Source organism: Scleropages formosus, chromosome 24 (genome assembly GCF_900964775.1).
Source record: "Scleropages formosus chromosome 24, fSclFor1.1, whole genome shotgun sequence".
Lineage (NCBI taxonomy): Eukaryota > Metazoa > Chordata > Actinopteri > Osteoglossiformes > Osteoglossidae > Scleropages > Scleropages formosus.
Window position 1 is genome coordinate 793,571 of NC_041829.1, and position 72,089 is coordinate 865,659.

At 45.5% G+C, this 72,089-nt stretch overlaps 1 protein-coding gene across 1 annotated transcript; it reads right to left on the reverse strand.

Moving 5' to 3' along the window:
• Positions 1-2,192: 2,192 nt before the first annotated feature.
• Positions 2,193-45,237, reverse strand: hmga2 (high mobility group AT-hook 2). The gene is made up of 6 exons (XM_018755692.2): positions 44,951-45,237; positions 44,163-44,392; positions 41,886-41,972; positions 35,755-35,805; positions 7,076-7,108; positions 2,193-2,662 (listed from the first exon to the last, which is right to left on the reverse strand). The coding sequence occupies exons 2-6, from the start codon at positions 44,298-44,300 to the stop codon at positions 2,621-2,623; spliced, it is 351 nt and encodes a 116-aa protein (XP_018611208.2). The 5' UTR covers positions 44,301-44,392; positions 44,951-45,237; the 3' UTR covers positions 2,193-2,620.
• Positions 45,238-72,089: the final 26,852 nt, after the last annotated feature.

Below are 72,089 nucleotides of genomic sequence, written 5' to 3' on the forward strand. Positions count from 1 at the left end.
AACAAAGAAGCTGAAGCACATCCTCCCACACACACAAAATGTCTCTCCGAATATTTAGTCAATATTTCCATCTATTGTGTTTTTCTGAAAAAGTATCAGGAACCAGACATGTCAGTGAATAAACCAGAACTTGGCACTCACTACCAAGTGCCTATTAGCTACTCAATTACTTATTTGGTTGCTCTGTGAACCGATGTTTTAATGAGTATTTTTAATGTATTGAGATGGAGATAAAGGGTTTGTAAAACAAACTATAGGAACTGTACAAAGAACTGATGCTTTTAAGCAAAATTTAAACAAAGAAATGCTGTGCTGTGGGAGTAGTTTTTGCGATTTAAGGTTTCGAAAGTTGCCTGTATTGACTGGCAGAAAGTATAACTGACCACTACAAAGCGTTATAATACATCTGGCTGAACCATACAACATAAAAGAATCACATTTGTGTAAAATACACAGAATCACTAATCAAGTATATTTCAATATCTACTAATTTTTTTATAACATATTCAGTAATGCAATATACAAAACCAAAAAATATAATTTCCAAAACCTGCAAAGCTTCAAGTTTCTTTGAAGGTTAATAACTCCCCAAAGTGAAATGTACTTGTTTTTCATTACAAAAATACTTTGAATAGGGATAACTTGCAGTCCTAAAATATGTTTTGTTCCATGATAACATTATGAAAAGTAATGCTGAAAAGTAACAAGGCAAGTTCATTCCATTACAAGACTGGAGGTAGGTCTTTGTCAATTGATTACAAGTCCATGTTAAACAGTTTGTCTGAGGTACAAAAGTGGACAGTAAAAATGGAAAATAAAATTTAAAAAAAAAAACAAAAATGATTAAAATTATATAAGGCAGGGTCATATAAGTATTGATCCTTAAGATATTATAGAGTAAATCAGTACAAAAATATATTCAAGTTAACAATATGTCATACACAAGTCCTAATTTGCAGAGAATGGAAGGCAAGCCTCTCATTAATCCGGTTCAGTAAAAAGTAACGCTAATACAATAAAAAGAGAAATGAATAGTGAAAACGTAATAAACAGTACTTGTTCCCTTAGCTGTGTATGAGATACATAGAGAAAGAGACCTCAGATGTGAGTGATCATCGGCCCGGCAAGGCCACTCTTGGGAATGCGAAAGCGACGTTCCCAGAACGCCGGCTGTGCCGTGCGGACGCTCTTGTCCCTGCTCCGTGTCGTGTGTAGCAGCACGCCGTTTCTCATTCGGGATCGGCTGGTCTCGGAAATCGGAGGTAGTTTGGAATGGTGAAGAGACGTTGCATCACCAGCTACCCAAAGTGCTGGTGCATGACTGAGGATCGAGGTGTTCTCAGCTTACAGTGAACGTTGCATTAGTTGAGAAGCGGCAGATGACATGAGGCAAATGTTCCTATGCTTCGCTTTCGCTGATTTCAGCTCTGAGGCCCGTCCTGAGGTATCGTGTGGTTCGTCTAGGCGAGAATGCGGCAAGCTGCGATTCCCTTTAAGGAACGGTGGCGGAAATTTTAAAGCTATTTAGTCGAGGGAGAGTTGAGTGTGTGTGTGTTTCATTGTATACATTAGTTTGGAAAAGAATGCTATTCTTCAGACAGGTTGTACAGTAGTGTTTTAGTAGTTGCTGCTTACTAGCAGTTTTCTGTCGTACATTTTTCTCCTGAAACATGACAAAAACAGTGCTCAGTCCACCAAAGACATGGATGCACCTGAGAGTTGTGAGGCGGCCACTGAGACCGATGCAGGCTTTACGAAAGAACAGGGTTCGAACAAACTTTGAACCTTTCTCCAATCGTATGAGCTGAAAATATAATTTGCTTTTATGCTTAATGTTTGTCTCTAAAAGCATTTTTAATGTAATTGTTAAAGTACCCAGAATTACACTGAATGGGTCTCTCAATCAGACTCTTGGCTCTGGGATTTTACAATCCAGATATTTAAGATTTCTAATTTTTACATCTATCTATATATATATAATCTTTATATCAGTATAGACAGTTGTTTTCTGGAAGTTAGAATTTCAGACCTTTTTTTTGTAATTCTAAAATGAATTTTTTAAAAACAGGTCACCTAATTTCAATATACATTTCATTAATCAATCAATGTCAGTCCATTAATCATTTGTATTATTTGGTCAACGTACACGTTACAAACTCCATCTGCTGAGTTTGTAAGTCACTTGTGCCTCACTGGGTGGTCTGACACCAAGAAGCCATTTGAAAGGTGAACCAAGCCCAGTGGCTGCCGTGTCATTGGTGGGCTGAAACTGGAGGAGGGAGGGTGGGCGTGTCCAAGCAAGGGGATTGGTTCAACCACCTGTCCGTCATGTACAGGCCTGCCCTCCTACGATTACAGCAGTTTGGACGTGTTACTGAGAAGAGGTGTGGATCTGTTCACTCTCACCCTTTTAGCTGTTGATGCTCTGAGGTTATGCGTGTGTGATTTTCCCAGATTTTTCAAAACAATAACGATTTAAAAAAAGAAGACAAAAAAGACAACGTAACAAAACAGAAGTGGGAAGGACAAAGAAGTCGAAACACGAGTGGTCAAGGCAGTGTCTTTTTCCTTTGGAAAGACCAGACAGCTGAATGAGGTAGAGGCAAAATGCCGCAGCCAGTTAGTCCTCCTCTGGCGACTCCTCAGGTTCCTCCTCTTCTTCCTGGTGAACAAGGTGTGCAGCGAGGAGTCAGTGCATGTTTTTGGACATACAGTATGTGCAGTGATTCAAATCCCCCCATGACTGATCAAGCTCTGCATACAGTCTGTTTAAAGAAGGGCTTTTGGCGAAAGAAAATGTGGTTAACGAACTCCAAGACAGCATTTACTTATAAACGGTTTATAATGGTTTGAGCAATTTAATAAAGTTATGATCTATCTATCTATCTATCTATCTATCTATCTATCTATGTAAACCATTGGTTGGTTAATGTGTTCAAGTTGTACATAAAGAGCAAATGTATTCATTGTTAAAATTAGCAAATGGATAAATTAAGCCAGTTGCTCATTAATGCTGTGACGAAAACCCTTTTTTGCAAAATATCGACAGTGATGAAAATGAGATCAGAAGCTTTTGCGCCTTTTCTAAGGGGTGAGATCTGATGGAAACGCTCGACTTCCAACAGTTGTGCTAATTTCCTTCAACAGTGAAAATGGTTGCGGTTTGCCAGATAATCTGCCAAGATAATGTTTCTTTAATCTGTTTAAAGATATTGAACGGTTGCCAGAGGGAAACACCGTTCTTGCAAATAAGTTTACAATTTCCCTACTGACTTAAATCACTTACCATCTACTGTTATTGTGAACTGAAGCAAAAAGCAGAGAGAAATACAGATAAATGAGCCTTTCTTAACACACTAGAGAAAGTCCGTCTTTAACTTGAGAAACATATCACACACCGTGAGATATCAAAATGGTAGACAAAAGGTAAATTTCAAGCAATTTGACCATTAATTGTGTAGGTGTTTTGCCCCACAATACATGCATAAAGGTCACGTCCACTTCCCACACAACATAGGATGCAAGAGGTTGAAAACAGTCAAAGTAATTTGTCATTCCTACACTGGTAGTTACCGTGAACCTTTCTAAGATGACCACCAGCGGGGGGGGGGGGGGGGGGGAGCCTTCGCTTTTCAAAATGAAAGAGACTTCATTTTCCACATGGCTTCATTTTATTCACAGAGGCTAACTGACACAATTTATAACCCTCTTCCTTTCCCAGGCTGGACCAAAGCTTGTCTGCATTATATGAGCAAACTTCCATTCATTAGTGCGGCAGACACTTCAGCTGTGAAGGGCTAGCTAAACGCTACCATGTGTAACATAGGCGAGTGAGATTGCGCAGGGCGGGGGAGTAAGAACGCTTTAATCACGCAGGGCTGCATTCGGCAACAGCCCCCTACGCTGCACTCGCTCCCCCTGACCTGCCCCCCACCCGCAACTTTGAAAAGGTTTTCCACCGGCTTTAAAGGGAGTTCTAAAAAAAACAAGTCGTATGTGTGAATGGCAGAAACTGACGTGCTTACACACTAACAGAAGACGGGTTAAACACGACGCATTAATGAAGCTGGGCTGAGCTTTGCGGCATGATCAGAGCCTTTGTAGCGCCTGCCTTCAGGGTTTGTTGGGGGTGGGCGGCTGGAGGGATTTAGGAGGGGGTAACCATGACCGTGGCTCAGACCTGGGGTCACAGGTCATCCAATCTTTCTGAATGGGAGGCCTGAAGATTTTCGGTCTTTCTATGGGTCCCATTTTGAGATGGAGAGACACATCTGCGTCACTGCTCTATTAGGGCAGACTTTAAGGGCAAATTTGGAAAATTCTCTGAGATGTCGCCTCTCTCCTAACAGCTCCATAAACTCACACCACATCATCTGTCACTCCCAACTCCATGTTTCCTATAGGCAGCCACTTGTGTAATGTGTACCCATCAAAAACAGCGGTATTGGACAAACCAGCTCTGCTTCAACAGCCAAGCATCTGCTTCTATAACTCTTGATCTGTTGTGAAATGGGCTTTTGTTTTGTCTCATGATGATGAACAAATGAATAAATGTAAATGATGGACGAGATGAACATCCACGAACCTTTCATTTTTTTTGCATTCGTACTGGTGCTGCGACTTGCTGACCTCTCAGAGCATCTATAAGTTGAACCAATCCACCGTAACTCCATTCTGGCCAAAGCCGGGTACCCAAATCCCGTTATCACACAAGGAGACCATTCTCGACAAGAGACACTATCAAGTGCCGCTGTCCAACCATGCTCTGAAATCGGTGCAGCCTCACTTGCTTTACGACCCTCCCTCAATGGCCTTGCAGGCCCAGGGAGAAACAGGTCTCTGGTAAAATAACAATGGTGATTAAAACACCCGCCACAGCCCTGTACTGGACGCCTTTGCGGGCACCTTCTCCGCTGGCCTTTGAAGTGAACGCAGAGGGGCCCCGGGGACGGTAACAAGCAGCCCTGATCTCATTAAGGCCTCTGGGCCAAATGGGAAGGCTTGGCTGCAGCTTCCGGGTCAGCTCAGTGTGCCCCCAGCCACCCCCACCTGTAGCCCAGGGTGGAAAGACCGGTCTGTAGAGGGGCTGCTGATGGAGCCCATCAAAGTAGGAGCGCTCGTATGAACACGCCCCCTAAAACATTGCCACTCTCCGAGGGCCTTGGAGCTCCGAGTAATTCAAAGCCCCCCCAACCCGCTCCGCTCTCTCCACCCCCCTCTTCATTCCCACAAAAGCAGCAATGAGACCACAGTTATGCATTCACACCGAAACAATCTGCACCAGTGAACAGAGGGACGTGCTCAAATTCCTGGTGCTCGGAGGGGGGCAGGGGGTCGGGAACTGGAGGGGTCCTCTTGCCCACCTTCATGCATTGTTTTTAACATTTACAAGCACTCACCTCATTCAGCCATGTTCAGGTTTGGTTACGACAAGAAAGAACAAGCCACAACTTTTCTCACCTTATTACTTTCAAAGAATGGGAGAAAAAAAGCAGAACAGTGCGGAAGCAGAACTTTAAATATTTCACAAAATTAGGCCAAGAGGCTGACAAATCCTTTCACTTTGCCCCCAGAAGCACCTGAGCTCAGTGGCAGTGGAAGCACACCTAGAGCGTTCATCAGTGGTCACAACTTGCAGAGTGTCTGACCTTCCGTTGCAACCATCATCAAGGAGTTGATGGTCCTCCTTCAAGACATGGAGTGGCTGATGGAGTAGTGCTTTGAGCCACTCCTTTGGGACTGAAGGTAGCCCGTTCAAGTCTCACCTCCAGCTGGAGGACCCTTGAGTAAGGTACTTGCCCTAAATTGCTCCAGTAAAATTGCCCAGCTGTATAAATGGGTAAAGAGCTGTAAGTAGCGTAACGGTGTAAGTCACTTAGGAGAAAAGCATCAGCTAAATGAATAAATATAAAACAGATAATTCCTTTGCTAGAAAGAAAATTTCATGCGCTTAAAATCAAATGTGAAGGTCACACCAGAGCTATTATGGCTACTAAAGCATGTGGCTGTGTCTGCAACCTGGGCCTTTGATACCACTGGTATTAGTCTGTTACAGCAGGCAGAGCCACCACTCTCCTCCAACAGGTGGTGTTTTTCTCTGTGACAGAAACACACAACTGCCACTTGCCTTCTTTGGCAAACTTGAAGGAGAAAGCGGGAGAAAACGCACGTAGGAAACACTACCCGAGATATCGAATTAAAGGGTTATTCCCAGATTGTATGTCCCTCAGAGACATTAGCTCCGTCTAGGGCAGATGGCAAAAAAGTCTCCATATAGCATAATATCAACTTAATGTAACCTGTTAAAGGGATTTGAGCGCAGAAGGAACACGTCTCTGATCTAATACAGCCTGCTGAATGGAATAGCCATCTGTGAAGGTATTTGGAAGGAAACAAGGAAGCAGATGGAAAAGGCAGGGATTTCTCCCAAAGCAAGATAAGATTTACATTATCCTTGATGGGTGTCCATACAGGTCTCACTTGTGCATAATTTACGAACATTCCCACATAGAACTGTGCTTCCGGAGCAACGCACACGCCCGCCTCCCGGTGACATGCAGACAGGCTCCACGCCTCCTTACTGTTGCATTCTCTCCTCACTGTTTGCAGCACCTCTACTGTCCTTCATTTACGTAAAACTGAGATCACGTCATAAAACACACGGCATTTTCCACCTGAATTATGGAAAATGAAAAGGAGAAAGCTGATGGAATATAATGGCAACAGGCAATGACACTAGATGCAGTGTGCGTCTGGAACTGCTAGAGGTATGCTCACGTGGGACAGTTTGGGAAATTGTAGATACGTGGTATTTTACAGAAAGTTTCGCTTACGTTTGCCTTGACAGGTGGATAGGCATGGTTCTGATGAACGATGATCAACACCAAGCAGTACGCATAGCTAGAAAGCTAGAGGTGACTAAATGGTTCGAAGTTGTGTTCAAAGCAGTGCAGGGAGGGGTTTATGATTACTGGAGGCTATAGGTGTATGAGTGTGGTTAGATGTGTCCCAGCCTGAGCAGAGCTGTGGTTCATGGATGGGGATGGATTTTGGAAAGGTGGGCCCACCCACTTACCTGAGCAGGCTTCTTCTGGACCACTTGCTGTGGCTGTAAGGAGACAAAGAAATATGATCACTACATATCCATGTATCTGCGACTCATTTACAAATTGGACAGTAACGGAATGCTGATCAGTATCATCATAATGATGAAACCATACTTCTCCAGCGGTCACCTTGTACGTACACCTTGAAGGCAAGATGGCCGCCCATGTGATTTGTCACCGTGCCCTCAGTGAAAGTTGTGAAGAGGACCCATTAGAGAATGTGTGACATTTCTCACAGAAGCCATGTTCTGCATCTCAGCTTTTGAGACACAACAACAATCATCTCAACAAATCGCATCAAATTTACATCTAGCCCTTACATCTGCTTTATGTCCTAACAATGTAGTTTCACAGCTCAATATCCCATTTTGAAAGGAATGTGTGGCAGAGGGGAAGAGGCATCAATAAAACCAACTGGGTATGAATGTGTGGCTGCATGAGAGCCTAAAACAGGAGGTTTAACAAGAAACCAAAGATCCACATGTCCTGAACCAGGCTCTGCCACCTGGAGTAACTGCACTCCGGCTCGGCTTCTTCGGAGGGTTCATTTCCTCTCCCGGCACAGCTTCTGTTGAACCACCACTGGCCTGTAACGCTATAAATGTCAGCGCTGTTCGGAAATCGGCAATGTGTGTGTGCCAAGGATGAAGACGGGGGGGAAAAGGGGATGAGCGCTAAGCCCAGACTGGTGCAGCAGGGCGGTCTGGAAAGCGCAAACAGCAACATAACAAAACTATTATAACAGAACAGAACTGCTTGTCCCATACAGGGTCACGGACCCTCCCCGGTAACACAGGGCGTAGGGCCGGGGGACACACCCAGGACGGGACGCCAGTCCATCACAAGGCACCCCAAGCGGGACTCGAACCCCAGACCCACCGGAGAACAGGACCATGGTCCAACCCACCGTGCCACTGCCCCCCCCCCCATAACAGAACATAAACTATTAAATGCCACAGAAAAAACTGTGATTATAAACCCATCAGACAGGAACACCAACATTTATTAATGGTAAACACCCTGTGAGCACCCCGAAGGTGCCACTGACACATTCATTTACTACAAAACAAAAGAACACAAACACGTGGGCGATGCTCTATTAGTTCTTCATTCTGAATTACAGACAAAGTGAACCAACAGCTAAATACCCTATATAACACCATTAATGAATAAATACTGGGATTTACACACACCATTTTACAAGAGACGTTCTTCCTCATGGAGAACTAGGCAGAGCCCTGCATATTCAGGGGATGCACACAACACAACACACACTGTGATTGTTGAGACATGTCAAACTGGATCATTCATCTTCAGGATTCCTTAGTAATTCCTGCACGGTTCTTGACCGCTGCTGGCACTCAGCCATGCAGGAACAAGCATTTCTTATTGTTCAGCTCTTTGTTTAGGACTTATCCACATGTTTCCCGGGAAGTTCAACGCCTATTAATTGGCGCATGCAATTTAATACCTACACAGTGGCTGAATGGTGTCCGTTCTTAAAGTCTTGAGTTTTCTTTTGTCCATTTGCTTCTGTTAAATATAGTTTGAATTAACAGTGAAAGCGTCATCAGATGCCCATGCGTAGGCATCTGACAAAGGACGACCTTTAGACTACTTAAAATTAATATTTCGATGTGACTCAGAGCTCCTGAATGACTCTGTGACGGAACCACAAAACGCAAAAAGAAACATGTCTGTATGGAATGGCCCAATATTTCACTCGGTCGTGGAGAAAACGATTGATAAATCATTGGTCTTCATATGAAACAGCTTGCAAGTCATTTGAACATTATTTGCTGAGGAGCCTATCTTTCATTTATTTGTTTAGCTGACACATTTCTCCAAAGCAACTTACAATGTTAAGCTACCTACAGTTATTGACCCCTTTATCCAGATGGGTAATTTTACTGTAGCAATTTAGGGTATGTACCTTAGGGTACTGTATGTGTACGAACAGCTACGCTCTCATAATTGATGTACGTACTGTAGGTCCGTCGTGGCATTTCCTTTTCTTTACTCTGAGCTGTACTTGGCTTTGGACAAAAACATAAATGCAAGTGTGGAACTGGTGTCCACAGATGAGTAGCCTTCATTTCCTTTAAAATCCAGAAATCAGCGTATGTGAAGGATAGAGGAGAGAAGGTGCAGTGAATCAACAGTGCTTAAGCTGAGAAAGCCCTCACAAGGTAGAGAAGGTGGTCCCGCTCTCGAATGCGGATCGGAGCCCCTCTGCTTACACAAAAGACAGATTGTGGCACTGTTTTTCATGAGGCGACGCGCCTCCTTTGATGTCGCCTCTAACTGACACTATTAATCACGTGTATGTCAGCTTCAGCCCAGATCCCTGGGTGGCGGGTTCCATCGGGATCCCGAAATGTGTGTCCCAACGGGTGGGGGGGTCTTGAAGTGAAAAGCGGAGAGGTGTGCGCGGGAGGCCGGGGCAGGCAGAGGCCCCTCGCTGTGCTTCCGAGCGCCACCGTAACACAATCCCAGTCGAAGAATTCGCTGCTTGAGGCTCTCTGGACCACCTCCACCCGCCTATCTCTAAGCCTTATGCTGATCAAAGCAGGGACTCCCTCCCCCATTGATGGGTCGAACACAAACCACCATTCACAAAGCTGCATGCATGCATCCCCGCAGGCCACCAGTGTGAAAGCAGTGCAGCACTCGTCCAAAGCCAAAGACCTGTCCATTGACAGTCAGCACACTGCTTCAGTCTGGGTGAAAATGCAACAGTCTTGTAAAAACCTTTGTTCAACTGGACTTGTAAAATTCTGGGTTACGACAAGGGTCAAGTGGACCGCAACGTGTCAACGTCCTTTCGGCAAAAAGATTCCCTTATATATGCCAGTCATGTTTAGCTTCTTGACCTACGAATGGGCAAAATGTAAAGGTTTTGTACCTTGTATCGTTTTTAGGTCTTAGTAGGTCATGAAAGATAAGATACTTTATTGTCACTGTATGCAATACAATGAAATTCTGTTTGGCAAACCTCAGAAGGGCAGCAGCAGAAAGAACATTTGAGACAAACAAGTAAGTAAGTAAGTAAGTAAGGAAAGAAAGGAAGAAAGAAAGAAAGAAAGAAAGAAAGAAAGAAAGAAAGAAAGAAAGAACGAAAGAAAGAAAGAACTTTGGAGTCCTTGGTCCTTAGCATCCATTGACGGTGGATGTGGGAGCGTAGTGGAGGCGGCTTTGGGCAGGGAGAGTATGATGGAGGCCACATTAAATGCTGTGTTCACAAAGACCGGAAACACATTAAGATGATGTCAATCTTTAGTTTTCTTTTCACAAGTTGATGTGCATTTACATTTACATGTGTTCATTTAGCAGATGCTTTTCTCCATTGCAACGTACAATTTGTACATTACCTTAAGAGAAAGAGACATAGCTGCAGATGTGTAACTCCTAAGTGCAGTTAGTTTGTTTCCTTCACCATATGAACCAGCGTTCATCACACAAGTAGCTGCATGAAACTTTACCAGAATGTCACCGTTTCCTAATCACCTTCCCAGTAGTTTTTTTTTTTTTTTTTTTTTTTTTTGAGATACATATAAACATTTACGTTGCATTGCAGGAGCGGCTCTGTAAAGGTCTCTGTGCGGAGAGATTTCTTTCTTCCTCTATAAAGCTAGATGGTGTCGTGCTCACGGGTTAGAGCCTATGTCCAGCGTGTCACCGGTCCACACTGGCTCATCTGTGTTGCTGGGGTGAGCTTTGAAAACACAGCAAATACCTGTGAAACATCTATCCAAACTGACACTGTTAGCTCCTCAAAATTCTTTGAGAAAGTCCCAAACAAACTGAAGACACTCTGCTAAAGTAATCGCAATAATGGGCTTTCGCATTGGTGGGCATCAAGTACGTAAACAGAGAAAGGTCCGAGAAAAAGAATCACAGCACATTTAAAAAAAAAAGAAGAAGAAGAAGAAAGAAATCATATTTCTGCCAGGAATTGCAGGAATGTTCATCTCTGCCATCTGAAGGACATCATAGGAAATCAGTGCCACATGGAAAGTGCTTGTGAAGGGTGGGAAAATAAGCACTGCGATATGAGCTGCTGTTGTGCAGTACTGCACGCTCTCTGTGCTCATTTTAACTTGTTCCAAAGCGCCTCGCCAATGGAGCCATTGTGCGCTAAAGTACGGCGAGAGCCTCACTCGTAGCTCAGTGGCCTACTTGGGTTACAGCTAGTGCCACAGTGCAACAGTGGACGTTACAGCTGATGTCATTAAGAATCTCATGAGCAGCCAAGGTGGTTACGATCACCAGTAACAGCGACCCGCTCTGCAGGGAATTTCTGTCGACCTGAGCTGTTTTCAAAAGCATACAGGAAATACTATGAGAATGAATACAAGCTGTCATGCACAAACAAAAAAGCAAAGTGTAATAATTCACAATAAAACACTGTATTATTATGTTCATCTGACACCTTTCTGTAAAATGACTTACAATGTTAAGCTACTAGGGGGGCGTGGTGGCGCAGTGGGTTGGACCGGGTCCTGCTCTCCAGTGGGTCTGGGGTTTGAGTCCTGCTTGGGGTGCCTTGCGATGGACTGGTGTCCTGTCTTGGGTGTGTCCCCTCCCCCTCCAGCCTTACGCCCTGTGTTACTGGGTTAGGCTCCGTGACCCCGTATGGGACAGGCGGTTCAGAAAATGTGTGTATGTGTGTGTGTGTGTGTGTGTGTTAAGCTACTTACAACTATTATATTATAACTATTGTATCCATTTATACAGCTGGGTAACTTGACTGAAGCGATTTTTAGGAAGTAAAATTTGAACCAGCAACCTTTGGATCTGAAGGCAACAGTGCTAGCCACTATGTTACCAGCTATCCATTATTATCTCTCTCTCACACACACACACACACACACACACACACACACACACACACACACACACACACACACACACACACACACACACACACACACACACACACACACCACCCTGCCCCCCTATTATTATTATTATTATTATTATTATTATTATTATGGGGGGGGTGCGGTGGCGCAGTGGGTTGGACCACAGTTCTGCTGTCCGGTGGGTCTGGGGTTCTAGTCCCGCTTGGGGTGCCTTGCGACGGACTGGCGTCCCGTCCTGGGTGTGTTCCCTCTCCCTCTGGCCTTACGCCCCTGTGTTCCCGGGTAGGCTCCGGTTCCCCGTGACCCCGTATGGGACAAGCGGTTCTGAAAATGTGTGTGTGTGTGTGTATTATTATTATTATTATGGGGGGTGTGGTGGCGCAGTGGGTTGGACTGGGTCCTGCTCTCTGGTGGGTCTGGGGTTCGAGTCCCGCTTGGGGTGCCTTGCGAAGGACTGGCGTCCCGTCCTGGGTGTGTCCCCTCCCCCTCCAGCCTTACGCCCTGTGTTGCCAGGTTAGGCTCTGGCTCCCCGCAACCCTGAATGGGACAAGCGCTTCAGAAATGTGTATTATTATCATTATTATTATTATTACTACAACAGGCTAGTTGGCTAATGACTACCCAGTGGCACCACTGAATTAAAAGACAATAACATATCTTTTAAATATATTTAAAGATCCAGTCCTTAAATGTTGATCACTTTACTTTTGCCACTGATATAAATTAGAATGATCAGTTTATAAATCATTAAAAAATGTTGACCTATTTTATAAATTATTACATGTAATGAATCTTTCACAATCTAATTTTTCAGTGTGATTTTTACATTTACATTTATTCATTTATCTGACACTTTTCTCCAGAGCAACTTATGATTATTCACCTATTCATGCAGATGGGTAATTTTACTGGAAGAATTTAGGGCAAGTACCTTGCTCAAGGGTTCTACATTTGAGGATGGAATCTGATTTCCAAATCCTGCAGCGCTAACTACAATACTTCCAGTACTTTACTGATTGATTAATTAATTATTTATTAATGAATAAATTTGTCATTAATTTTCCGTTAAATGTAGGTTACGCACTTTAGAGTGTTTAAATTAGTTATATGCTTGAAAGTTTAAACAACAGGGCTTACTAGGGTGTCAAATGCTGTTGGCTATGCACAGGGTTAATTTTTTACAGCTTTACCTATTAAAACCAGTGAGAAGGTGAATATTTAAATTATCAGGACACTTGGTCCTCCTTTGATCTGAGAGCAAAACATATTATAAGAACTGAGCAGAACACAAATGCCACAAAACCAAGTGCATAGCCAGGATTGATTCAGTTACATGAGTGGGAATATGTAGACAGGAAAGAGTGTAAAATTTGTTTTCCTCGCCATGAACACCTACTATGAAACAAACAAATGAAAGAACGCAAATCCGAGAATCAGCGTATACTCATAAAAGAGAGTGAACATTTTGCTACATTTAAATTTATTTTTACCTTTATATTTATTTATTTTGCAGATTGTTTTCTTCTGAAGAAACGCACCTGTCTGAGAACAATACAGAAAGTGCATCACAACAACAGATGGAGAGATCGGGGTGCAGACATGTGATTCTTCGGTACAGTCAATAAGATGAAGGAATGAAGAAGGAAGAATCTAAAACTTATATCGTCAGACTCTCATAGACCATGCAATTTGAAGACCACCAACATAAGCAGCTCACCATGAATGATCAGATCAACATATTGCCCTGCTTTCTAAACCATTACATTACTGTAAATTTCCTTGTGGCGGTCCGGTTCAGCAATAAATGTATGGGACAAACTGGACAGGAGAGGCAAAGCAAAGCAACCCACAAGTAATCTACGTCTCTTGGAGCTGCTCCACAAGAGATGGGAAGACACATTGGCTGATCTGCTGAAACTTGCTGACCAAATGCTTCGTGAAAAAACTGCTTTCCAGCAAGTGAACAAAGACGGCGGAAGAGAAGTGCATGAGAGCTTGGTGCAGTGCATCCATAATGCAGAACTATAGCTTTTGGATCATCTGAATTATATGTAAAAAAAAAAAAAAAAAAAAAGAATTTTGATATTCTGACCTTTCAGTTTTAGCTGTTTGTTTTGCTCTGCTTCCCCTAAAGGTTGCCAGCTAAGACCCATAAGCCTTTGCAGGAACCTCACTGGCTAAGAGATCAACAGTTAGTTTTTTCGTTTCAAAAGTGAATTTTGTGAGTGGCAGGAAACTTAAGGAAACACATAGCTTTTTGGCACAGCCTGATCATGCCATGTAATTTCAAGGAGGACAAACACGAAAAAGATAAGCATGACCTTGGAAGAGTGGGGTGGAAATGGGCAACTGGAGAGGGGGTGATAAATGCTACTCTACATCGGGCCCTTTTAATTTGTTCCCAAAACTCAGAGCTCCTCTTATCGACATGTCCACCTAAATGATGAGGAAATTTTGAGCACTTGCCAAGGACTCAGCAAAGACCCCCACACCTATCTGCTCCTGAGCAAACAGGGATGGTATTCCAGTCCTGCCAGTCTCCTCCTTTCCTCACATCTGCAGCACCACAGCAGATGTAAGAATAAATCTTTTAAACAAGGGCACACACACCACTTTTGGCCAGTCATGCAACAGTTCTCAACATTTGTTATCATTATTTCTGATTTATGCCCTTTGTAGTGCTAAAAAGATTTAAATTACATCCTGCCCCTTCACACAGCTCAGAATAAGATAAGGCAATGAGGCTGAACAAGTGTAAATGCGCAATAAAATGCCAAAGCCCCTGTACCACTACATCACCTACTGTCCCGTGTCTGTTATCACTGGACTCTTTATGCATTTTTTTGCTCAAACTCTGATGGCATTCTTCGCCTCCACTAATTCTCCTGACCTTTGTGGTCTGACATGTGCAAAGCACAGCCATACAACAGAATACATATCCAAGCATGGCTAAGATCAGAGCAACTTCTTTGCCCTGAAGCACAAAAACTTCAGAAGGTCACCCGAGGCCAAAAAGTCAGAGCGCTCTTCCGTCTGTGGATGGCTGCACTCTGGACTAAGAGGTATAGGAAAGCAATCCTGGATTCTCAGCCAATTATGCAGTAAATAATCCCCAGTTCATGGTGCACACATTTCAGTCCGGGTAAGTTTGTTTTTTAATTCGAAATTAATAAAATAAAATGCAAATTAAGATGCCTTAATTAGTTTTTGTTCTAAAAATGATAAACAAATTATGAATAAACTATTTTTAAAAACCATTTCTTGCTCAAAATGTAAAATATTTGAAATATGCCTCATTTATACTGCAGTCTCTTGTTGTTTTATTGCTTGACGTTGAGTTATTTCGTTTTGTGGTATTCTGAAACAACCCGCATGTAAAGTAACTGAAACGGCGCATAATCCATCCGTGGCTTCATCAAACGTGCTGGCTTCGCTCCGAGTTATTTGTAACTATTACGTAGTTATTAAGAATCTTAGTGCGAATTAAGTGCAAGTGATGTTAAAAACACTGAAGTTCTAGTTCACATTTATTTACCAGACACTTTTCTCCAAAGTGACTTCCAATGAACTCTATGTAGTGTTATCAGCCCACACAGCTTATTTGACAAGGTGACTTACAGTGCTAGATACACTACTTACAATGGGTCACTCATCCATACATCAGTGCAACACACTCTCTCTATCACTCACACACTATGGGGGAACCTGAACAGCATGTCTTTGGAGTATGGGAGGGCACCAAAGCACCCAGAAAAAAACCCTGCAAACTCCACACACACCACGCAGGAATCAGACCCACGACCTCTCGCACCATGCACACGCTGTGCAACAGCAGCGCTGCTCACTGTGCCACCATGTCGCCCATTCTAGGTTAGGCTACTTGTTACATTGGAAATACTGTGCACTTTAGGGCATTCATCATATTTGGCATTGTGAGATTTTGATTCCTACACTTTGCATGATTAAACGAAAAGAGAAAATTAATAAGCCCTTTCTCATTTTTCTGCTTACGATATTAAATCAAAAAAACTAATGAAGGCATCGTAATTCCCATTTTGTTTTTCAATTTCGAATTAAAAAACTAATGAACGCAACGCACACGGACCCATTGCCCCCAGATCTGTGTGTTTACTGGATATTAAACAGGCTTCAGAAAGAAAGGATAAAAAACTTCACAAGTTTTTGCACATTTCAGAACCGCTTGTCCCATACAGGGTCACGGGGAACCGGAGCCTACCCGGCAACACAGGGTGTAAGGCCGGAGGGGGAGGGGACACACCCAGGACGGGACGCCAGTCCGCCGCAAGGCACCCCAAGCGGGACTCGAACCCCAGACCCACTGGAGAGTAGGACCTGGTCCAACCCACTGCGCCACCGCGCCCCCATACAAGTTTTTGCAACGGTTGATATTTTTATTTCCACCGTCTGGTTTTTAACCATGCTGCTCTTGCTCTGAAAATAACACCAAGTTTCATAATGTTCTTCTATTAGCTACAAACAACCATGACACAATCATAAACTGATTGTGGGACATATGGACAGCTGGGAGTGTAGTGGTTAGAGCTACTGCCTTTGGACCCAAAGGTTGTAGATTTGAGCCTCACCTGTGGCTGTAGTACCTTTGAGCAAGGTACTTACCCTAAAATTAACCAGCGGTATATAGGGGTAAATAATTGTAACCTTAACATTGTAAGTTGCTTTGGAGAAAAGTGTTAGATAAATGATTGTCAAGTTTTCTGTACGACACTATAATTCCCAAGAAGGGTAGGTATATAGACCCCAAGTGGTCAATTTTTCTTCCATTTCCTGAGGCTAAGAGCTGTTTTGTTTTCCTTTCCTCAACTGCTTGCTGGTTTATTTAAATGTATTAATGACTGAGAGCCTTTTTTCCTTTGTCTTTTCACTATGCGAGCTATACACTGTATAGTTCAGTTCATTTCAGTTTCCTTCCACTTGTCCTAGAAAGGGCTGCAGTGATAACATAACTAAGCAGGCAGGCCTAAAACTTCCTTCCCTTGTCAACAAGTATCTGAATCTTTCTGGGGTATCCCCAGTTACTCCCAGAGCAGCTAAGAGATACAATCCAAGATTTAATATGTACTGGGTCTGCCACAAAGTGTCCTCCCAGTGGAACGTACCCAGTATAGCTCCAGCAGGAGTCAATGTCCAAACCACTACAGCTTACTCCTCTTCAACTATAGGAGCACCATTTCTATTCTAAGGCACTCCAGGATAGTCAAGCTCTCCTGGATTGCTGAGCTGCTCGCCATGTCATTGAGAGTTAGCTCAATGATCTAGCGAAGAAACCACATTTTGGCTGCTTGTAGACACAATCCCATTCTTTTGGTCTATACCCAAACTCATGACCATAAGTGAAGGCATTTAGAAGAGCAGTAAACTATGAGCTCTGTGCAAAGTCTCAGCTTCCACTCCACCACCACAGATCGGTTCAGTGTCCACAGAACTGCTGACATAGCACCAACACACCTTTCAGACGACCGTTCACTTTTTCCATCACTTGTGACGAAGACTCCAAAATACTTGAACTCCTCCACTAGGGCCAGGTGATCCCCCCTCACCTGAAGAGACAAACCTCCTCTTAACTGTGACAGACCATGACCTCAGACTCAAAGGTACTGATTTTCATAAAATCTGCTTCACAAAGCAGTGAGCTGTTTGAACACATGCCAACTGCAGTCAGCTGAAGCCATCACAACATAATATGCAAATAGCAGAGCTACAACCCCTCACCCCCCAACTCAACACCCTCCAAGCCTTGGCTGTATGTTGATGTCTTTGTTTATGAACATCACAAACAGGAGTGGAGAAAGAACTTAACCTGGCAGAGTCTGAGGCTGGCATTGAACATATTTAACCTTACAGCAAGAATATGGACACAACACATACTACACTCACACAAGCATTGGATGGCACACATCAGCAGTCCCTGTCCATCATACTTCTGTAGTATGTTCCATACATGCCAAGAGACAGTCATTTGTATTTTCCAAGTTCAAAAAACACATGTAAATTGATTAAGCATTTTCAGGGGCCACTATAACAACTGTGGTAAGGAGAAGAATCGATCCTGAACCTGAGGCTGATCTATCAGAGAGACTCTTCTCTTCACTAACATGGCATAAGTTTTATAATAAAGGCAGAGGAGTGTGATACCCCCCCCAGTCAATTTTCTCAAATATAGGGACCACCACCTCAGTTTGCCAGTCCTAAGGCATCAGATGGTTTGCTGCAACAACTCTGAGACCACCCAACAGTCTCCTTCCATGCCCATTCTTTTACTTCAGCAACTGTCTTCTGTACCTCTCTGCCAAAACAGAAGACCCCCAGAAATAATTGCCCAGTAGGCCTTCTTCTTCAGTGTAAGAGCTTAGTTTACTGATGGTATCCACCAGTGCATCCTAAGGTTGCTACCGTGGGAGGCACCAACTGTCCTCGCCTACCACGGTAGCAACCTTAAACCTAACCCTAAGACCCCTCTAAGTGAGGTCCATTCAGACACAATGTCTATGTTGCGCTGAGGTCCGTGAAATAATTCCCAGAAAACATCCCTAGAACATTTGGATCTCCCAAGTTTGTCCAGATAATACCCTGGATGTTGAACAGAACTTATCCTAAAGTGCTGAACATTTGATAACTCTTCCCCTTGCTTTACCTTAGTGTCCAGAACATACTGTACATCCTCATGTCAGATGACACAACCACAAAATAAATTTTGACTTACTTTACTGTATACAGATGGACTGGCGTCCTGTCCTGGGTGTGTCCTCTCCCCCTCCAGCCTTACGCCCTGTGTTGCCGGGTTAGGCTCCGGTTCCCCGCGACCCCGTATGGGACAAGCGGTTCAGAAAGCGTGTGTGGGTGTGTGTGTGTGTGTGTGTGTTTACTGTATACAACACCATCATAAAGTTTCCTGACAATACCATCATTGTGGGTCTGATCACCAACAACGATGAGACAGCTGACAGAGAGGAGGTGAGGCTCCTGGGCGAGTGGACAGAGAGGACAACAACCTGTCTCTCAATGTCAGTAAAACTAAGGAGCTGGTGATTGACTTCAGGAGACAGGATATGGCTCATGCACCCATCGACATAGGAGGGGCCATTGTAGAGAGGGTCAACAGCTTCAGATTCCTAGGGGTCACCCTTACTGCCAAACTCACATGGACTGAGCACACAGCATCAACCATCAAAAAGGTCCATCAACGCCTCTACTTCCTTAGGCATCTGAAGAAAGCCTGGATGTCCACTACAGTCCTCACAACTTTCTACAGGTGTGCTGTGGAGTCCGTCCTCACAGGGTGTATTACATCCTGGGGTGGCAGCTGCTCCATACAGGACAAGAAATCCCTACAGAGGGTGGTCAAAACAGCTCAGGGAATCATCGGCACACAGCTACTAGCAGTCCAGGACACCTAAACCACATGCTGCCTCAGAAAGATGATGCGCATCATGAAAGATCATAGTCACCCCGCACGGGCACTTTTCTCTTCTCTGCCATCTGCAAAGCGGCTCAGGTCTATTCAAACTCACACTGCTAGGTGCAGGAACAGCTTTTACCCCACTGCTGTAAGAGTATACAACACTAACCAATGTGCCACCTTTAGTAACTAGAGTTGGACTGCTCCTCCCAAGCACATTGGTAAACTACACAGCCACTTTAAGCATTCTCATTCTCTCATTTTGAGTTCTCTGGCTGTCACCTGGCATTATTGTTATTACTGTTACCATTATTTATTGCTATTGCTGTTGCACTACTCACTGTCATTGTCATTGTTTTGTTTGTGCAGTATTTCTATTGTCTCTGTCTTTGTCCATAGTCTGTGGAGAAGCATTCAGGAAGAATTTCACGATACTTGTACATGGTACTTGTACCTATGACAATAAACTTGAACAACAACAATTGTTTTGTTTGTTGTACAACAGTCTGTGGCTCACACAAAAGTTCAGCAACGATTCATCACTCAGGTTCAGATGCAGCAAGCCATTCTTCCGTATCACACCCCTCCAGGTATCTACATCTTTCCTAGCATGACTGTTGAAGTGCCCCAGTAGGCCTTTAGAGTGGGTAGGCAGCACAATCTCAAGTAAACTGCTTACCTTCTCTACAAACAGTGAACACAGCTGAAGAGTTGTTTGGTGCATATGCACAAACAGTCAGAGTTTCCTTCTCTGAGACTCAGTTTCAAGATGGCAACCCTCTTGTTCTTCATGAAGAACTCCAACAACACAGACTTCAGCCCAAGGCTTTTGAGTAGCCCCCTATGCAGGCAGGGCACAGTTAGTTTTTCATGTGTATCTGAGGTCTGCACGAACCATTCTTTGTCTAGAATCTAAGGTTAACCCTCATACCTGTTCACCATGGGAGGTCCGACCAAGAGCACAAGGCTCCAGACAACATAGTTCTGAGGTTCAGTGAGACACAATCCCCACCGCCACACCAAGGTCATAGCCCATTGGTGGAGTCTGTAGTTGCCACTATTTGAAATATCGATTGAACTGTTGAATATTCATTTCTGTGCTGCACTGATTGTGTTGGATACAGCACTTTTTTATGTAGGACTGCAGCTAATTTATTAGTTTAGTAATCAAGTACTCTACCGATTATCCTAATGATTAATTACGTAATTGGATATGAAAAATACTTTTATGTTTTATTAAACTGTAACAGAAATTATACAAGAGATGAAAAAATATGGCCTTTCTTAAAATAAACAATAACTTTGCTTTATTATATAAAAATCTACATCGTTATTAAGTGGCATATTTAAACAAAACAAAAATATAATCTGAAGTGCCATCTAAAACTTCTTAGCTATTAAGGGCTATGTTAATCACACTTTAAATATCAAAGAAAAATATTTACTGGAATGCAATAAATAAACAAAAATATATTTACGTTTACATTTATTCACTTAGCAGACGCTTTTCTCCAAAACGACTTACAATGGATACTGTGTAGTGTTACTAGCCCATACACCTTATTCACCAAGGTGAGTTACCCTGCTAGATACACTACTTACAATGGGTCACTCATCCTTACATCAGTGAAACACACTCTCTCTGTGTCACTCATACACTATGGGGGAACCTGAACAGCATGTCTTTGGATTGTGGGAGGAAACCGGAGCATCCAGAGGAAACCCAAGCAGACACGGCGAGAACATGCAAACTCCACACAGACTGAGCGGGGATCGAACCCACGTTCTCTCGCACCACGCAGGCGCTGTGAGCTACTTTCCAAGACGAAACTAAAAACTAAGGAATTAGTAAACTTAAATGAATATATAAACAAACAAATAACATCGCCTTGCATATTTTATCATTTAAAGTTCCATTTAAAGTAGAGCAACAAATTTCAGAACTCAAGTTAAAATTTAAGTACATCTTCGGAATAATGTAAGCCATACAGGAGCATGTGGTTTCAATGAGCAATAAAGTATGTTTTCTTAGGAGGCTTTTTGGCATTTGTGGGGGGCAAAAAGCAATGCTGAAGAAAGTTAGAACAACAACAGAAGAGAACCCAGATCGACAAAACATGTATTAGTGTCACCAATCGGGCTGGAGTGTCGAGCACAGATTCTGGGAGTGCACACCTCTCAAAAAAATCCTCCATATTTGAACATGCAGGGTCACATCACACATCGAGAACATCAGCTTTTGGCAAAAAACAGGAATTATCATCCATGTGCTTTGCTATTCTCTACTCTATGGTGGCGTGCATAAGAATAACCAAATGCATGCATAAATATGGGTGTGTGTGCGCATATATATATATATATATATATATATATACACACACACACACACACTTTCTGAACCGCTTGTCCCATACGGGGTCGCAGGGAACCGGAGCCTACCCGGCAACACAGGGCGTAAGGCCAGATGGGGAGGGGACACACCCAGGACAGGACGCCAGTCCGTCGCAAGGCACCCCAAGTGGGACTCGAACCCCAGACCCACTAGAGAGCAGGACTCGGTCCAACCCACTGCACCATCACACCCCCTTATATACATATATATGTATATATATATATATAGGTGGAACAAGTCCTCAAGGCAGATAATTCGAATTGAGAATTTTAATTAATCAAGTTACTCGAATTACTCGAGGAATCACTGCAGCCCTAATCCTAGACAGTCACCAGCTGGTTATCTTGCAATCTTGTAAGTGCTCTTTTAGCTGGTATTAACGTATCCCTGTAAGTTGTCTTTGACACGGGCATCAGCTAAACAAAGTGCCCCAATAATGACAATAATAACCAAATGTGTGTGTTCACATGCATTATATATATTTACGTGTGCTGGACTGTGACCGAATGCCACCGGGGAAAAGAAAAAAAAAATAAGCAAACACTGAGCACAGGCCAGTTCCAACACGAGGGGCAAGTCCTGGAGCAGGCGCCCCGTTCTGGAGCGGGGGGCACGGGCACAAGGCCCCAGGCCCCAGGCGAGCTGCTGCAAGTCGTGGCCAAGCCAGAGCAAAGCGTGCTGTGACAGGGCTCAGCCAAGAGCTGCATGTGAGCCAATCAAATCCCCCCCTTTGGCTGGCCTGGCCAATCTGGCGCCGGTTGCCAGGAGTCATTCATTACAGCTTTGCCTCATACCTCACATGTCTCTTTTTTGCCTTTCTTCCTTCCTCCTGTCTCCAGCAGACCGAGGCCTACACACTGCCACCCACGCTCATTCCAGTCCCCTCCATCACTGTCCCACTAAGCACTATGGATCTGAGCTTTCAATACATGTAGAGCAAAGCGTCCTCACACAAACACACAACACAAACACACACACATATTTTCACTTTGGTCAGAGTGCTCGGAGCCAGCAGGGAGGACTGTCCATGAAAGACCCACCTAACCCTAACCCGAACCCTAACCCGAACCCTAAACCCTAACCCTAACCAGAACCCTAAACCCTAAACCCTAACTCAAACTCTAAATCCTAAACCCTAACCCTAAACCCTAACCCTAACCAGAATCCCAAACCTAAAACCTAACCCTAACCCTAAACCCTAAACCTTAACTCGTTCAGTGGCCAGGCTTTCACCATGGAGCTAGAGAAAGGCCCAGGAACCAAGTCTGGAGAGGAATGTGCCACAACTTCCCTCGTTTCTGGTCCACGCAAGTTTTGCAAATTCCTTCTCTATGACACCGTACCAGATTCCATTCAAGTGGGAGATAAATTTCCAGCTAAATCACTGCAGTGACTGACACATGACTGTACTTTTCCGCTGCAACACTGGAACGATGTGTCACAGTTGTGCCCACACGCCAGGACCTTCAGACAACAAAGACATAAACGATACAAAAAAATACCTCTGATGATAGTAAATTTTATAGTTATGAAACCACGCTTTCCTGTACAAACAAAACCATGCCCACACCTCAAGTTTCAGAAAACACACTCCTGTGTAAACAAAGGACATGGGTCATGTTTGCATTTTAAAAAAAGACTGCGGAGGCAAACCTGGCCAAAGAGCTTCCTCAAGACAGGGGTCGGCGACAGAGCTTCGAAATGGGCTTCACGGCCCACGTCGGCTCTGGAGGCGCTAGAGGAACTAGGTAGCGGGAGAACGGTGACTTACAGCAATTGACCTTATACCGCGGTATTTCAGCACCGTTTTTACAACTGCAGAAATGTAATTCGTCAGTAGCAAAATCAAACGTGGCACACCTCCAAAACATATTAATACTAGGCTGTTTATTTTACACTTTAAAAAGTTCAAACTGATGTCCTAAAAGGCACTAAAATGCATCATTTACAAAGTGACCCAAGAAAGCAACGAAAAGCAGTAAATGTGAAGTATTCTCTAAGAGGAAAATTAACTGACAACTCTCTGACCAGGTAGACGGAGCAGACCTAACTGACCCCCTTTCAATACCTGACCCCCCCAGCAGCCCCGGTGTCCCATCATTGCTGTCGGTGAGGGCCACACACTTGGCAGCTTTGCACGGGGAATTGGGAAGTAAAGATGTGATATCTCCAAAGCCAAGGACCACTGAGATGGCTTTATGACCCCCCCCCCCACCGCCATGACCCCTTCTCACTGACCCCCCCGCCAGAAAAGCCGATGAATGGCACCTATCAGAGCTGGTCCAAATCCCACGATTAGGGGGAATTTGCCCACAGCCCTTTGTAGAGGAGAAAAACTTCTGCCGCGCAGAGGAATGTGGAAAATTCCTGGCCGGACAAGTGGCCTTTTGTTGGGGGCTCGGTGGAGGGGGTGGGAGTGGGCGGGGGGGGGGCTGGAGCAGAGAAATGCACAGACAAATTGGATCTGCTCCGTTCAGGGAGTCTGTGCTGTTTGAAGTGAAACCAGTTCCCAGCCTTCCTCAAAGAGGAGGGGGGGGGGGGGGGGGTCATAATTCAGCTTTTAGTTTTATTCCATCCAGATTGTTCCATTTTAGTTGTGGTCTTTAAGGGTAGCTGGGGTCTTTATCGGGAATTGCCTCAATAGCTCAATGGGTCCGGCGGGATGATTTTAAAACTTTTACAGTTACACTGCTCTCAGATAACGCTCCATTTGTCTTCTAGCAAAGTGAGCGCAGCATCTAGCCGATGGCGAGCAGCGCCGGGTACGAGGACCACTGTGTGCAAGTCAACTGCACTGAGGGCCCTTCATACAGCTTTCCCTCAAAATTGAATACCTCCACATACCAACTTGGCTCAAGTTACTAAAAGTCACTTAAGTTTCACGCTCTACTTTTGGGGTAATTGGCTTAAAAAGGAACGCAATACAAGCACAGAGCATTCATAATGGTAAATGCACATATTGAAGTAAGTGAAAAACCCATGAAGTCCCCAAAGTGGACAGATCGAATTCATGAGCATTGCAGGGTTACGTTTATGGCACACTGTGTGGTCTCAACGCAGACTCTGGCTCGACCGTAGAAAATCAAAGAAAAAAATTGCGGGAAAAATAAAGGACTGAAAAAGCAACCATGAGCGACACTTGGAGACGCAACATGAACAAAGAGCATGCGGTGCACTGGTTTCGTTGAAGGCCATCTCACTGGGTGCTCACCCCATGACCCATCTCACTGAGGTGCGCCCATGACGTGCTGGTGAGTTGTTACCGCCATAAAACTTTTATTCAGCCAAAAAAGATAACTTACAAAAAAGAAGTTACAAAAAGCCAAAGTATAACATCGGATAGGGATTTGCAGCCATGATCGCTGCAATAGAAGATAGCGCTGACCTCAGCACCACTTGTTGTGCCTCAAGGGTGGCAAGTGAGCGCAACAAGAAGAGAACAAGGAGAGGTGCTTTGCCACCACGTGGTCAATCTTTGCCAGTGCCAATCTGCCCCCAGATGAACGCAGCCCTGCACTTACACTCCTGCCAGCTGATACGCCAACAGGTGGCATAGTGGTTAGAGCTCCCGCCTGCACACTCCAGTGGCCCAGGGTCAAGTCCCATCTCCTGCTCTCATACCCTCAATCAAGGTACATACCCTGAAATACTCCAGTGAAAATTACCCATCTGTATGAAAGGGTAAAGCAGTATACGTCGCTTAATATTGCAAATTACTTTGGAAGGGAAGTGTCGGCGAAATAAATAAGTGCACTTTTCGGGAAGTGTGCATCAGATACAGCTGAGATGTGTCCTCCCCTTTTACACACACCACACATGCAGAGACCTCCACTACAAACAAGCAATCACGCACACCGACACATTCACGAGCTGCACAGAATGTACATCACGCATGCACGTGAGACAAACACGCCTGGAAATGCACTTTCCGCATGATTATTACACACAGACCTGGGGTTACAGCAACCTCATACACACCACATACACACTGCACACAGGAGAGGAAGGACCGCACACACATCTTTGTGGATCCACTCAGACAAAAACCTGTACAAAGACCCCCCCAACATACCCTGGTTGAACTTCCTATTCAGTTGTGCCATGTACCTGTACGAAGGGGTCAAGGACGGGGGTTTGAGTAACACACTAACACAGCCGACACAGTCAGTGCCTCTTTCCTCTGGGTTTCCTCCATCTTCGCCCCTCTCTAGTGGTGTGTGAAGTTATGCTTATGTGACTCTGCCCCGCTCGCACCCGTTTCCAGGTCTCGGCAGTCCCGCTCCCACTCTCCCCCAGGTTCAGTGAGAGCCTGGAAAAAGAAAACGGCTCCCCTTGTTTGAGGGGAAACTTTGTTCTGTTGTTTTTTTCTCCTCTCCAGTGAGCAGCTCTGAACCCCACAGCCTTCTTCTACATCCTCATCTCCAGGGGACCCACCGGGCCGTTCTTCCAGCCGCTGGCTCAGAGCAAAATGATTAAAGCGCTTCCAGAGGCTGCGGCAGGAAAGGGAGTGGGGAGGCTGAGGGGGGGCAATTGTGGGGAGTGGGGGGCTGCAGAGGTCACCGGTGGAAATCCGTTGAGGTGGTCCCAGATTGTGGGGAGTCTCAGGGCTGGGCGCACACCCCTGTTGGCTGGAATTCAGACTCTCAGGAGGGAGGTGGGGGCGGGGGGGGCTCACTGCCTAGAATGTGGGGAATGAGAGAAAGGGAGAGAGGGCGAGAAGGAGGGAAAAGGAGTGACTGCACCCACCCACTCACCCACACACACACGCACACACGCGCACACACACACACACGCACACACACGCACACACTGTTATTGTCACTAGTTGACGTATTTGCTTATTAGACTTTTACTAGTGTTGTTGTTTTATAGACCAGGGTAAGTCGAAAAGTGTCCGCAATGTATTTATGAAAATACTACTGCGAATGAAAACATTACTGCGGGTACAGTGCACAACATTCCCGCCCATAAGATTGTTCAGCCATCGTTTTGCTCATACAAAGACTGGTCATGCATATAAGCTCCCTGAAATCGAAAGAGAGAGCGAGAAAGAGAGAGAGAGAGAGAGAGAGAGAGAGAGAGAGAGAGAGAGAGAGAGCGAGAGAGAGATCCCTGGAAAAGCTGTCCAGAACAAGTCCTCCAAGAACCAGCGCTGAGGGAACACAAAGCAAAAAAGACACAGAAACCTCATTTTCTCCACCCCCTCAATGCCCACACCCACTCCTACCCCCCCCCCCCCCCCCCCCCCCCAGTGCCCACACGATCAGTGCACACAAGCAAAACTTCAGCGGTGCCCGTAAAATAAAACACACACTCACATAAACCTATCAGCATGCCTGGGTCCACAATAAGGCCACCAGCTGACACTTAACACACAGCAGGCGTGTCGAGGAGCACGCACAGAACACGCACCGTGTGAGAAACCTGCAGGGGGCGTGCAGTGTGTCGACGCAGCTTGTTGTGCACGTGTACCCAGGTGGATCGGACACAGGCGCTGTGCTAAGGACACCCCGTCTGCTCTGGTCCCTTCCAGCACACGCTCTTGGGGATTGGTGTCATCTCCCACCACAGTGATAATCTTCCTTCTTCAAAAGCAGAGCCCCCCCCATCACACCCCCCAGGGGAGGAGGTCAGGGTATAGAGCCCCTGTCACACTCCAAAATAAGTGATTCCTCATTCGTGCTATAACTCGCAGGCTGTGGAGCACAGCCACCCCAAGGACTCGGCACCCAGAGCACAGCCTTCCCCATAAAAAAACCTGGGGGGGGATCAATAATGTGGCCAGCAGAAATAGTAAGGCTATAAAAAGGTCTCAGTGTCTGACTGTGAACTCCTTTGCGATGTTTGGCCTGCTTTTGCTTTACAAATACAAACACACGCACACACACACACACACACACACAAACATACACACACACTGAGGCATGCAGACAGAACCCACCCACTGCCAAAAAAATTCAGAAAAAAAAAAAAAAAAACAAAAAAAACTTTCACACTTTGGTGGCGCAGGGTTTTCCAAGCCTCTCCACCACATTTTAGGCTACTGGATGAATCCCAACCACGCCGCTCATCCCCCTGCCAAATCATCGCCACCCCCCCACCGCCCACCCCAACCCCTGAACTTCAGCTCCTCTCCTCCCCTTGCCAGCATAGTCTGTACCCTGGCCAAGAGCAGCAGAGTCGGGTGCGAGACAGGGGGAGCTTCCTCTCCTTTCTTCCTTCCTCTCTCCTGCTCTTCTTCCTTCCTGGCCCATTGAGACACCCCCTCGCTGGACTCCACGTTCAGGCCTGGGGGTGCTGCAGACTGCAGAGGGGCTATGGCTCTCAGCCCAGGTGGACACCCTCGCTGGCCCTGAAAGGACTGTAAGTAGCCTGTGCAGCACTCACTTCTATATGTGCCTTTGTGTGTGTTTGTGAGCCCCCCTCACCAACAGTAGGGGTTTCTGTGGCTGATTCCTGCCGTGTTGGTGGCAAAGCAGACTCCCAGGGACCAGTTGAGACAGGTGGGAAACACGATCCAGAACATTCCCTCACCGTGTCCCTCCCAGAAAACAAGGGAGGAGCAAATCACTAAGTAAGGCTCACATCGCTCCCCACTTGTACGTCTCGATAACTCCTCTTTCTGTTTCCATTCTGCCTGTGTTGTCAACTTCTCCTGTTACCAAGCAGAGGGTCTCCAGTCCCGGGCAGTCGGCCACACACCACCAAAGCACCGCGCGGCGGCCCGAGTGGTCGGGAGGTCGGCTGACTCAGGGTGCAGAAAAAGCAGGGCAAAAAGCAAGGCCTGCTGTGCGTCCACCCTGAGACACTTGTTTGGACCAAAGAGACGCCAGCTGGACGTAAAGAGTGGGGTCCAGTTGTAACCCGTTATTGTTGTGGTTGGGGGTCAGCTGTCCACACGCGAGTCCTGGGGTCAGATTTGGGCACTTCTGCCCCGGAAACAGGGCACCTCCAGACCAAAACATGACCACACTAGAGAGTTTGGGGGGGCACCTGGGCACCCGGACAATACTTACTGAGCCGAAAAAAACTGTCATTATCCTTTATTGGAGCGGTGTTAATGAAGCTGGTACTGCTGGAAATATAGCTATATATACTGTATATCCTATATCTACTACTATTATTATTATTATTATTATTATTATTATTATAACGCTGTCATGATTAATAGAAACTAATTGTGTTGATATTTTAATAATGGTAAAGCTGTGTTAGTGCCTTTCAGAGCAGCTTCTCAAAGCACTTAATGTATAATAAAGGCAAGGGCGGATAACGGTAAAACTATGAAGACAGATTTACAGTAAGAGTTAAAATTACCGCAGTTAAAACATGGACAGAAATAAACAGGAACCGAAGAGAACGAGATGTAAGTGAAAGAAACAGCGAAGGATGTGCGAGGAAGGGGAAAGACAGGAAGCAGGAAAACGTGTCCCTTGATAGTGGTTCTGAACGTGTGGGTCTTGAGCCGTAGTGAGAGGTGCTCGGAAGGACTGGAAGAAAGACTTTCTCTGCGAACACATCACGGGTCTCTGGCCCTCCACGTAGGGAAGCACGGCTGTCAGGAAGCTTCCCTAATCGGGCCATCGTCCCGGTTGCTTTTGATCCGAGAAAACCCTTTCCCTCTAGTCTAACAAATGAGTCAAGCAGCAGGTGGCACAGCGGTTCAGGGAACCACCGCGCACTCAGCGGGATCATTACTGTGAATCCCTCCTCCAGCAGTAGAACCCTTGAACAAAGTACTCATCCTAAAAATTACACACACACACACACACACACACACTTTCAGAACCGCTTGTCCCATACGGGGTCACGGGGAACCGGAGCCTACCCGGCAACACAGGGCGTAAGGCCAGAGGGGGAGGGGGCACACCCAGGACGGGCCTAAAAATTACTCTCGTGAAAATAATCCTGGTGCAGAGATGGGCTAGGGGATGCTGTGGCACGGTGGGTTTAGCTGGGTCCTGTGCTGTGGTGGGTCTGGGGTTTGAGTCCCACTTGGGGTGCCTTGTGGTGGACTGGTTTCCTGTCCTGGGTGTGTCCCCTCCCCCTCCAGCCCTGCACTGTGTGTTACTGGGTTAGGCTCTGGTTTGTCATAACCCCACTTGGGACAACTGTGTGTGTGTGTGTGTGCATATAGATGGGTAAATCAGTGTAACAGACAGGAGAACACACACACAAACATTTTCTGAACGGCTTGTCCCATACGGGGTCGCGGGGAACCGGAGCCTACCCAGCAACACAGGGCGTAAGGCCGGAGGGGGAGGGGACACACCCAGGACGGGACGCCAGTCCGCCGCAAGGCACCCCAAGCAGGACTCGAACCCCAGACCCACTGGAGAACAGGACCCGGTCCAACCCACTGCGCCACCGCGCCCCCCCTAGACAGGAGAACAGAGTCAGTTAAATAAATAAATGGAAATTTACATTAACGATGTAAGATGGATGTCTAGCATGGCTGGTGTCTCACATTACTTCATTTAGCAGACACTTTTCTCCAAAGCGACTTCCAATGAACTCTATGTAGTGTTATCAGTGTTATCTGGGTGAACCAGAACAGCGTGTCTTTGGACTGTGGGAGGAAACCAGAGCACCCAGAAGAAACCCACACAGACAAGGGGAGAACACACAAACTCCACACAGTCTGAGCAGGGATCAAACCCACATCCTCTCACACCAGCACTGTGAGGCAGCAGCGCTACTCGCTGTTCCACCCCTCGTGCTCCCTGCACCACCTGAACAGTACCTGGTGGTGACTGTGGTCCCAAATATTCGCATAGAGCATGCCACTAAAAACACGCCGGCCTCATTTTACTGTAAATCCGTGGGCCAACATTAATGCATTTGGAGAGGAACCAGTGTCTTCCTGGCTCAATTAGTACTATGTAAAAGTGTGTAAAAAAGGGAACACCCAGGGTGAAGAAGCACTGGGTATTTAAGCTGCACCCGGCACCTGGTACCCGGCACCTGACACTGGGCCACAGTACAAACTCATCAAGCCATCAGACCCCACTAACCATCTTAACATGACTTACATCACCAAAAATGCCTGATTAATTTTGCGTCTCGGATCGCGAACGTGACCAAGGCAGCGTTCCAGACCTGTGGGTCACATAGGAAGGTTACAGATCGCTCTTGAGACACTGAGCGTCCTCCAAAGGTTGTCCACGTACCGGGGGGGAGGTCTCCCCACCGAGCGCTTCGACCCCTGGCACAGATCCATCCCCTCGGTTCCCGAAGGAGCACAGAGCGCCAAAAATGTCGGCCCCTTGCCCTCCCAGCGGTCAGAGCACCTTCCTCCTGGGGCGGTTCTGGGGATAAGGCACGGAGAAGACATTCCAGCGGGTTGCCCCGGCCAAAAGGATGTGCTATAATTAGTTCCAGGAGCTGGAGCAGCAGCAGAATGGAGAAAGCGGACTTGTTTGTCCGGGGGAGGGGAGGGGTGGCCCCGCGCAGAAGCGGGCGCTGTGTGCGCTTGCCGGGCAGACGTGCCGCTACCAAGCCCCCGGGCCTGACACATCCGTCTGTGTCACAGGGGCGGCCGCACCACAACCCAGCCTTTCAGGGGCAGACAAAGCGGTCCTCACACAGGAGCGGGAGGACCGTGGAAAGGAGGTGTCTCTGGTTTAATTCACAAAATCAAGGCCATCCCGCCGACAGCGGCGCGTGCGTCACGCTCCCCCGCCCCGGCCCGCCCCACCCCGCCCCCACAGCTCCGGACTCTTAGCTCACTTTAGAAGGCACCGGCCCGGGTTCTGACTCACAGTGCATGGTTTCCCTTTCTGGAGAACGGGGATAGATCACAGGGTGGCCACTCAACCCTGCCTTCCCCCCACTGTCCCCCCCCCCCCCGCACGTGCCGCTGGCCGCCCGCCTTGCCTCTGAGTCACTGGCGGGCCGGAGGATGTTTTCGATGGCGAGGCCTTCCGCGTGCGCCCACGCCACCGTCTCACAACAAACAACTGAGCCAGGCCACAGAACACGCCCCGTCCCCCACCCCCACACCCACCCCCCTCCTGGCTCAGCGATGAGTCCTTCTCTCCACCGCGTGCACTTCACTTTACCACGCCTGGTGGAGCTGCTGTTGAAGCAAACGGCCCCCGGACTCGGCACACGGTAGCGGTGGCCATGCGCTCCTGCACCGCGTCCCACTTCCACCCTCTTCACTGGAGCACATGGGATTTTCATGTGATCTGTATTAAAATACAATCAACCTTAAGCCAATTACCTAACTGCTAATCACACGAGTCAGACCTAAGAAATCCCATGTTTAAGATTTTTTGTCCGTTGCCATAATGTTCAAATACATTGTTTTTGGCAGCAGTCGAACCTGTGACCTGTGAAGATGAACTTGCACCTTTAAAACCAGTGGATCCAAGATTTTTTGGTTGGTTGTGACCACGGATGCAGTCACGTCCTGGTCTGGTCACCCTAAACACTGGTACCTGCAGTCATTTTGATATGTTGCATTAGTCCATATAGTTTCACGGAATTATTAACCAACTTACTGATTTTCAAAGAGTTTTTCTGTGGCTCACATGAAAAACAAATTTACTCAAAAATGACACTTTTCACCATGATTTTCTCGGTGGCTACCGTGGTACTGCTTCATTTTGTGGACAAATATGCTAATTTACAGTTCCACGTATAAGATACGATGCGACTCGTTGATATGAGCGTTACTTGACATATGAGTACCGCAAACATCATTACGTCATACAAGTGTACATGGATGTTATATTGTTCACAACTACTGTGCTTTAATCTCTCTTTCAATAATCTTTCATATTATGCCAGTGAAATAATTCCATTATATATAACATTGCAATATTTTAATATTTTTTCAGGCCGTCCCACAGCCCTCATTGGGTCTTGACCATGAATTTGGGAAACGCTGTTCTAGAGGCCACGGGAGGTGCCAATCATGGCGTAGAGCAGATGTTGCCTTCAGATACTCAGAGGTGACACTGTGCCCTGTGACTCCGAGGTTTTTAACCTCTAGTTACTTAATGACCAAAATGACGTCTACTACACTGAGCAGAGCAATCTGGTAAGTGCATAGATGACTTCACGTGCTGCGCTAAGCTGAGCTGGGCCTTCCCATGAGCCAGGTCCGAGCAAGGCCACTGCGTGGGTGCGAGAGCATAGATGTGTGTACCTGGCCCGCTCCACAAATAGAGCTGACAGTGCCAGGAATGGGGTGCGGAGGTTACTCCGCTTCGAGGGCGTTGACCCCCTGCCATCAAAAGGAGCCACGCAGGAGACGGCACAGGTACAAAGGAAAGACCGCTGCATGCTCCCTTCCTTTATCAGCCCGCTCGGGGCCAAAGGTCCGGTGGTTGCCTTGAGTAGACCCGTGCTGCTCAGCAAGGCCAAAAGCCCACTGGGGGGTGGGGTGGGGTGGGGGGGGCTTCACGGGAAAGCGATTCAGCAGCCTCCCTCGCAACACAGCTGTCAGACCCTGCCCTGGATTAGCTGGTATCAGGAGTTAAGCTCAGCTACTTCCTTCAGCCGATCTGTGTGCACATAAATTTACCCGCTTTGCATTCCTGCACCAGGGACATGCTGGCATGGGCCCCGGCAACCTAGTGCTTCATTCACACTCCAGCACTGAAGCGAATGCAGCTGAAACGCTAGCACGGTCAGAAAGCAACACCCCTCCCCATGTCATTTAACACCTCCACTGCCTAACTTGGTGCTCACCTGAACTACAGTATCTGGGCACCAGAATATTCATCTGCTGGTAAAGTGAGCGCTTTTAAGATAAATGCTCATGTTTCGCTTGACCTCAGAAGCCAAGCTCTTCCTGCATTAAATGCACACGCCAGTGGTACACACCAGAAGGCGGACAGGAGTAGACAACGGGGTGCGATGGGGAAGTGTTTCCGTCTTTGCATAGATGGCAGTCTACAGCAACTGATTTAACATTAGAAAAGGGAGAGCACTCTATAAAACACGTGACATCATAATGTGTTATATGACATCAATATTACAGGACAAACAGCTGTCGCCATAACCTGTTATACGTTCTGTATACCACTACATGCTGTACGTGTCTCTTTCTGTAATGTTCATGGACGCTGATGAAGGCGCCTAGTCGGAAGGCATTCACGTACTGTGCAAATCTAATCTGTTTATCATTAAGTTCGAGAGTGTCGCCCTGCTTTTGTCTCTTACCCACGTGACGTACATTTCATGCAGTTCCAGCATCCAGTTGCTTCTTAAATATCACCGGTCGAGTTGAGTATCAGCAGTATCGTTTCAACATGGTAGTGAGCAGACCCTGGTGAAGGCCCCTACACTGACAGTTCCTCTTCACTGTAAGCAAGGAAACAGCCCACGGGACACCCACGAACTACTTGATCGCCAGGCATGTCCAGCCGCTGCAGCATGGTGCAAGGGTTTCAAAAACACTTTGGTCAAACTTTCACTGCAGATGACGGAGATGCAACATGCACCAAATTTCACTTCCAAAGCGTTTTATGTTAAGTCAAATATGCAGAGATGCTCGCACGGCTTTTCGGAACATCATATTCCAGGACCAGATCATGAGTCCCAGTTTCTGCTTTGGTCATCACAGACCATCACAGGCCATTGCTCTGAGTTGATGATCATCCAGATCTTTTTTCTTATCTAACAGTAGAACAGAAGTGGTTCACAGCAACATGGAGACACTCTGCACATGATGAAAATGCACATACATACAGATACATAGAGATACACTCAAGGGCAGAAGGTTACAGTGTGGAGCACAGGTGGCACTAAGTTCCAAAAGGGTGACCAGATATTCTGAAATACATGTGAACTATCATACAGCTCAACAGTCAGTTTTTTCTAGTGTAAGGAAATTAAACGCTTGAGTTAACCGTACATGTTTGCAGAGGGAGTTTCTGGTGTATATCACAGGGAAAAATACATTTCTTCGCCAAATGTGTAAGGAAAATCAACGAATGTTCCATAACCTCATTAAGAACACAATTTGGGTTATGGTTTATAAAACATTTTGTGAGATTATTGTTCACTGGCTGAGTGGTCAGTGTTGGAGAAGCTCGTATCCAATCACATTCGCACAGTAAATGTATCGAAGAGCCCGAAGAAACCATTGGATGAATGTTTTGAAGAAATAAATAAATGTACATCCCAAACTACTCCAAGAACTGATTTTTTGGGTATTTTCTGAACTCGTAGCATATCAGTAAACAAATAACGGTGCCAGGCGAAGGAGGGGTTGGCCTGCAGAGCAAACACACCTCGACTTTGTTCAGGTTTCAAGCTGGTGGGAAGAGCATCATGACCTTATGGCGCGGAAAGAAACAGGCTCTTTCTAGGTGCACTTCCCACACGGAGCTCCCATTATCCATATCTTTGTGCAGTCTTCCTGCTGGCGCTATACCGTCTGGGGCTCTCTGCTACGCTATCAATCCAGAATGTCACTCACAAGTTGATAAACAGTGAGAACTTCAAGCTGCCCGAGGAGTTATTTAAGTGTTTCTGTGGTCAACCTGAAGTGTAAACATTTTTTTACCTGATAACCCACACATACAAAGGACCCCCTAAAAGACGCCTGCTGTAAACCACTTAGCCACGTTTGTTTTAATGTTCTATCTCGGTGTACAATCACAGCACCCAAGAGTAAAAAGTCATTTTACAGCTGTTGTCCCACTTCCATTGACAAGTAATGTGACCAAAAACGCAACAGTGAAGGTGACATTCTTGTGTTTTATACCTGACCAGCAAGGATCCATTGCGTCAGTTAGATCTGAGTCAAACTGAGATTTAGAGGATCCAGGTGGAAACACTACGACGTAAGATGTCACACCAGTTAGAGAGACGCCTTGCATTGGAAGCACTGCTCTGGTCGTTACATTTCCTTTATGTAAAAGCAGGTATAGGACAATGGACAAAGCTTGTAGTGGAACAAAAGGAGTGCGAACACTTGTGCAGGACACAACTCACCCATTTTCTGGGTCTACCCCTAGGTCTTCGTTCTCCAGTGGCCTCTGCTTTCTGAAAAATAAATCATTTGCAAATTTTATAGGAACATTTATGGAAAGTTTCTCATTCATCCACTGTCTCCAAATGAGCACGGCTTCATAGCACTCCCAGCAGAATGCGTTTACACTATCCCATCCAGCTGTGTAATAAACAACATATATGACGGCAGTTAGAGAGCGGGCTTTCCAAAAAACATTACAGATTGCAAGTCCCAGGAGAGAGCTTTCTGTCGTACCCTTGATCCTGGATCTTTACCTGAACCCCTCAAACACCCTTTTGTATAAACCAACATGAGATAAAATTAACACTGTAAGCAACTCTTACTTTAAAAAAAAATCACAAATTAATATATTTGGATATAAACAGGATACAATGGATGAATATGTCCAGGACACAGGATGAATTTAAATGACTATAAATAGGTTTTAATAACTTTTTATAATTTCCCGAGGTTCTAGAAAACATGGTTCTTCTTCCATTTTAGTTATCCTCATTAGTATCTGTTACAAGAAGCCAATCAAGGACAAGCTCTGCCAAGGACAGATATCAGGTGTCTGTGTTTTCCTTCTCTTTCTGTCCTGCTGGAGACCTCTCCTTGTTATGCTTATTAGGATTAATCTCTTCGCTGTTCAAGATGTTCCAGAATCTACCGGATTTTTTTTTCTATCCACTGTATTCTTCATCATTGAAAGGTTTTAAATATATGGCCAGTGGAACAATCACGAACACCACAGGAACCAGCGCTCCACCTTCTCAATGCTCTGCATTTTGCTGTCGGAATCTCTTGCGCAAAAGTTTTGAAATTATACGCTCTTTAAATGTATTTTGCTTTGGTTATCAGACATACCCACTCAGAAATAAATATTTTAACAGTGCTGGGGATTTCTGTGAACTCCAGGGAGTCAAAGTCTATTCCATAAGACATGAGTTTTGAACGTCTGAGCTGTTACTGTGAGGACACAACCTGTTCCACGCGCACATCCAAAAGGGATGTCCAAAATGCACAGAGCCGACATGCTTTAATACACGTGGTTTATGCCGTTCTTCACCTGCATCATCGACGCTGCTACGGTGGCCCCCCAGCACAGCGGGAAAGCGCTGCCATCGCAATAAGGGCCCCCGTGGGTTCACTTGCGTGGCCATGCAAAAAGAACTGAAGGCGTGCAGTCGAAGACAATTAACAAGACAAGGCGAGCTTTAAAAATGCATGGGATGTAAAGTGCTCCTCGGGCTGTGGGCTTTGTCGGACGGAGACCTGAGCGTAACCCAACCCAATTTGCCAGCCCTCAATAAATTTTGCAAGGCGATCTGTGAAGGGCAGGTATCAAGGGTACTGTCCTGGTCAACATGGTGTAGAACGGTACACCCTCCTCACTGGACGGGCCCTAATAACACAGTTATTAATTTACAGTCATAACACGCCCTTGCTTAACGTGCTGAACGGCTCGGCTGCGGCTCCCTTCAGCGAGGGATTGAACCTGAATGGCTACTGTGAGCAACGAGCTGTCAGGGCGGACTGTGTAAAACCGCTGTTTAGAACGAAAGCAACAGGTGAGCTACTAAAACGAAACCCTGCATGAAACGGTCAACTTGTACAGTGCACACTAGCGTTGGGGCAGAGCGTCTTCGTCTTCAGCACACGTCACGGCCAAGGGGCTGAGCAGATGCAAAGAAGAAACAGAGGTCGAAGGCGAGGCGATGCAAGGCGATGCGACCTGCTAAGGCTCACGTGTGCCACACAGCCTGGCCCACCACGGCGTCCGGAGCCACCGCCCCCACTTCCCAGAGAGGGTTCCAAAATGTAGGCCAGGAGTTCTTTGCCCCCTGTTGAGCAGTGTGGCCTCACAGAGCGCTCGCGCATTGTCGAGTTTCGCGTTACCCCTCCACTAACAAGCGCAGTTTGTTTTCGCTGCCCCCAAGGACACTTCCCAGAGACCTTGCAGAATCCCGCCGAGTTCGAAAACAGCACACCGGCATACCGTGGGACAAGCGAGGGCCAACCAATGGGCTGAACAGCAGGCTCCTCACCCCCGCCGCACCTCCCAACCCCCCCAGCCATATCATACCCCCCCTCCAACATCAGAAGTGTTTGTTCCTGGTCGGACACCTCACGGTGTATCACATTGCCCAGCTGCTGCTCCGAGGAAGTGCTCTGCTTTGTTTATCACATGGGCGCCACAGCGAAACACACCCCAACGTGCTCAGCGCCTCTCCTCCTTCATATGTCTTAAGGCTGAACTACTAAAAGTGTAGCTGAACGCACAGCAATCATTAACTTCAAGAATAACTGAACTAAAACACTCTTGCTCTCACTATAGACAGATGAAGGGCGCATTGTCGGCATGGCAGGAGGAGCACAAATAATGCTGGCCGGGCAACACCTAGGGGGGCTCTCGTTGGGATGTTTTTGCAAAAGCCTAGTCCAGCTGTAGTCTAGACTCCGGAGCACGAAAAATATGAAGACAATTTGCAAAACACAGCCAATAAAGGTGTTCAGCTCAGTCAAGACAACAGAAAATAATCTATTTTTACGTTACCAAGTTTCATGTTTTTTTTTAAAAAAAAACTCGTTCCTACAGTGGGTTAGGAAGCCGACATTGAAATATTAATTTAAAGCACATAAAAGCCTGTCCTTGCAAGGGTTCAGGAGATGTTACAGTGTTCTTACATCAGAAGCTCTTTTCGGAAGTCTGAATGAATCAGTCTTTTACCACGAAACTACTTTTATGAATTTACTGGGCAAAATCCATTGAAGAATCGCCCGGTCCTTGGCCAATCTCTGTATTCTCATGTGGGCCCTCCTTTCCAAGCGTTACATTTTTAATCAGGGGATTTAATGGTTGGTAAGCGAACACCCCTGTTCAATTAATCATCAGCGTGTTTCAGTGGCGGCGTCCTGGCCCCGCGCTCACTTCAAGCAGCTCCGGCGCACATCGCCAATGGCGGCGCACATTCCAGACGGCGAGGTGGACGAGGGGTTGGCCACACACGCCAACGCACCCACGCACACACATGGACACACACACACACCTGCGAGGTGACTGACACCGCAGCGCCAAAGGCTTAGGTGAAGCAGGAGGGTTTGAAAAGAGCAAACTGAGAGGTCAGTTTCATCAAGTTCCCTCAGCGACTGGCCAGCGGAAAATATTCCAATGAATCATCAAGACACAACGTATTGAACTGAATGTGTGATTGAGTAGAGATCACAATCAATGGTGCTGAAACGTGGTGTTAAGGCACTTTGTGGAAGTGCCACAGCAAGCACTGCTATATTACCTAAACATATGTGTGGTCTTAATGCTGGTCAAGAAACTACTTTTATCACACACAGTTTCTGTTGTGTACATTTTTGTGCATGCAAGTTTCACCTACCTGTCTTGAAGCAAGTCATTCATATATTGCATCTCAATAACTTTTCTTATGATTCTGTTTTAGAAGGAAAGTCAGCTAACGTTTGAACTCACACTTTTTTTTTTTTCTGAACCACTCATCCCATACGGGGTCGCAGGGAACCGGAGCCTACCCAGCAACACAGGGCGTAAGGCCGGAGGGAGAGGGGACACACCCAGGACGGGACGCCAGTCCATCGCAAGGCACCCCAAGCGGGACTCGAACCCCAGACCCACTGGAGAGCAGGACCCGGTCCAACCCACTGCACCACCGTACCCCCTGTTTGAACTCACTGAAAGTAAAATGGACCAGCAGAGCTACATACTTCTGCTGATTTCATAATAATAGGCAATTAAAGTTCAGAATTATGATAAAAACACATGCTTAAGGATTTTGATTGCTATATGTCATTTGCATTTCTCATCCTTTATGAAAACAGCTCCATTTGAAAAAGACCTTATGAACTTTGAAGAAAACAAAGGACGTTTCCTCCAAGTGTTAAGCTTTTACTTTGTTATCCTCTTGCTGATCCCGACCGTTCAGTATCAACACTGATGTTTAGCAGACACTTTTACCCTGGGCAACTTAGCATGAACTCACGTTCTACACGTTAATGCAGCTGGATGTTTCAGGGTGTCTGCCCTACTCAAGGGTACGACTCCAGGAGCACTCTTTCCATCACTGCACCACATTACTACACTTCTTCAGTCAGCTTAACCCCCCCAGCTCTTATTTAGGGAAGATGATTGCTTGATTTCAACTACACTGAACAATAGCTCATCTAGACATTTTACAATGATGTTACATGGTAGGGTCTGCCTACGGGTGACCGTAGACCTGTGGATGCTTCCAGCACCATCCAAAGAGGCAGAGCAACTCAACTTTCCAACACATTCTCTTCTCATGCAGACCAGCATCCTACAAACACACTAGACAGTGCGAGTGCGAGATGAAATCACGCCTTTCAGCAGATGTACACAAGCAGCATCCCCTGGATACAAAGGAAGTTTGTCTATGTGTCTCAAGTCATGTAAGGGCAAGACAAAGGGCTGCTTGAGAAAGGAAGCAAGTCAACCGCCTACGCTCAACAGCGAAGACCGTGAGCAAAGCGTTTCTCCGGTTCTTTTCAAGCAGCATGGATCCATGGACCACAAACATACTTCATTATAAGGCAGCATGATGAGCAAGTAAGTTGTAGTTTTACTGCGTTTTCACATCTCCAGACTTAGATGCACATTCCAGTGGCCTACCATACAGTAATGGGTTGAGGGGTTGAGGGGTTGGGGGAGAAGGTCCAGGGGGGTCACCATGCAGCAAAGGTCCCAGAATGCAAGGCTCTTCTTCCTTCCTTCACTTCCATGCCTGCTCTGAGGCAAAGCATGCATGCTTTCTAATTAAGGCGTGGGGCAGACGGCTCCGGGGAACATGGCGGAATACACAACCTGCCCTTGTTAACATTCCTCAGCGGGGGTGGGGAGGGTACACTCTAGGCTCCACCCCTAAGTGCCCCCCAAGCCCACTGGAAAAAAATGCTACCAGACCCCACCATTGACAATGACTTCAATAGCCAAACTTGTACATTTTTAAAGTTTATTCTGGTCATTCTTCCACAACCACAGGACAGGTCACCTTAGCAGATCTCTCCATCACTGCTAAGAGGAATATTTCAAACAGGACACTGGAAATGTCGAATGTCCTTCAGATGGGCTTGGGGAAGCTTTTCCACTTGACAGGCATTCAGCAAAATAAAGGATTTTGACACTTTTCCAGGAGTAAAACATGTGCAGTGGTTGATTTACTCACAACACACAATGCCACAACATATATGTTATGATATATACCTTCTCTTTTTAGTAGCATTTCATGAGAGGGGTGGGGGACAGCTAGTAGCATAGCAGTTAGAGTTTTGGACCAAAAGGTTGCAGGTTTGAATCCCACCTCCAGCCCTAGTGCTCTTATGCAAGGTACTTACCCTAAATTGCTCCACTAAAATTACCCAGCTGTATAAATGGGTAAATAATTGTAAGTAGCTTAACACTGTAAGTCCCTTTAGAGAAAAGCATTATGTAAATATACATAATGTGTAAAAATGTTCCATGCGCTAACCTTGAAACTCTGTATAAGGTTTTAAATCCCAAAAGAGTAACTGCTGCGTTATTCTTGAGATACAGGAACTAATGGTGAGCACTAAAGAGTGAGTACTGAATATTCTGTTTTATGAATTAGTAAAACTGATAACTATACTGTTTTCTCAGCATGTAGATATGCAAGTTGATTTATGATGAAATCATATCACGATAAGGAGTTGGATTCTGAGGCACATATTTCCAAGATGTTTTAGATCAGCATTCAAAATCAGATACTGTACACTATTCCAATTAAGCCCTTTCCTAGTCATGATGTCTTCAGCTACTTGCAGTGAAAAGGTGAGTGGATGTGTGTATGCTTACATGTCTAAGAGTATTTTCAGTGAACATATGATAATGGCTCCTTGTGTGTGCATGTGCGTATGTGTGAGTGTGGTTTTGCATGTGTACATTTTTTTAAGCAAACATGTGATCATGCCTGCGGGAGTGTGAGATGTGTTCACATTATGTATGCATCATGTGAGAATGCATATGTGTTTATGTGTGTCTTTGCATTGCCTATCCATGGGGGTGAAGGCAAAAGTGGAGACCCTTAACACCCAGACACACACTTACTTTCTGCGCAGCTTTGGAGGGACCCTTGTTCTTGCTTCCTTTGGGTCGTCCCCTTGGTCGTTTTGGGGCAGGTTCACCGGTCGGCTCCTGGGGAAAAACAAGGTGAGAGGGGTTGATGAAGACCAAAGCACAAAGCCAGAACCCAACTTCCCCACGTACCAGCAAAGCACACGAGAAAGCATACCTTTAAACTAGAAGCCTATTTACTGATGACCTCCTGCTTATTTAATGCACCATGTAAGAAGAATGAAGGAAGAGAGGTGCGTGTGTGCCTCAATACTAGAATATTTTGATCAGAAACAAAGTTATATTGTTATGTATATATTATATTTAAGAATTCATATATATATAATATATTATATATATATATAATATATAATATATTCATATATGCATAGATTTATATTTTTTACATAATGTGTATTCTATTTAATGAATTGCAGTTCAAAACATGAGTAAAAAAAATAACATTCAGCATACAGTAAAATACATACTAAAAAAAAAAAAATTAAAAACGTTAAATGGTCCTTGAACAAAGCCCTGCAACAGGTATATTTGACATACAAGCAACTAGAAGCAGCTGTTGCTGAAGCAGTTCTGCACATGTATATTTCAGCCTTACCATAACTGTTCTCACAATTACAAACATATTTATCTGAAATTGCCACAAAGGTGAGTGGAGAGAGTGAGTTTTGTACAGTAATGTATGTCATTTTCACAAAACCAATTCCAGTATTATTTATGTTCCCTCTTTTTCAAAAAACAGAAAAACTCTTTTCATAAAAATGTTCTGACTTGTGTGTTTGAAGAAAAGTATTTAAACTTAATCATTAATGGCTTTTTTAGTTGCAAATCTTAAAATATGTTTTTTTAATGGCTTTTCTCCCTTCTGATATTAAATATTTTAAAATTTCTACTAGTGCACATAAATTCTTGGGAGAAGGTGATCATTGTGTTTTAAACTCAGAAGAACTTCAAAACGCAAGTCTTGAGATTGATGAGGCGGATGCATTAAGCAGGTCCACACGAATACACTGTTATACATTGTTACAGTACAGCCCCAAGAGCATTTTGTTCTGTCTGTGTCGCTGAAAAATCGCAATCATCATGTACAAAAAAGATGTAACGGCTACATTTCTGCAAACACGTGCAACAATAATATAGGTGCAAATAAATGACACGTCAATTAAATTAACTTCCTCTTTTACCCACTAAGTGTTCATATACGAAGTGTGAGGCAAACAGCGTGATTCACAGGAGTAATTTCAAGGAATGAATCAGAGCCTGGGAAGTGCAAGTAGAGATACTATGAGCACGAAATACAATGTAACAGGATGTGGCGATGAGTAAAGCGCTCGATGGCCGAGCGGCCGGGGCGCGCGCTTTCCACGTTACTCGCGTGAACAAAACACTCAGTCAGGGAGCATCGCTGTGACACGTTACTGCACTGTACAACACCGTGGTAAACAGCACCGCTTTCGCTAGTATAATGGTCCTCACTTAGCTGACACCTTTGGACGGGCAAGGATCGGTAGAAGATACACGTGTTTGCAAATGTTCCTAATGATGGCACGTAGACCTAAGTTACTGTAGGCTACACATCGGTGGTGTGGGGGTGCATCAATAAAATAAAATAAAAAACAAAAAAAATAAAAAAGACAGCGAGGGAAACCACCGTTTTTTTAAAAAATAAATAAATAAAAGGTTTTCATTTCTGTTTGGCTCCTGAAGAGCGGCGCATTTTTATATTATGGTCTGCATTTATGATCCATGTGTGAGATACATATTTTGGAAGCTTGGAAGTTGTTTTGTGGAGATCGACAGAAAGACACGAGATCGATGCCAGGCCGGTCACATCTCATCTGCTCAGAAATGGAAGAGAAGCCAACTTGAACCCGACCCCGCTCTGTAAACGTACAGTAGTAACGAGTACCGATATGCACACATACATATGATACAGTATGTAACAGTAGGTGCACGCGCGGCAGTTACAGAGTGAGGCACGGCGATGGTCCCGCGAGCGCAGCTCCAGCAGCGGTCACACACACAGTGCGCGCGGCCGACCTGCGCGAGGATGATTAATGCGTGCTGTGCGCGGTGAGTGATGCACGGAGATGCATGATGAAGATCGTTGCTGATGAGATGAGAGCTTCATCTTGCGTGCAGATGTGTGAACGCGTACAGAGCTCGTGTGTGTGTGTGGAGATGATGGTGCGTGAAGATGATGCGAGGTGTGTGGAGAGGTGTGGAGATCGCGGACTGATCATGTGCACCGACCTGCTGCGGCTTCCGCGGTCGGCCGGGTCCCCTCTTGGGCGCCTGTGCGGCGGTGGAGGCGGAGGCGGCGGCGGCGGCAGCGGCGGGCTGCTCCTGGGAGCCCGAGGGCTCTGCGGCTTCTTCAGCCCGAGTGCTCATCGCTGCGTGCGAGCCAAGTGAGAAGTTCTTGAAGCACGGGCAGATCGGCCACGGCGCTCGTGCTGCTCCCACACCACACCCGCGATCTCGTCCTGTGCCAGACACGCGGGTCGCTAAGCAAGCCGTTCGTAATTTGATGGCCTCTCAAAGTAACATGAAAAACAACAACAACAACAACAAAAGTGACGACGAAGCCTTGTCTCGTGTTAGGAGCAGCACGTTGCGGTCAATAAAGTAAACGTTAAAAAAAAGTCCCTTTCTGCACGGGGTGGGGGTGCCTTAGTTGTAAAACACGCCAGTCATCGATGGGGATTTCTGTCTCATTCGTATGAATGAGTGCGAGTCATTGTGAAAGAAAGGGAGACAGCGCAGTGTGTGTGTGTGTGTGTGTGTGTGTCTGTGAGAGAAAGAGAGCACTTGCGTTGCGAGCGTGTGTGTGTGTGTGTGTGTGTGTGTGAGAGAGAGAGAGAGAACTTGCGTGAATGTGTGTGTGAGCGCGCGCGAGGGGATCAGCCTGATATAACACTAAACGCGCAAAGAGTTTAAAAACAGTCATTTAAATACATCTGCACAACCCACACGAGGTTCGCACACTGCGTGAGAATGGGAGCGATAGACACGCACGCACGCGCACACACACACACACACACCTTTCCCGTGGGTGGACAGCACACGAGGCAGTTGTGAAAAAGCCCGAGCCGGAGGAGGGACAGCTGCTGGACTGGGGCCACTGAACGCACATGGCTCGTCCGATAGTAGCCATTGACACAAACATCACATAATTTTCATCGTTTTCATCAACCCAGCAGGCGGACAGCAGCCTGCGCAAAAGCGGAGCCCAAACACACGCGCGTCTCCACAATGAACACGGCGCCGACTGTGTCCTGAACTTTTGAGGAACACAGTCAGTTAGTTACACTATCTACCTCAGATTTTTTAAAACCGTTTTGGCATCAAAAATTTTTAATTAGAAAAAAAACACAGGGCGTAAGTAACAGTTGCTCGAAACTGTGCAGGCTCTAGTTTATAAATCGTTTTTATTCACAACTTATAAAGCACAATCGTTGAACACGTGCAAGTGTAAATAAAAAGAAAGCGCAAACACAACTGCGCTGCGAATGAGAGAAGCCAATCTCGAGTTTTTCCACACAACCAGTTCAATGTCGATTAATAAAACTGCTCGACGGCGATCGGAAGCGCGGCGAACGTCACGCGGGCATCGAGCGCGCACCGCAGCTCAGCATCGGACAAGTCAAATGCGTTCGAACGATCTTTTAACGTTAAAAAGTAGCACGCCGCGCTTACTGACAGCATACTGAAGGGAACACACAGAAAAGAAAGACCATAACAGCCTAAATAAGCCCCGAAACTTTTCGGATAAGTCGACCCATTTTAATTAAAAACTACTTTTAATGTATCCGCCATCTATGTTTTCCACTGCCCCCCCCACCACTCCCACTCCGACCCAAAGAGAATGAGCGGCGGCGCTCGCGCCCAAAAGCTCGCGCTCGCGCAGCGACCTCCGGCAGCCGCGTGCCTTTGAAGTGTTCCGCCCATCGACGTGGAGCGAGATCAATTACACAAGAACAACAGTGACAAAGAATACGGTCCTTCACGTGCGGGCCCTTTCCCACGATCTGACCAGGCCGGCCGAACAACGACGAGAGACGGCGAGCGCGCCCTTCTCCCTCCGCCCGGAGCAATAGTGCCTGTCGAACGCGTTTTCTGAGTGAAAGGACAGCACACCGGCGACGCGATTCACGGAGCTGGAGTGGGAAAGATGCGGCTCGAAAATATTCTCTCTGAACGACGTTATGTTCAAGATAGTTCGTTAGTTATGTTTTTTTTTTTCACCATCACACTTAGCCGCTTCGTGACTTTTTGGGGTCGCCTTCACTTGTACTAAAATGTACATTTTCATCCTCATTTCGCCACAAAATAAAAAGACGTCCGCTTATATTCATACGCATGGCTTAGCAGCATTTATTTCATTTCGTAAAGGCCCGTCTTGCTCGAAATAGTGACACAAAACTTAAAATGTCCGCTTGGCTTCGTCAGAAGCCCCTCGCGTCTTCGGAAGAAAAAAGAAAGTGGTTAATTTGTCACTGGCCTCCAGTTCATTCATAAAAAGGCAGGCGTGGGACCCCCAGGAAGGTGGAGGGAATGGGGGAGGAACGCGCTCTGCTCATGGCGGAGGGAGCGGAGCGCCTCCCCTGCAGACAGAGTGGCGTCAGCACCGTTCGCCGATGAAATTAATACAATCAATAAGCACGGCCGCAAATTACCGCAGGAAGCACACGAACCCGGATCGATTACTCCACACGGACCCCCAACAAGTCTGAGCAACGAACCATTGCCTCCCAGTTTTACCAGAAAATATCTCGTGTCCCATTCATGACTCTTTTTTTTTTTTCCCGCCGAAACAATATGACTCCAGTTAGCACCGCCTAACCGCTACTCTACAGCTATTGCTGGGAGCACTTAATTCATCTGTCCTTCTTTTTACTTCCATCTATTTTTAAGAATCATAAACTATTTTCAGGAATTAATTTAAAAAATCTTTATTAATTCACTCTAATCTTGCCATCACAGAAAAACCAAATGCATGTTGGTTGTCAAATGGGTAAGGACAAGGGGAGGGGGGGAGGGGAACATGCATATCAAGAGACATTCTTGGGTTGAAAGCAGTTTTGAAAGATTTCCTCTTTTGTTCCGAGAGGGAGGGAGGGAGAGAGTGCTTTTGGGCGCGATAATGGAAAAGCTCAGAGCATCACACAAAGATCTGAGGCCAGCCACGGACTCTTGCTGCCCAGTGTCAATTTTAACCGTTTACCCCCTGGTGCCCTAGCCTGCCTGTCGGGACAGGAGAGACCCCCCACCACAGTAACTGACTGGTTGTCGTTTCTGCTTCTGCTACATTTTTGTTTTACCAGCCATTCCAAAGCTGAGAATGACCTTGCCAAGCGGTTGGTATCCTGATGTCTGCTTCTGAGCGCGAGTCATATCCGCTGCTTGATACAAGTCTTTGCGCCAGACTCTTTCTTCCACCGCACCTATTTTCTGTGTGGGGTTCTGCAGAGGTCAGGGGAGTCTCTGCGAGAGAGGAAAGCCTTATTTATCACGTGCCGGGACTTAGCGCTCATCTCCTTTCACAGAGAGGAAATGAATGCATTAAATATAGAAATAGAAAAAAGCTGCATTTAGCTTCTCTCCTTCCCCTGACACACAATGAGAGGGGAGGGGGTCTGGAGCATAGAGTTGGGGGGAGGGTGGGGGGTCAGCTTTTGACCAGACACTATAAAGACTTGTCTGGGGATCTTGAAGGGCCATCACCCCTAAGTTCTCACCACTCCCACCCTCATCCTCTGGTTTGCCACTTGCAAGGTCAGAGTGTGAAAATAGCCACTGGACTGAGGAGACGGATAACCTCTGGTTGAACTTCCATGGGCAGGAACAGGAATATCCTTCAGTGGGGCCACCTTGGACAAACTCATACGTGTAATTACATGTAACTTTTCAGATAGAGACCATGTGATGGAATGACCCTTCAGGCTGCAATTAAGGTACACTTAAGAAAAAAGCAACAACGTCTCTACAGTTTGATTACTGGTTGTCACAAGTAGCACCCAGGTATGATTTAGGATCTCATTGCACTTTATCCAAAGAGCCCAGTTTATAGATTTGCACCAGACAGCAAATTGACCTTAAAAAGTTCATAAGATTACAATACTCAGTCCACATTTCAATGGACCTGGTCTCTTGTCCTGAAGACCATATCGTCTGAGCAAATGTGTCCTGTGTTGAAATCACTGCTAAATAATAATTCAGGAAAAATGTAAATAAGTGAAAAAAAATCTCCTCAAGACCACCATGACATTTGACAAACAGTGGATGAAAATCTGGAGGTATGTGACAAATGGGTAGTTAAAAACCATGTTCTTCGAATGCACCATCATGACTCGCAGACATTGACTCGGTTATTCACTGCACCCTGAGTTGGCCTGTAAGCACCGAAATTAAAACTTTAAGTCCAAACCAAAATCCTCCAACCTTTGAGATTAGACAAGTGGAGGCCAAGGAGTTCTCCCATATCCCCTATCTTCCATAGGGACTTCCATCTGTCCCTCATCGAAACACACACACACACACACATTTTCAGAACCGCTTGTCCCATACGGGGTCACGGGGAACCGGAGCCTAACCCGGCAACTCAGGGCGCAAGGCTGGAGGGGGAGGGGACACACCCAGGACGGGACGCCAGTCCGTCGCAAGGCACCCCAAGCGGGACTCGAACCCCAGACCCACCGGAGAGCAGGACTGTGGTCCAACCCACTGCACCACTGCGCCACCCCTCATCAAAACATCTTAAGATAAATTGTTACATAAATTAATTAAGTTTATTTCTTGACTAGATTGCCCAGCAGTTTCTCCAAGTATCAGGAATGCAGAATGTTATGGACAAGCCAAAATGGAGAGGCTCCTCTGCTATAGATGCATAGCCCAACATCTCCCAGGGGACAGATGGTAGAGGGATTCTTTTTAGATCTGTGTGGTTTCCCATTTGCTTTAATTGCATTCAGCCACACAGCCATGTCTCTTTATCTCCTGCCACATTGTTCTAATTTAGCTTAATAAAACAGCATGCTGTCTGACGGTGTGGTCGCAATACAGACTAATCGCCCAATGACTTTTGACCTAATGGAAGGTCAAGTGTAAAATGTAGTTTTGTGGCATGCTGCAAAGGTGCCCTTCATATGGTCACAGCATGAATGGAAAGACATTTTCACCTGGAATTTTGGATGTGTCCATCTGACACTTCGTCTTCAACTTGCCAACACCACTGGGATCAGAAATCTGTCCAGAACTCAATTTGCTTGTAACACTAGAGTCTGTATTATCCCTAAGTCACAATCAAAAAACTGAATTATGCATTACAATTAGCACTCAGTTAAAATTCTGGAAAAAATTACATATACAGTATAGCTATAGTTAATTCTTTTGATTGATTCATCACATAAGCATGTCCAGTGTTTCTCAGCATTGGGCTGCTTTCAATTTTTTTATTGTCTACACAATAAATAAAAACTTAATAAATCATATGTCCCTCGATTTATTCTTGGTAAGGGTATGTAAAATAGCTATACTAAGCAAATAGACTTTGTAAGCCTTTTTGTTTTAACATTATTATTTAAAAATATTTTAAATGGTTCATGATAGAAGTATGTTCTTTCCACAGACCCTTATTCAGAACAGATTGCTGACTGAATTGTGCCATAAATATGTTTGATATTCCTTATCTTGTTACTGATCACCAATACTCAAGAACCCCAGGCAGGAGCTGTAAACAGCATAAACACTTGAATCATGTTAAATGAGGGTTTTTCCACACCTCTTTTGTGTTCACATTCGTTCTCAGTTCATTTTGCTGCCAACTATTGGCAGAATGTGGAAACACGGTTCGTTTTTGCTGCGCAACAGACAGAAATTTGGTCAAAAGAGTGCTGACGAGAATGGAATTAAAAATAAATAAATAGACTGGAACATTTCTGTAAATTCGCCACTCGAATATTCCTAAAATAAGAACCAAGTGTACATTTCATAGAGCAAATTTACTTCCTATAGATTGTAAAGGGGGTAAGGGTGGGGTGTAGGGTACATTTATTGAGCCAAAAGGAGGAAAACAACATCATTTTGGGACATAAGGACAGCTGGTAGCGTAGCCGTTACAGCTGCTGCGTTTGGTCCCGAAGGTCACAAATTTGAATCTCCCCTCTGGCTGTAGTACCCTTGAGCTTGAGTGTAGGCTGTAGTACCCTTACCTCTGAAATTACTTCAGTAACACTACTCAGCTAAAAAAAATGGGGAAAAAACTGTTTGTAGATTAACATCGTAAGTTGCTTTGGAGAAAAGCATCAGCTAATTGTAAATTTTACTCTTTTTCATTTCAAAGCTCAGAAGGGGCTGAAATGGAGTCCAAACTCCATATGACTGAGGGCAAAGGTCAGATAGGATTGCAGAAATTTCTCAATGACCCAGTGGAACCCAAGTCAGAAAATGCTCCACTCTTATGTGGGGCAGCACCTCCCACAGCACTGTTGCTGTCAATCATACAGTGCTCACATGGATCAGCTACTTGATTCCCATGCCTATCCATCATACCATGGAGTTTATGAGCAATTCACAGTTGCGACAGGCTTCCACGTGACCTACGTCCTGTCATGATGACGTCCCACCATATCTGCTGGAACAACAAAAGCCTGTTGTTTTGTACACATCCATGTTCAGTCAACAGCTCGATTGTTAGCTGCCACGTAAGCCACACAAGGGCGAAGTCCCAGATTTACGAATGTCACAGACCAAGTCCCCGGCCCTCTCCAGAACCCTGTCGTGATGAAGCGACAACCTGATTTACACATCCGTTTCCTTGCACTTCAGCTTCATCGGGTGACAGGAAACGTCACCCACCGAGTAGTCTTTGCCACACCATGCCACCTAGAGGGTGCTGGCTTAAGGCCTCTGGCTCAGAATCTGAGTCTAATCTCTGATGTCTGTCATTTCCAACTGTGAGATCAGCAAACTACTCTGTGTCACCGGATCTTGAACAGCAGTGCTTGAAATCACACAAGTGTGTGAAGGCCCATCCTGACAGTAACATCACACATGCACTCAATATCCATGGCACACAGTCCTCGGGACTACAAATCGCTTGTCCGGCTTTTCAAAAGGACTACATTTTATTAAAGGGACATCTAAGGGGTTTAGATGAAACAAGTTGGACATCGCTTCACTGTCAGCACAACAGGGTTCTGCCACAGCAGGTTTTATTTTCTTGTTGAAGGAATTTCTATAGCGTCCCCAACCTAGGACAGAGGTCATGCGCCGAACACAGGCCACAGGACAGCTGTTTTTGTTTTTGTTTTTTCTTTTTTTTCGGAGCCGGCACGAGAGAAACCTCTTGAGAAAACTTTACACAGCCACCCGCCGCCCCCCCGCCACCCCGCCACCCCGCCACCCCGCCTCCACCTCCGCCTCTGCTGCTCTGACTTACAGCAACTGTGCGTAAAAAGGGACTCAAACAAATCACGCGGTTTGCTTACTCTGCGGGTGAGTAAAGATGGGCGCTGTGACAGCAGCAGCTGCTTGTGGACTTTGTTATGAACATTACACTTCAAAGTAGGCAGGCTTGGTATCTGTATCACATGGTCGAGCTGTCTCTGCTGGCGGATGTTTAAATGTGCACTAATCCATATTAAGAATGTTAGGGTCAGCACTGTCATTTAGTTACATTTTTGCTTTCTAAAATGTTTCCACAGCCAGCACATTATCAATCTATGACTGTTTCGTTGATGCCAACTCTAACATATATGCTGTTATCAGACATTCTCTTTTCCCCATTGCATTTAATGTTTCTCTACTAATTTTCTTATTCCATTCCGTAAAAATATCTACAGTACCATTGTTATTACTTACAGGCATTAGAAAGCTTGAGAAATAAGGATGTAAAATAAGCCCACACACACACACACATTATCTGAAACCACTTACGGGGTTGCAGGGAGCTGGACCCTAACTTGGCAACTCAGGACATAAGTCTGGAGAGGGAGGGGACACACCCAGGATGGGACGCCAGTCTGTCGCAAGGCACCTCAAGCGGGACTTGAGCCCCAGGCCCACCGGAGAGAAGGACCCGGTCCAACCCACTGTGCCACCACATCCCCCAAAATGAGCCCAATGCAATTTTTTTTATTAATAAGAACATTAGTTTTATATACAGATGGCATCCTTAAACAGATGGAATCGATGGTCACCAGCCTTCAACCACACTTGCGTTTAGATGTTTCTGGAAGTGGAATATAAGAGGGTTGCTGCTGTGTAAAAGTTGTCAATATTCAAACAGGACTTCCAGTCAGTTAAACATTCATTTTAATCCATCAGAGTAACCTTACATTGTACAAGTGGTTACTGATAAAGGATGGATGGATTTTGATATATCATTGGATTTTACCATCTCCAATGGTTCAGCCTATTAATACTACTTCACACTGAAACCAGACTGATAAAAATTTGTTATAAATAGTCCCAGTTTAAGGGGGTGCGGTGGCGCAGTGGGTTCGACCGGGTCCTGCTCTCCAGTGGGTCTGGGGTTCGAGTCCCACTTGGGGTGCCTTGCGACGGACTGGCGTCCCGTCCTGGGTGTGTCCCCTCCCCCTCCGGCCTTACGCCCTGTGTTGCCGGGTTGGCTTCGGTTCCCCGTGACCCCGTATGGGACAAGCGGTTCTGAAAATGTGTGTGTGTGTGTGTGTGTGTGTAGTCCCAGTTTAGGGGGGCACAGTGGTGCAGTGGGTTGGACCGGGTCCTGCTCTCTGGTGGGTCTGGGGTTTGAGTCCCGCTTGGGGTGCCTTGGGACGGATTGGCATCCTGTCCTGAGTGTGTTCCCCCCCCCCCAGCCTTACGCCCTGTGTTGCCAGGTTGGGCTCTGGCTCCCCGCAACCCCGAATGGGACAAGTGGTTCAGAAAATGTGTGTGTGTGTGTGTGTGTGTGTGTGTGTGTGTGGGTGGTTCCAGTTTACCCTTCTTTTGGAATACAAATCAACAGTGGACAGTGGTTCACAGAGATTACCTTACTGAGTGATTTTGCTATCAGAACTATTTACCTTTCCTCTAGTTCTTACCCCTCAAGAAACAGTTCATTTTCCACTTTAATAGCTTGAAAAATATTTTCCTCAAGGGAGGCTGGAAATAATACATTTAAAACATTTTCAAGCTGCGCCCTTAAAAGAGTACCAATGAAACGTATTTATTATAGCTTTAATGAGCAGAAAAAACTTACTTACATTCGAAAGGATGAATAGACTGAGTAAAACACAACATGAACGTACTGGCTGTGACCATCTGGAGCCGAAGCAGTGGAGTGTAAGCACACTTATTTCCCCAAGACTAAGGTTTTCCAAGTTAAATAAATGTTTCTCACTGCAGCGGTATCCCAGTCTCACATGCAGCCCCAGCATGGCCCAAGCTGGGCCTGTCCTGTTCCTCAATGAATTTCCACTTGGTGACACTTTTATGGACCCTGAGCCACTCAGACAGGAAGTCTTCAAAGGATCCCAGTGGCTCGTTGCAAATTCCTGGCTACTCCGAAAATACCTTGGGTTGGTTTGCATGCGCCTGAGCTGCTTTCAGATTGGGCAGAGACTCAGACCTGTGGACAAAAACATTTTCCTGGATACACACACACACACACACACACACACACACACACACTTGAAAATTTATTTTTTCTATTTTTCTCTCACATGTACGTTGTTTTGGAGAGAAGTGTCTGCTAAATTAATACATGTAAATGTGCACAGATAAGACAATTCAGCATTTCTGCTGTAGATGTGTTTTGGTAAGATCTGTCTGTTTTAATTTATATGTGTTACAAACAGAATACAGAGAATATACACACACACACACACACACACACACTGTCTGAACTGCTTATCCCATATGGGGTCGCAGGGAGCCGGAGCCTAACCCAGCAACACAGGGCGTAAGGCCAGAGGGGAAGGGGACATACCCAGGACAAGACACCAGTCCATTGCAAGGCACCCCAAGCAGGACTCGGACCCCAGACCCACCGGAGAGCAGGACCCGGGCCAACCCACTGCACCACCACGCCCTCCACAGAGAATACAATATTTTGTAAATTACTACAGTTTCTAAATGTGATTATGGCTCAATTCTTCATAAAAATCTTATCTTAAAGTTGTGAATTCAAAAATATTCGAAATCCCACTAAATAGCTTTATATTCAATCACTGACTGCCATTTTATTAGGTACTCCTTTCAAGCACCGGATGGGCTCCCTTTCTCACCAGCTGACTCATTAACCACCTGTCCAAGACGGTGTTGGTTGGGTAAAATATTTAGGAAGTGCTGGGACTTAAGCATAAAGTAGAGGGTATTCTAATTTCATATGTAAAAGAAGTTTTGTAATTTAATAATAATACATGGTGTACAAGACAAAAATTTTTGTAACCTTACACCTTTAAAACTACAGTCACTGGCCACTTCATTATGAACACCTAGGTGGTACCAGTGTCACGCCCTCTACCTCGGTAACGAGCAACACCTGTGGCTGATTAGGGTCCGGGCACATAAAGGACAGCCCAGACCGCAGGAAGATGCGGAACCTTGTTCAGCCTTACTCTTTGCTTGTGCTCATTGGATTGTTTGCTGTCCCTGTCCCTGTCCCTGTCCCTGTCCCTGTCCCTGTCCCTGTCCCTGTCCCTGTCCCTGTCCCTCCTCATCTCCCTTGACCCATCGCCTGATCTTTGACTCACGGTTTTCGGATTCTCCTCGTAACAATGCCTGCTCCTTGGTGACCTTGCTAGTTTCCTGACCACAACTCTTGGCTGATGACCCACTTCCCGGACGGAATCACGACAACCAGGTGGGACCTTCTTTTACCTCCACAACCACGTGAATTTAGCAGCAAGGTGTTGCAGGGTTCTTGGTCCATGCTTGACAGTTTCAATCAGATTCTATACATTTTTTGACATCACTTTCATGCTGCTGCTACCACTTTCTATCACCACCAAAGATTCTCTACTGGCTTGAAATGATGAAGTTATGCAAGGCAACAATGTTTGATACTTTCTCATATTTAAACTATGTTCAGATGGTGGTAAAAAAGCCTAGCGTGTGATAAATATATTCTCTGCAGCATTATGCCACCAGTATCACTGAAACTAGGAATGGTAGGTCCATGGATTCATTGTTACACCAGTTTCTGGTTTTGCCATCAGTATATTGCAATAGAAACTGGGTTTTGATGCACCAGGCAATGTTTTTCCACTACATTCTACTGTTTTTGATGCCCACATGTTCACTGAAATTTCATCTTCTTTTCCTGACCTCACAGAAGATGAACTCAGCATGGTCTTCTGCTGCTGTAGCACATCCATTCCAAAGCTTGATGAGCTGTACATTTAACATGCTTTTCTGCACAACATTGTTGCATTGAGCTGCTATTTTTGCATCTGTACTCTTCCTGTTAGCTTGAACAAGCCTCGACATTCTCCTCTGGCCTCTCTAACAGGGTGTTTTCACCCACAGAAGTGGATGTTCTTGGTTTATTGTACCGCCATTTCTGAGATGCTGGAACAAGAGGGCTGGCATTCACAATCATGTCACCTTGAAAGTCACGCAGACAACAAGACTTGTCCATTTTAATGTTCATTTAATCAGTAATTTGACTTCTTGAAACCCTTTGCAGTTTTGTAGACTGAGTCACATCCATGTGACTCACTGACTATGGAGGCTGAGCTGTATGAGTAAGTGGCCAGGGTAAAGTGGCCAGTGAGTACATTTTATTGAATTCATATAAACATTAGAAGTACTTATACTTTACTCTACTATACATTCAACATTTATGAGGAATTAGTTTTAGTGGAAGGTGTTTGAAAAAGCAAACCAAAAACACTACATAGAAAAATACAGCATCATGTTGGTATTTTGGCCATGAGGCATTTTGTCTTTGAAATGAACAGATATAAAACTAAGTTTGTCAGACGTTTGTCAGCATTAAAGTTTTGTAACTGTTAAAGCAAATGCATTCAGAAGGTCACTGCAGATACCTTGCATGCTCTTAGAAAATTAATAAAGACACAAATTCTTCAACTAATAGGGTTAGCTCATTGCATGAAATGAGCCCATCAGACAAATTCCCTTCGTGAAGGGCTCACATAGTCAGTATTTCTCATGGGAAAAAATATGTTGTTCCTGGGGGAAAAAAAAAATATATCACCTAAAACTAATGAAAATCCTACAATACATTTTTTATGCATGCGCCAACATGCTTGTAAAAAAATTATATTTATAAATTTCACATTATGCAAATAATGAAACTGGAAGCTTAAACTATAGAGAGAGTGACTGATAGTGTAGTGGCTAAAACTGTGACATTTGGACCCACAGGTTCAAATCTCACCTCATCCTTAAGCAAGGTATCTACCCAAAATAAATCCAGTAAAATTACCTGGCTGCATAAATGGGTACCTAATTGTAAACAGATTGACATTTTAAGTTGCTTTGGAGAAAAGCATAAGTTAAATGAATCAGTATAATGAAATGTAGGAGTGACTAATTTCTGGACCACTGACATAATAGTGAGTGAAAAAATATCCACTGTGGAGGTACAATGGCCACTGCATAACTGGGCAATATGCAGATGAACTGAAAAACAAGATAATATTTTATGGGAAAGAATATTATATATAATATGTTTTCACAAGGCATTGTAGCAGTTTGTCATTGTACAGGACCTCCGTTACATAAGGGAAGGGTGTATTTCATTCCCAATTCTGCCAGCAGATGTCAGTTCAATATATATTACTGAGTGCCTTTCAAAAGAGTTCACATCAAATCAGAGCGTTTATTAAATTTATTTATACGAATTTAAAGTTATTTAAATTCGTGCAGTTATTTGAAAATGAATAGAACAATCAAACACAAATCGAAAATCTTCATGTTTTATCCTGTATTACAATTGCCTGAAATGAAGTTTTCTCTTGACTGATGTCCATCAGGTAATCAGAGCAGTACATGAAGTACTGATCTGGAGTGAAGATGTTTCACAGTGTTTCACTGTTTAGCACCACTAAAGGTTTGCTGCCGCATCCAACTCCTGGACTCAGTGTGACACTATACAAAAGTTTAAATTGTTTATATTTTATATTTATATTTTATATTTTGGAAGGCCTTTCTCCGTGCTCTTGTGCTCTGTGACTTATGTCACTGTCAGGGCATCAAACACAAGCTATTTCACATAGGAAAATTAAACAGTAATGCAGAAAAGAAAATAACACCACTAAAAAACTGCTAATTGTATACCATTTTCATTTATCTAGATAATAACCTGAAATTGCAGGTGGAGTGCAGCCTCACACCTTAGCTGGCACTGCTTCTCAGGAACATCTTGACAAAGACTGTCCCACATTAAAACATTAGTAGTCCTCTCCATAGGTCAGGGGTCTCCGCTGTCTTCTTTATGAATCCATCATGGTCTGGGGACATATGGATCTCTGTTCACTTGAGTTTGAAGGTTTCCTGCATGAAGTGCTGCTGGTTTGGGGTCCTCATTCTATTCTTCGCAGAGCTGAGTGTAGGAAATTAGTGCAAGTTCTACTAAACTAATCAAATGTACTGGGATGATTAAGAGAAAATTTGACATCTGAGAAAGACTGACTGCAATTCTTTTTGAAATGATGAAATAATACAGCTTATTGTATGACTGCATATCTCATTTCCATGTGCAGGCCTTGAGTTCTTCTGCCATTTACACCACCGACTGTACAATACCATAATATTCTATCATTCTATAAAACCTCTACAAACTTTCTTCTAGCAGTGTACCAAGAAAGCACACTGTGCCGTTGTTATATGGGTTAAATGGTCTACGATCCTATCTGAATATGACAGTTGTACTCTGCGGAAAACTGGCCTTCAAGGGTCCTTTTAGGCTTCTGGTCAGTGCTGCAGAGAGGACTTCAGCACACGACAACCACTCATTTCATTTCACATGGACATTTATTTGTTTAGCAGTTGCTTTTCTTCAAAGAGACATAAACTCAGTGAGTTCAATAAGCTCAGTGATGAGTGCATTTTACTAAGAGAGAGATGCAGTTACAGATACGCGATTCTTCAAGTATGGTCTCTGAGTCCAAAAGCACTGCTTTAAAAAAGCACGCATTACACAAGTAGTTAGATAGAGGATTGACAGGGAGGGAAAATTCCAAGTGTGCGTCTCTCGAACTACACTGGAACCCACACATGAGCAAAGGGCTGAAGTGGGAGTTTACAGCTGCAGGGAGTTTATTGGAGCCTATCTAGCATTGTAAATCACCTTGGATGAAGGTGTCAGCTAAATCCCAGCTACCAATCATTGCATGTGCCTTTTACAAAAGCATTTGTTAAATTAACAAATGTCAATGTCCTGTGCCGCAAAATCCAAATTCAGCTCACTTTATCAAAGTTGGGGCCTTAAATGGAACTCCTCGTGAAGTCAAATTGTCCAATGTTAAATGGGCACATCCCAGGGTGAGTGTGTTACACATACTGTATCTAATGGCTCAATGGCTTGGCAAGGAACGGAGGCTGAGAGCATCGTATTATTTTCCCAAGGCATTCCGTCAAAGAAGGCTTCTTGCTTTTTGACACAACAAATGATCTTGATTTTTCTCGCTTGTCATCAAAGAACTCAAGTCCATGGAGACACTTGGCAGACAGTCATGCTCATGAAGGAAATCAATCAGCTTTTGTGAAGAGCTGCTCTTTAGTCCTTGTTCATGGACAGAGACTCGGGTTTTTGTTTTCTGGACAACTTTCCCTCCCGCTTATGTGCACATCAGAGCAAGAAGCAAATGAACCACTTAACAAGGACTGTACAAAGAATCTGTTTGCACAACAGGAATGGAGTGTGAAACGCGTTAACAAATGGGAATAAGTGTAGCTATTTAATCTTTTCAGAGTTTAGTGTGAGTTTAGTGTGTACAATATGTATTGCACTTAGTTTTTTCGGGTAATTGTTCATTCAGGTTTCTCAACTTGAATTAAAATGGGAATATGCTATAGGTTATTTTGTACAATAAAAGATAAATAAATGATGCTAAATCATGAAGTAAGGAAATCCGAAATAATGCAGACAATTTGCACTCCTGTAAAATTTCAGATTATGAGATTTAAATGCTCCAGTAAACAGGAATAAGACAGACTCTGTTAACATTTAAGACTTTTGAAATTATAAATAGAAAAACTGAAGAATGTAAATGAGTAAATAAATCCTGCTGTTGGTTAACCAAACATTTCCACTTGGGTGCACATTTGGAGACCCAGCAATGTTTGGCTGAAAGTGACAAATGGTCTTGTCTTCAGCTAATCCCTCGGGCTTAGAAATACACAACAAATGTAAACATTTTTATCCCACAACTGAGCATTATCAAGTGCTTTCAGTATATTTCTCCCCCTGCCGTGCGGAATACCAAGGTGTGTGTGCAAAAGGCATAGACACTACACTGAAATAGCGCAGAGCCCATACACCTCTGCACAGAAACTGTGCTTATCACATGTACACACAGCATGCAGTTTTTATTACTTTCAAAAGGATCTTTTTAGTAGTTTCTTATTCTGTAGTTTCTGTAGTCTTTAGTAGTTTCTTATTTATTGGAAAAATATCGCATTTTCGTCGAGATTTTTAAAGCCACTGGCAAAACAGACCCATTCTCAAAAAAAATAGAACAGATGAGAGATTTAAAACTTCATTAATATTATCCATGTAATCTGTTTCTAGTGGAAGATTTTTTTCCTCATCATTTCCTTATTCATTACTAAAGCCTTAGATACCTAAATAAAAAAAAAAAAACAGGTAAGAAGGCAATTTTAATAGTGGTCAGTGCTTCCACCTGAAGGAACTCGGTTCAAATCCCACTTCCTGCTGTAGGACTCTCAGTATTATTTCAGCTGCTCTAGTAATAATTACCCAGTTGTATAAATGGGTAAATAACTGTAAGTGATGCTGTAAATCACTGTAGACAAAAGTTTCAACGAAATGAATGTCAAAATGCAGGACATGACAGTTATCCACTTTGCAAAATATATTAATCATGGCCAAACATTTGGCTGGGATTACTTCAGTGCTTCGACCTGTTAATGGAACTGGGTGATACACTCACACACCTTCTCTCACTAGGCTTTAATTTATAGGCTAAATGATTTTTAAGCAGTAGGAATATAACCTTAACTGACCAAAACATCCCCTGAAAACAGAAATAAACAAGAAACTAAATATAGCTTCAATGTATACATTATTACTAGGGGAATTTCCTTCAAATTAGATTTTAATCTCTACCTTAAACCTCAGGGAATTTCTTCTTGAAGCTAATGGTTTAATCCATTAACACATGGTGTAGTTTACTTGACATATTTTGCACAGCTGGATATTTCCACTGGCGTGAGTCCATGAAAGTACCTTGTTTAAGTGTTTAGCCACAGGACTATGGGATTTCATCCCGATAGCTCTTGGTCACAAGTCCAGCTCCTTACCCACAGAAACAAGGCTTCCTGCCACAAGGAGAGTCACGGGGGACCTGAACCCACACAGACTTCACCTTTGGCAGGTTCCTGGGATGGGACAACGAGTACCCAGTTTCACTGTGAAAAGTGTGTCAGGTACTGAATACCGTAATTGTGGGAACTTTGGGTCTCAAAGGTCTGGAGGGGAGCTACAACTGGAAGTGACATGTAAAACACCCTCATTTATAGAGCCTTCTTCAAATCTTCAACAAGTGAACATTTTGCAACTCTTAAACTATAGTACAGCCATGGCACTATGTATGGAAATGACATATTTCCACTGGAAATTGGCACTGCATGGTTGACATTTTTCTGTATAACATGTTTTTGTATAATATTTAATGTCTCTTTGAGCTTTACTTGGCACATGATCATTTTAATAGAGCTGTTGAACAAAATAATTAAGATATGATTTATTTAGACATTTTTAGACAAATATTGCACTTGATATTTATCAGTTATGAAAGTCAAATATATATGTGGTGCCTTTTAAAACTATTCAGACTTCAGACCAATTCCGTCACTTCAACGAATCACAAATTTTACAACGAAATTTTGGTCTCTGCGATATTTCATTTCTAAACACTGAAACTCTAATTAAGGTAATATTGTTTTTATTTTTTGCCAGGTTTTCATGGAAACGATGACAAGTGAATCAGTCACTTTCACTGTTACAATTCAGTGCACGACTAATAACTGCAAAAATGAGAACTCGTGAAACAAGTTTCCATATACAACAAGATATTTGGAGAGGGTTAAACATCACTGCTTCATACTTGCACAAAGTTGTACACATGATGGTTTTTCAGTCAAAGGCTTTTTCCAAAAAGTACAGTATGGCAAAAAAACACGTGACCCAATGACACAAACAGCTGGATCACTGAAGACTGGATGATCAGGGCTCTACTGTACTGTGATACCAATGCAGAGCAGTAAAAAGGAGAATGAAGTTAGGTCAGGACCCACCACACAGAGTAAACTTTACCCTAGGATCCTTATTCTCGAATGGAAAACAAATTTGTCTGCAATTCACACTCCAACCAGCTGTTCAACAGAGCAAGTACATGTTTTATTCTTGCAACGTGATGTGACTTGGGTGATGTCCCTAAATCTAATTGTTCTAGATTGCAGGTTTATCTGGAGAAGGTCACATTGACAATCAACTAAAGATATGCACATTGCCTGGTCTTCAGTGGAGACTTCATTCATGCCATTTTTCAGTTTTTCCACTCTTCCTACTGCAAAGCATGGCATCAACACCCGAATCCTATGCACATATGTGGTAGATGTGAATTGTATTTGACCCAGCACATAGACTAAAAATTTTCAACAAAAGTTTAGGTCGAGCATTTAAAGCTTTTACCCAAGCTTTGCATAAGATCTAGATAGAGGGCATGTTTTGCCAAGTAAACATTTACTGAGCCATTCTATCTTATTTATCAAGCTGTCCACACGTTGCCTGTACTTTTCCCTGTTTAGGATGACCGTGTTCTTATCATTGTTCCTAACATGAGCGGAACACAGGTCTCCGCTTGTGACAACCCACCTTTGTGCTCAGAGCACAGCAAACAGCAGGTACCACGCAATGGGAGTTGCGGGAGTGCCGGACACCTGTGAGACGAGGGTCTTTATCTTATTTGTTTGGGGCTGGTGAGCGTGTGCTCACACACCCTCCCTAACTAGTCTGGAGCAGGGGAGCAAACACACGGGCTTAGAACGGCCATGTGTGCGGCATCCTGAGGCACAGCTCTGAACACCCTCATATCTCCATGAGTGAGAGTATTTCACCTGTCATTGCACTTGTCTCCAGCTCCCTGACATGTGCCATCTACGGTAATGACTACTGAACATGAGACTCTGGAACCCGTGATCCTCACAGTGAGCCGATTCCAGGTGTACCTGCAGAGGTTCGCGTGGAACTATCTCTTCTCCCTTGGATATAATGCTGTACCATCCATTTCATGGGGGGAGTCCAACAGCAGTGTGCCACACTTTGTCCAGATACACCTCTAACATCACTCTCCACACTGCAGCAAAAATCCGAATATCACACATTCTGCTGCTTCCTTCTACCATTCCTTTTTAATAAAACACTTCAATTTCCAACCTCAATTTCTACTTCATTTTTACTGATTTCTTTCACTGCTTTTTAGAGGCTTCAGAAACAAACTATATAAAAAAATTGCTATAATGATTGTTATAGAACATAGAACCAATATGCAATATTACTATGTAGATCATAATAATTCATTCATTCATTCATCTTCCTCCGCTATCCAGGGCCGGGTCGCGGGGGCAGCAGTCCGAGCAGAGTCCTCCAGACTTCCCTCTCCCCGCACACCTCCTCCAGTTCCTCTGGGGAAACCCCAAGGCGTTCCCAGGCCAGCTGGGAGACAGTCTCTCCAACGTGTCCTGGGTCTGCCCCGAGGCCTCCTCCCAGGGGGACATGCTCGGAACACCTCACCAGGGAGGCGTCCAGGAGGCATCCGGAACAGATGCCCGAGCCACCTCAACTGGCTCCTTTCAATGCGGAGGAGCAGCGGCTCTACTCTGAGCTCCCCCCGGGTGACTGAGGTCTTCACCCTATCCCTAAGGGTGCGCCCAGCCACTCTGCGGAGGAAACTCATTTCTGCCGCTTGTATCTGCGATCTCATTCTTTCGGTCATGATCCAGAGTTCATGACCATAGGTGAGGGTAGGAACGTAGATCGACCAGTAAATTGAGAGCTTCGCCTTATGACTCAGCTCCCTCTTCACCACAACAGACCGGTACAATGACTGCATTACTGCGGACGCCGCACCGATCCGTCCGTCAACCTGCCGCTCCATTTTTCCCTCGCTCGTGAACAAGACCCCGAGATACTTAAACTCCTCCACTTGAGGGAGCAACTCCCCCCTAACCCGGAGGGGGCAATCCACCTTTTTCCGACTGAAAACCATGGCCTCGGATTTGGAGGTGCTGATTCTCATCCCTGCCGCTTCGCACTCGGCTGCAAACCTCCCCAGTGCACGCTGCAAGTCTTGACTTGATGAAGCCAACAGGACCACATCATCCGCAAAAAGTAGAGACGAGATCTCGCGGCCACCAAAACAGACACCCTCCGTTCCCTGGCTGCGCCTAGAAATTCTGTCCATGAAGATAATGAACAGAATTGGTGACAAAGGGCAGCCCTGGCGGAGTCCAACATGCACCGGGAACAGGTCTGACTTACTGCCGGCAATGCGAACCAAGCTCCTGCTCCGGTCATACAGGGAACGAAGAGCCTGTAACAGCGAGCCCCGAACCCCATAATCCCGAAGTACCTCCCACAGGATGCCACGAGGGACACGGTCGAATGCCTTCTCCAGGTCCACAAAACACATATGGACTGGTTGGGCAAACTCCCACGAACCCTCCAGCACCCTAGTGAGCGTATAGAGCTGGTCCAGTGTTCCACGGCCAGGGCGAAAACCGCATTGCTCCTCCTGTATCCGAGGTTCGACTATCGGTCGGATTCTCCTTTCCAGTACCCTGTCATAGACTTTCCCAGGGACGCTAAGGAGTGTGATCCCCCTGTAGTTGGAACACAATCTCCGGTCCCCCTTCGTAAAAAGAGGGACCACCACCCCGGTCTGCCAGTCCAGAGGCACCGTTCCCGAACTCCACACGATGCTGCAGAGGTGTGTCAGCCAAGACAGTCCCACAACATCCAGAGACTTGAGAAACTCAGGGCGGATCTCATCCACCCCCGGAGCCTTGCCACCGAGGAGTTTTTTGACTACCTCAGTAACTTCAGCCAGGGTAATGGACGAGTCCCCCTCCAAGTCCCCAGCCTCAGCTTCCTCTACGGAAGGCGTGTCGGAGGGATTAAGGAGATCCTCAAAGTACTCCTTCCACCGCCCGAGGACATCCTCAGTTGAGGTCAGCAGCGCACCACTTCCACTGTAAACAGTGTTGGCGGAACACCGCTTCCCCCCTCTGAGTCGCCGGACAGTTTGCCAGAATCTCTTTGAGGCCGACCGAAAGTCTTCCTCCATGGCCTCACCGAACTCCTCCCAAGCCCGAGTTTTTGCCGCGGCAACTGCCAGAGCCGCGCTCCGTTTGGCCCGTTGGTACCCGTCAGCTGTTTCAGGAGTCCCATGAGCCAGGCAGGCCCGATAGAACTCCTTCTTCAGCTTGACGGCATCCCTTACCTCCGGTGTCCACCACCGTGTTCGGGGATTGCCGCCGCGGCCGGCACCAAAGACCTTATGGCCGCAGCTCCGAACCACCGCCCCGACAATGGAGGCGTGAAACATAGTCCATTCAGACTCGATGTCCCCCACCTCCCTCGGGACCTGGTTGAATCTCTGTCGGAGGTGGGAGTTGAAGACCTCTCTGACAGGGGCCTCCGCCAAACGTTCCCAACAGACCCTCACTATGCGTTTGGGCCTGCCAGGTCTGTCCAGCTTTTTCCCCCGCCATCGAATCCAACTCACCACCAGGTGGTGATCAGTTGACAGCTCAGCCCCTCTCTTCACCTGAGTGTCCAAGACATATGGCCGAAGGTCAGAAGAAACAACTACAAAGTCGATTATCGACCTCCGACCTAGGGTGTCCTGGTGCCAAGTGCACTGATGCATGAACATGGTGTTCGTTATGCATAAACCGTGACTAGCACAGAAATCCAATAACAACTCACCGCTTGGGTTCAGATCAGGGAGGCCGTTCCTCCAAATCACGCCCCTCCAGGTGTCACTGTCGCTACCCACGTGGGCGTTAAAGTCCCCCAGTAGAACGACAGAGTCCCCAGTGGGAGCGCTTTCCAGCACGCCCTCCAGGGACTCCAAGAAGGCCGGGTACTCTACACTGCCACTAGGCGCATAAGCACAAACGACAGTGAGAGACCGTTCCCTGACCGGACGGCGCAGGGAGATAACCCTCTCATTCACCAGGGTAGACTCCAACACATGGCGGCTGAACTGGGGGGCTATTAATAAGCCCACACCCACCCGCCGCCTCTCACCCTGGGCAATGCCAGAATAGTGGAGAGTCCACCCTTGATTGAGAAGAGTGGTTCCAGAACCCAAGCTGTGAGTGGAAGTGAGCCCGACTATATCTAGACGGTATCTCTTAACTTCCCGCACCAGCTCAGGCTCCTTCCCCGCCAGTGAGGTGACATTCCAAGTCCCAAAAACCAGAGTTGGCGCCCGAGGTTTGGGTCGGCCGGGCACTCGGCCCCGACCACCGCCCAAATCACAATGCACCGGCCCCTTACGGTCTCTCCGGCAGGTGGTGAGCCCACCGAAGAGCGATCATAATAATGGCAAGCAAAAAAGAAATCCATCCATCCATTTTCTATCCTGCTTGTCCTAGTAGGCTCACGGTGGCAGTAGGGAGAGCAGAGAGCCCCAGCCACCCTTGTCCCCCGCAGCTTCCTCCAGCTCAGCCTGTGGGATCCCTAGCCGTTCCCAGGCCAACTGTGAGATATAATCCCTCCAGCGGGTCCTGGGCCAACCTCAGGGCCTCATCTCAGTTGGCCGTGTCTGGTATACCTCCAAATGGAGGTGCCCAGGGGGTATCCTTACCTGATGCCCAAACCACCTCAACTGGCTTCTCTCAACGAGGAGGATTAACGACTCTACTCTGAGTTCCTCCCGGATATCCGAACTCCTCACCCTATCACGGAGAGTGAGTCCCAACACCCTGAAATGCTTTTATTAAATATATTCTGACAACTGACAAAAAAAGACTATGGCAGAGATTTCCACAAGTAAATGTGAGGGTCACCATTGCGGAGGGAACGAGGTGAATGAGTAATGGTTAAAAACCTTGTGACTTAAGACCCATCCTGTCAGTCTGGTGTCCTTGCTATGTTTCTATTTGTCTGCCTTTGCAGTGGTCTAACAACTTGTCAGGTATTGAGGGAGAGCAAAAATATGAGCAATAATTCTCACTAGTTACATACAAATATTGGGGGGAGTATTAGGGTTCTTTGAACATTGGAGAGCACAGCTCCTCTTCTTCAGCTTCTCAAGGCTAATTGGCATCTTTAAAAAGGGTAGAAAGAGAAAAAAAACTTGAGAACTTGTGCTGCACACATCCAAAAATACACTCTTGTTCACACTTTAAAGACTCAATGAAATTGGACTTTTTCAACTTTTGTCGCTGTTATGGGACGGGAAAAATGTTCCATTTCCTCCAGAGCTGGCAGGGGTAACACTGTGCACATCATGGGCCTCAAGCACATACTGCATCGATGAAAGCTGGCTCAGAGTGCGGTCCCTGTGTGCTGGGCTCTCAGGGATGATGGCAGAATACACTTTCTGTGGTCCTTCCAAGGTTTGTTTTGAGAGGAGGCCAGGGGTGGCAAGGCAGTGGCCCCCGGTCATCGTGCCCGGCTGCCTCCAGGGCCCAGCACACTTTCATTTCTCTTAAAATAAAAAGCACAAAGATATATTTTAAAAACTCTTGTCCCCCTGTAGCTGTGAGCTGTTTACATTTCTTTCTGTTGGAACTCAATGAGGCAATGATGACCCATCCTGGTTGACTCCTCCACATCATGTTCAGCCACGCAACCCAAATGGTTCTTCATTGAATTGGATTCTTTATGCTCCATCACTACAGTGGAACTATAGAGGATCAGACCTGGTAGCCATGTACTGAGACAATGCTGCTCATGAGAGGATTTCTCACACTGCTGTAGAATTTTAGTAATGCTGTATGAAACAAAATGCCACTCAGGTGTGCAGCACCAGAAGGAGTACCTTGTGATGGGCTCCTAGTAAATGAAAAGGGTAACTAAAAGAAGGTTTCCATGTTTTACATGAGCTCCTTTGCAAAACCTCCTATCCTTCAGGGAATGAGAAGTGAGTCATATTTACCGCTATATCGATGCAATTCTGGTTGCCATTTGGGGAATTTCTTCATGGATCACTCAAATTCAAAGAGACCTCATGGACTCTTCGCACTGTTGCCATCTGGCAAGAGGTACAGCAGCATCCGTGCTACCACCAGCAGACTCCGCAACAGTTTCTTCCCTGAGGCAGTCAGGTTATTGAACACCCTGCTGCCTCCCAACACAGAACTCACCTGGCACAAACAGTGAACCCAGCATGACTCCATACACTACAAACTGCCTACAGTTCACAGCCCACGTCCGCATCCACGTCCTGTCCTGTGTATTTATTGTACTCTGTCTTGTACCATGTTCTGTGTCACACCATGGTCTCTGGAGAAACGACATTTCGTTTCACTGTTTAAAGGCTATAAATGACAATTAAAAACAACTTCAATTTGAAATCCACACACTCCAGAATATCTTTTAACAAACCAAATGTGGGCAGACCTAGTCCTGGAGCAGCAGAGCTACTCAAACACTGATATAGTAAGATTCAGTTTAATTAACACAAGTAACCATGTGCAAGAAAAACAAGTGTGACTGCTTCACTCCAGGAACCAGGATTCTTTCTAGTAAACCGGACACATGGCAACAGTTTACGACTGCAGAAGAATACAGATACTTGCCAACCAAAGCCTAACAGAGTAGCTTTGTAATGTAATCACTAATGGGTTTCAGAGGTAAAGTCTTCTGTCATGGTTTTGTGTTTAGACGATGATGAAATCACAGATGTTTCAGCATGAAGACTTTGAGGAAATCCATAATTTGAGTATGTGGCTTTCTTCCTCAGGGGCTTTGAGGGAACACATTTGCTCCACAACTTTAGCCCAGTGTTTTCTGTTCATATGGAGAACCACACACACACACTTGCTAAAGCCGCTTGTCCCAAGGGGGGAGGGGACACACCCAGGACAGGACACCCGTCCATTGACAGGCACCCCAAGTGGGACTTGAATCCCACACCTACCAGAGAGCAGGACCCAGCCAAACCTGCTGTGCCACCACGCCCCCCTATGGAGAGCCAGCACAGGAGAAAAACAGAGGCACAAGTGACTTCTGTCACAACCCGTGAGCTCATGAGCACGAAGTGTCATCAAACCACCAATTGCTGAGATTCAAGGGTGGTTCCAGACAAGGGTATCCAGGAACCATGTTGGTCTGTAATTAATGCAAGAGCCTTCTTCATTAGGTACCCCAAAAACTCTTGGTCAATCAGCAGCATCAGAATTTGGTAACATGTTCCATGCATCCTGTTTTAAAATAAATTATCCCTCGTTTTTCTTACCTCCAGTCTGTTTCTACTCAAAAAGCCCCACAAAAACCCAGTCTGCACACCACTTCACCTAGTTCACATGTGCTTTGCAAACAGGTGCTTTACAATTCTACCCCCAAGAACAAAGAAGAAAAAACTACATGTGCAATTTTTCCCTGCACCCTTCAGAGCTCTCTGGTGTCCTTCAGACAACTTCCATCACTGAAATTTGCCAGAGTGATTACCAGTGACAATCAAAGTGTCTTGCATGTTCTCAAGCGGCCATTACACTGCAATAAAAAACAAAAAACACATCATGGAGCCCTACGCTTGTGAAGTACTGGGAAAGGGGCACAAAATTCACAGAGAAGATCTAAATCGGTACGCTCAGCATATGTTCCTGAATAAATGGCTGAATGAAAATGACACGTTTGATGATTTAGGAAGAGCAAAGGGGACCACGGACTGAACGAGGTGTATGCAATGTCTAATCTGGGCTCACATGGGCCTCAGAAGGATCTGGTACCTACATTGCATTACAATGAAATATACTTGACCGTATGAATGAATGAATGAATGAATGAATGAATGAGCTTTATTGCCAAGTATGTTTACACATACAAGGAATTCGTTTTGGTGACAGAAACTTCCATAGCACAGACAAAATGACAGTGACAAGACAGATAATAAGAGTGGGCTAATAAAAGATAAACAAAATATATAAAGTACACAATATACAAAATAGACACTAGACATTATATGTTTGTACAGGTGGGCTTGTACTATAAGTACTGGCTACACTAATCTGGAACAAATTAAAAAAAAATATCATATAGACAAAGGAGCAGCATTCTTAAAGTTCTGAAGAGAGCTGCTATGGGTTTTGAGGATCAGTTGTAATTCGCAAAGCAAAGCCCCACAACAGGTTTGGAATGAACATTTTTGCAAAGCTTCAGGATGTTCAGGAGAGGTTTGAAACTGAAGACTTAGAGGAAGGAGGAACCCTGTTGAGGAACATGGTCCAGTTCTAAAAGTTACTGGTGAGCAATGTTGGCTCTGCTCTGCTGTGCAAATCTTCCTCAATAGCAGTGCTTCAGACTCCTGGCCTTGCTCTCCCTGGGATTGCGTCACCTGGACCCGGGCCACAGGGACTCCGCCTCTCCCGCCTGGTGAAAATAATTCCTTGGCAAAAGTTAACAGAGAAGAAATGAGATCACAGAGCCTGTCCAGGAGAGGAGTCGGTCCAAGTCTGTCAGCATCCGTGCCAAGAATGTCCAGTAGAACCTAATGATTTTGTGGCCCACTTATCTCTTGTTATTTGTGGAATATTCTAATAATGGGCTGGGACTAACACTGAATACATTTCACTAAAGTCTGAGATGCTGAGCTCCAAGGAAGTAATGAAGAGGAGGACAAGTTGGCCCAAAGACAGACGCCACTATCTAAGAGCACCAATTAACTGAAACTAATGGTGTACATTTTGCTTCTCAATAGTTTGAGAAGACAACTTTAATTAAAAGCAGGTCTACACTGCATACAGCTGCCCTGTTTGACTGTTGCCCATGCTGTTGCAGCAGGTTTCCTGAGCTCAGGGCACACCTTCCCGTGCAAACCACACAGAAAAAGGCAGACGAAGGGCCAGGCGTCAAAGGTTGAATGTAGGTGGAATGGGACTGTAGTCCGTTCGCCAAGGCTGTGAAAGCCAAACAATCCAGTAATGTCGATGGATCGGCAGTGGAAAGTGAGCCAGTCCACGGCCTGCTGAAGTTTTGCAGAAAAGCTGGGAATGGGTTCGGACCACATGTACTACTGGGTGATAAATGCAGTACGTTACCTATAGGGATTCTTGCATTTCTGTTAAGCCACTATTGAACATTGAGGGAAAAAAGTATGTTTTCGGTCTAATTTATGTCTAAACACATTTACCAGATAATTTTGTACAAATGTACAACTTATTAAACTGGGAGAATGATCACTGAGAGAGACCGGTTGCACACCATAGTGCCAGACGGAGAGAGGTCTGCATGAGGACAGAAGTATGAATGAACGCACACTCTTTACAGCACGTCCTTCTGCTGTCCCCCATGATGTTTGGAGGTGGGGAGGGGTGTGCAGGCAGGGTAGGGGGTCTTGGCTCTGTGCCTCGGTGGTAGTGGTGCCGTTGAGGACCCTTTGTTTGCCTTGGTGTTTCCTCCGCTGAGAGATTAATGAAGCCCATGTTCTAACATGTGAGCTTAAAACACATCAGGGCTGAAGAGTTTCTCTCCAAGGTGGGGGAGAAAGGAGGGGATGGTGGGAGTCACCAGTGGGGCAGGGGCCCACAGTTCCTGGGCCAGTGGTTTAAGATGAACCCGCACCCTTCAAATGCAAAGCACCAGAGGCTGGATCCACAACATTCTGAAACAAAATACTGTGGAACATCCAAGAACCAGAATTTTTTCTGCTTTGAAATGTCAACGTTCGGTCGCGGATTATTACGATGATCAAAACCGACGTTACTGCATTGTTTAAAACCGGAAGTCTCTTCATGGTTTGAATATAGATACACTCCATTTAAAGTCAACAGAATAATTTAAAACTCACCAGCAATGCACATACTAAATAAAAAGTAAATTCAGCAACAGATCAAAAGCCAAACAATGAGGGATCATATTACTTTGTGCAACCAGTTTACCTTCTTTGTTTTAGTTCAGTTTTTAAAAAATCTATAAAGAACAATGAGTCCACAAGCAGATAATCTGTCTGATTTTAAAACTTCCAAGGCTATCCCTGGCAGCTAATAATTTATTTGGTTTCATGCAATTCAGACAAAGGGGGGGTGCAGTGGAGCAGCGGATTTGGTCTGTGCCTGCTCTCTGTTGGGTCTGGGGTTCAAGTCCTACTTTGGGTGCCTTGCAACGGACTGACGTCCTGTCCTGGGTGTGTTCCCTCCCCCTCCAGCCTTACGCCCTGAGTTGCCGGGTAGGCTTCGGTTCCCCGCGACCCCGTTTGGGACTAGCGGTTTGGAAAATGTGTGTGTGTGTGTGTGTGAGTTTAAAAAAGCTGTTCATTTCTGCTCAAATCCAGAGGCAACACTGCCATGTGTTGTAAAGAATACATTCATGTTTCACACCATTTGTCTGTGAATGAGTTCTCAGTGCACCACCTGGGTACTAGGAAACAGTCCTACTTCCATTACCTTTATTTAGCAGACACTTTTCTCCAAAGCAACTTCCAATAAACTCTATGTAGTGTTATCAGCCCACACACATTATTCACCACGGTGACTTACACTGCTAGATACACTACTTACACTGGGTCACTCCTCCGTACATCAGTGGAACACACACACTCTCTCTGTCACTCACACACTAGGGGTGAACCTGAACAGCGTGATTTTGGGAGGAAACTGGAGCACCTGAAGGAAACCCACGCAGACACTGCGAGAACATGAGCACTCCACACAAACTGAGCAAGGATTGAACCCATGTCCTCTTGCACCACCCAGGCGCTGTGAGACAGCAGCGGTACTCACTGTACCATCATGACACCCATATCCATATGACCACTTCCATGTGTTCAACTC

Excerpts from the sequence above, each read along its gene's own strand:
- hmga2 (XM_018755692.2), bottom strand. The coding sequence starts at position 44,300 with ATGAGCACTCGGGCTGAAGAAGCCGCAGAGCCCTCGGGCTCCCAGGAG. Across the intron at positions 41,973-44,162 it reads GACCGCGGAAGCCGCAGCAG|GAGCCGACCGGTGAACCTGC; the intron begins GTCGGTGCACAT and ends GTTTTTCCCCAG. Across the intron at positions 7,109-35,754 it reads GGGGTAGACCCAGAAAATGG|CCACAGCAAGTGGTCCAGAA; the intron begins GTGAGTTGTGTC and ends GTCTCCTTACAG.